The sequence below is a fragment of the Esox lucius genome, chromosome 1 (assembly GCF_011004845.1).
Source record: "Esox lucius isolate fEsoLuc1 chromosome 1, fEsoLuc1.pri, whole genome shotgun sequence".
NCBI lineage: Eukaryota > Metazoa > Chordata > Actinopteri > Esociformes > Esocidae > Esox > Esox lucius.
Genome location: NC_047569.1, coordinates 12,137,969 through 12,210,057, shown reverse-complemented (window position 1 = coordinate 12,210,057; position 72,089 = coordinate 12,137,969). Strand labels below are relative to the sequence as shown.

The window sequence follows — 72,089 nt, the reverse complement described above, 5'->3', positions numbered from 1 at the left end:
GCAAGTGTTCAAATCATGATATGAACATATACTTACGTACCAACAGCGGCGGTCATATTTTTCTAAAATAAACATATTTGCCCTAATTGCATGTTTAGACTTGCCATTTGTACTGCATTTCCCGTCCTAGTGTATACGTAGTACCAATTTTATAAGCTTCCACAGCAATCAAGCACAGTCACAAATGAAGTAGAAAAGATGGGACATTTTAGCAGAATCAGTGGCTCAGTAGATATTTTTTGCTGTCCTCCCTCTGGGTACGGGCACATTTCAGCCGGACATTCAGTCTGGCATTTCACCCAGGATGGGCCGGACAATGATATTGGCAAAATAAATAGTTTCAATACACTTTCACTATGCCATTGCTCAACATGTTGTTGTGAAGTGTTGTATTTCTTTGACACTTAATCAATAAAATAGACATGAGATTTGCATCTCAAGACAACCATCTCAACAGTTTTCAACTAATTTGATTTGCAAATGATACATGATGCATAAAACAATGTGGCATTTGAAGCAATGTGTACTTTGGTTACATCTGGTGAAGTAGGCCATGAGCCTGCCAGGTCTATTGGTGTATTCTTAAGATGCCCTAATTTTCCAAAATAGAGCCAAATTAATAATTTCAGTATTCACTCAACATGGCACCAATACTATTGTGTCAATCTCAGAAAAATAGTTATTTTAGTTTACTGGGTTGTGACATTGTATTTCATGCTATGGCATTGTAAATTTCCATCAGGCTTGAAAGGATGGTTTTGACCATAAAGTTAATAAGAGGTGTGTCAAATGTAAATAGCCATGGTCACTTATTTTAATATTTTTTACTTATTTTAATATTAATTTTCTTAAAAAGGTTGCTGGTGTATTATTTACGTACATATGAACATGAGGTGCACTATCATCAGTAAATGTAATTTACTTACTAAAAGACATCTACAACTGTCTGGCAGAATAACAAATTGGCAATTCTCAAATAATATGTTTGTTAAATAAATGCTTTTTTGTTTGAGAGCAGACCATGAGAAGTAAACCTAACTTTTGTAATCTTTAAGTCTTTTTTCAACCGGATATTTCTTTCGCTTCAATATATTGGCTTCATTAACCTTACTCTTACCCCATATTTAACTGCAATCTTATAAACCTAAACCCAACTCCAAACCCCAACTTTTATTGTAATCTTAATTGTGGGGATTGGCATATCTCCTCACTGAACAGACATGTCCATAGTTTACTGTTCTTTTTCTGGACGCACATATATACAGACACACAAAAAGTCCATGCATGTATTTATTCTCATTTGCCTGAAGATACCTTTCGTTTGTAGAATTGCAGAACATTTTGGCGAATTTCCTTTGTTTTTAGACCATATAAAAGAGGATTCAAAATTGGAGGGAATACCATAATTGATAGTCCAAAAGCATTCCTTAAAGAAGGGTATTTATCCTCAAATCGAAGAGCTAACACGCTGAAGCAGGAATTGAACTCTAAGAATAGGAACACTACAAGATGTGTACCACATGTTTGAATAGCCTTGCTCTTAGCATCAGATGACTTATTCATGACACAGGCAAACAGAATCTGGATATATGTGAATATAACCACAATCAATGACATTCCTTGAACAAATGCAGTTACAAACAACCCGTAGTAGTTGTTTATCCGGGTGTCATCACAAATAAGCTTCACCAATGATGGATTGTTACAAATCGGTGCCACTATTGTTGTTCTACAGATTTTAAAGCGAGTGACCAGTGATAGCAAAACCACAACCAGAGAAATTATCAAAAGCCACATTACAATGATTATTTTAATCAAGTAATTATGACTCATGATGCAATTATACCTCAGTGGACAGCAGATAGCGATATATCTGTCATAAGCCATGACAGTCAGTATAGTTAAGGAACCCACTCCGTACAGGTGGATCAGCAGAGCTTGGATGAAACATGCAGGGTAAGAGATGGAGCTGTTCTGAGTCAGGATGCTCATAACCAGCTGAGGGAACAAGGCTGTAGCACCTATTAGGTCATTGATAGGCAAGTTGAAGAGAAGGATAAACATTGGTTTATGCAACTTCCTGTCCAGGGCTATGGTAGCTAAAACTGTCATGTTGCAAAATACAATGAAGCAGTATGTAAGAGTTCCAAAAATAAATGCTGGATAAACACATGATGGAGCTATGGCCAGTGATTCCAAGGTCAACATGTATGTAGAATTTGTATCCATAACTAAAATGTGTCTTCAACAAGCAGCCCACCTGAAACGAGAAAGGGAAAATATGATCTGTAAATGTTTGACCATTGTCTAAAACACATTTAATTAAAAGAATAATGTTTTTATATCAAAGCAGTGAATCTCTAATTTCCAAAAACAAGTAATGCACTACATTTTATTGCAATTGTTGCATTAATGTGTTTTCTATTTTGTTACACATTAATTCAACAGCCTATTACAAATTAGGTAAATCTAAACTAATTGGATATTTCATACTTCTCTCTTATGTCAGTCCACCACCAGAGCTATTATCTTTAACTCTCGTGTGACAACCCCTCACCAACTTCTGACTGGGATATTACCAGTAAAGACTGGCCCTATATTGTATCTGCAAACAGGAGACCATGTCGGAACCTCCTGACTTTCTTGGGATGACCTATTTCCTTTTCTTTGTTTGCAGAGCAAGTGTCCCTGAGACAGCTATTACTCAGCTGATGTAACCTAGAAACCCAAAGGAGAGATTGTTGTTAGGGAGTTTTTCCAAGACACGTTGCATCATCTCAGTTGTTGCTTGCTTTTTGGGGATTCAGTCAGGGCATCTGTAAAAGCACATTGTAAGTAAAAATAATGTCCATTACAGAGTATCCCCTTTTTCAGGGAACAAGTAATGGGTTAGCAACTTAAAGCTGTTCTGCAAAAATGTAGGTAAATGGCCTTGAAAGGGGATTCTTATAGTACATGTGCCCCAACTTCTTTTGATAATAAAAATTATCAATGTTGGAATAGACTGTTACTGCAGCCTCTTAAATATTATTTGGACAGTACAGGTGCTGGTCATAAAATTAGAATATCATCAAAAAGTTGTAATTCCATTCAAAAAGTGAAACTTGTATATTTTATTCATTCATTGCACACAGACTATATTTCAAATGTTTATTTATTGTAATTGTGATGATTATAACTGACAGCTAATGAAAATCCCAAATTCAGTATCTCAGAAAATTCAAATATTACTTAAGACCAATAAAAAAAAAAAAGTATCAACATGAAAAGTTTAAGCATTTACAGCACTCAATACTTAGTTGGGGCTCCTTTTGCCTGAATTACTGCAGCAATGCGGCGTGGCATGGAGTCGATCAGTCTGTGGCACTGCTCAGGTGTTATGAGAGCCCAGGTTGCTCTGATAGTGGCCTTCAGCTTTTCTGCATTGTTGGGTCTGGCGTATCGCATCTTCCTCTTCACAATACCGCATAGATTTTCTATAGGGTTAAAGTCAGGCAAGTTTGCTGGCCAATTAAGATCAGGGATACCATGGTCCTTAAACCAGGTACTAGTAGCTTTGGCACTGTGTGCAGGTGCCAAGTCCTGTTGGAAAATGAAATCTGCATCTCCATAAAGTTGGTCAGCAGCAGGAAGCATGAAGTGCTCTAAAACTTCCTGGTAGACGGCTGCGTTGACCTTGGAGCTCAGAAACACAGTGGACCAACACCAGCAGATGACATGGCACCCCAAACCATCACTGACTGTGGAAACTTTACACTGGACTTCAAGCAATGTGGATTCTGTGCCTCTCCTTTCATCCTCCAGACTCTGGGAGCTTGATTTCCAAAGGAAATGCTAAATTTACTTTCATCAGAGAACATAACTTTGGACCACTCAGCTGCAGTCCAGTCCTTTTTGTCTTTAGCCCAGACCAGACACTTCTGACGCTGTGTCTTGTTCAATAGTGGCTTGACACAAGGAATGCGACAGCTGAAACCCATATCTTGCATACGTCTGTGCGTGGTGGTTCTTGAAGCACTGACTCCAGCTGCAGTCCACTCTTTGTGAATCTCCCCCAAATTTTTGAATGGGTTTTGTTTCACAATCCTCTCCAGGGTGCAGTTATCCCTATTGCATGTACACTTTTTTCTACCACATAGTTTCCTTCCCTTCGCATCTCTATTTATGTGCTTTTAGCCAAAACTGCCAGAAGATCTGTTTGGGATACAAAGAAAAACCCACAGATGACCTCAGGGGAAATACAGGCTGCTCTGGAAAAAGACGGTTTGGAGCACTATACGACAATACTTGAACAAAAATAAGCTGCATGGTCAAATTGCCAGAAAGAAGCCTTTACTGCGCCAATGCCACAAGAAAATCCCACAACACCTTGACACGCGTCACAGCATCCCGCACACTGTAATTTGGAGTGACGAGACCTAAATGGTTGCAACCATAAAGCTTTATGTCGCAATTTCGATGTCTTAAAGCTTCCACATGTTGTCTCGACACATTGCCATCTGACTTTTTTCAAACAATTTGAACGCTATAATGTATCTACAGCAAATAGTTAATGGGTCTATGCAATCAGACGTTTTCCCAACATCTCTAAAAACAGCTGCCATTTAGCCTCAATTTAAAAAAGAGAACACTGGATGTATCTATTCTGACCAACTCTGGACCTGTATCAAATCTCCCTTTTATTACAAAGATCACTGAGAAGGTTGTCTTAAATCAACTCAAGCGGTCTCTTAGACAAATTTCAGTCAGGCTTTTGACCTCACCAGAGTACTGAAATCTCATCTCATCTTCATCCGCTTATCCGTATTGGGTCGCGGGGGCAGCAGCTCCAGCAGGGGACCCCAAACTTCCCTTTCCCGAGCCACATTTGCCAGCTCTGACTGGGGGATCCTGAGGCGTTCCCAGGCCAGTGTCGAAATATAATCTCTCCACCTAGTCCTGGGCCTACCCCGAGGTCTCCTCCCAGCTGGACGTGCCTGGAACACCTCCCTAGGGAGACGTCCTGGGGGCATCCTTACCAGATGCCCGAACCACCTAAACTGGCTCCTTTAGGAGCAGCGGCTCTACTCAGAGTTCCTCACGGATGGCTGAGCTTCTCACCCTATCCCTAAGGGAGATGCCAGCCACCCTTCTGAGAAAACCCATTTAAGCTGCTTGTACTCGCGATCTTGTTCTTTCGGTCATGTCCCTGCCTTCATGACCATAGGTGAGGGTAGGGAGGAAAATTGACCGGTATATCGAGAGCTTTGCCTTCCGGCTCAGCTCTCTGTTCGTCACAACGGCGCGGTAAAGCCAATGCAATACCGCCCCCGCTGCTCTGATTCTCCGGCCATCTCCAGAGTACTGAAATTATTCTGATAAAAGTTTTAAATGATATACGGCTGAATACTGATTCGGATAAAATAACAGTTCTGGTTCTATTAGATCTGTGCTTCATTTGACACTGTAGATCATAGAACACTTCTAGATAGGCTGGGAAATTGGGTAGAACTCTCCTTAGTTGGTTCAGGTCTTAGTTAGATGGCCGGAGTTACTTTGTCACCATTGGCAATCATGAATCTGATAGGGTGGCTATGACATGCAGAGTTCCTTAAGGATCAGTTCTCAGACCGCTTCTGTTCAATCTCTATATTCTACCTCAGGGCCAAATTCTACCGAACAACAACATTAACTACCATAACTACCATCAACTACATATGTCGATGATACTCAAATATATATGGCTCTCGAAATGTATGACAACACCTCAATTGACTCAATATGTCACTGTGTTGAGCACATAAATACCTGGATGAATCAAAATTGGCTACAATTAAACCAAGATAAAACAGAGATTATTGTATTTGGCAACAAAAATAAGAGAAATAAAATTAGTAAAGAGTCGGATTCACAGGCCCTAAGAACCAGGGACCAAGTGCGTAATCTTGGTCTTCTCAGACCCCATGTTTAACAGTCACATCAAAGTGGTCACCAAACACCATTCTATCATCTTAAAAATATAGCCAGAATCAAAGGCTTGGTGTCCCAGAAAGACCAAGAGAAGCTCATCCATGCTTTTACCTCTAGAAGTGTTGACTACGGTAATGGCCTCTTAACTGGACTCCCCAAAAAGACTGTAAAACAGCTGCAGTTCATTCAGAATGCTGCTGTTAGAATGTTAACCAGGACCAAGAGAAGAATGCACATCACTCCAGTTCTTAAATCTTTGCACTGGCTTCAGTTACAGAATAGATTTTAAATTGGAAAGTGGTACTTTTAGCCTATAAATCACTGAATGGTTTAGGCCCTGAATACATTTCTGATATATTTGAAAAGTATTTACCGAGCAGGGCTCTTAGATCCAAGAACTCAGGTCAGCTAGTATAACCCAGAGTCCCAACTAAACATGGTGTTGCTGCGTTTACCAGTTATGCTGTACACAACTGGAATAAACTATCAGAAGATCTTACACTTGCCCCAAACATCAGTTTTTAAATCCAGTTAAAAACACTTATTTTCACGCGCCTATGACTGAGCACTTGAATTTAACCACAAATTTGTTTTATTATTATGATGTTTTATGGTACTATTATATTTCTCTTTTTCTTTGTAAAGCACATTGAATTGTTTCTATGTTTTTCCAATATTTTTTTCTGGTGCTGAATAACCTCTGTAAATGTTACAATCTGCTTATGGTGGATAATGCAAGTTCTTGTGCTGCTGTTTATACATCGATGCAGGGTATTATCTCACAAAAGGACTGTCAAGTTTATCCAAGCACTGTAGCGCGAGGATTGAGATACCGGGGTAGTGCAGTTAACAGTTCTGGGAACTGTAATTCATCAAGGATTAATGTAAAATGCATGTACAGACATGACATGAATGTCCCCCTGGAGACAGCCAGGTAAAACATCGCTGCAGAGATTCTCATGAAAGGACTGACGGGTTCATCCTAGCACTGTAGTGCAAAAATTGAGATAGCAGGGTGGAGAGTGCCCCTGGAGAGTGGTTAGAAAATTGTAACAATCTGACTTTTTGTATTCTATTGCATTTTTTCTTTTCACTATAAAGCACATCGAATTGCTTCTATGTATGAATAATAATTTGCTTGCTTACTGCTTTTAATTCAAACTTGTTTCTGTTATAGATGGCCAGAATAAACCATTTAAATCATCAGAATATTGTCTACTATAATCCTGTTTCCTATGGTACATTGTACATTTTCTGCCTTCTATTTGCACTTCTGGTTAGCTGCTATATGCATTTTGTTGTACTTCGTTATTCACACCTTTACACAAACAGCTGTTAACCATTGACATTCTAAAGATTGCGTACTTGGACCAGAATTAGTAACATAGGCAGGGCCAGCCCTCCCATTTGGCAAGTTTAGGCAGCCGCCTAGGGCACTTGATTTTGAGGCGTCATTTTGACAAGTGGCTGCCTCCTAGCATGACACTTGACTGATGTCTTCCAGTGCACCTGAGCCGCGGCTGTTGGCAAACCCTAACCTTAACTCCAGTACTGTGATACCTTAACTAAACCTTTTTTTTTGTCTTGCTTAGGGCGGCAGAACATCCTGGGCCCAATACATAGGTATAAATGTCTAAACTAAATCATTTTATATGTAAATATACATAGAATTGAAATTTTTCGGTTCCTTCAAAAGAAATAGCCATATCTCAGACTGGTCAATAAAAATAATCTATCCGCAAGCAGAAATGACGGGGTCCTTTCCTTCCAGGACCACCATGGCAACCATTTATTCTTAATTCATTGTTTATTCATTCACCACTGACTCCCATTCATTTAACGGTTTACGGTCAATGATCTGGCAACTTTTCATACAGCACCTTACCGGTTCTGAAGTCGCAGAGATGAGTAACATCGGAAAATCAAGTGGAAACTTGTTTTCTTTTACACCCAAGCATGTCAAAATATTTAAATAGAACTTAATAACACCTAAACTACATCCAATCTGCATAACATTTGTTAACATTTCAGATTGCATCAAGTAGAATCACAGATTTCAATAGATTTAGGTATCGTCTTGATCTGCAACTTTGAAAAGGGACAGCAATGGGCCCCCCAAACCAGGTACTCCGCAGGTGTGGACCAGAACCTCATGTCCTCCTAAACTTTAAAACGGGAGGAGACTGGGAAAATTCAGAAAATGCATTCCTCATATCAACAACGATTTATAGTGGTGAAGGAGAACTGACCCAACTCCCCCATCACAATAATATAGCAGCGTAAGATCTTGGGACTGAGACAGGGCCCAACAGGCAGGAAATCAATCCACCCACATTGCCAAGCATCAACCAAAGGGACACCCACCAACCGCAACCTCCCTGAATGAGGCCTGAGTATTGCCAGGAGAGTACAGCCCAATTGCACAAGTACGCAACAGAGAGAAAACAACAAGCCAGTGATTCTTCCCCCGAAAGGCATTGGAGGGAGGGCATCCCAGTGGCGATGAGAGCCCACCTGGCAAGACAGCAAGGGTGGACAGTATCAAGCCTTCTGGTCACCTTCACGCCCCCGGGCCAGGATACACCTAATCATAAACCGTGCTGTAGAGATGAGTTTTTAGTAGACACTTGAAAGTTTGCACTGAGTTTGCATTTCTAACCTTAATTGGCAGATCATTCCACAATAGTGGATCTCTATGAGAAAAGGCTCTGCCTCCGGCTGTTCGTTTAGAAATTCTAGGTACAATTAAAAGGCATGCATCTTAGGTTACGTGTAGGTATGTACGGCTGGATCATTTCAGCGAGGAAAGTAGGAGGAAGTCCATGTATTGATTTATAGGTTAACAATACCATCTTCCAGTCCCACCTCAAGACGCATCTCTTCACCTCTGCCTACCCGTAGCCCCCCTCCCTTCTCACCTGTGCCTAATCTTGTTCTGTTTTGTTTTGTTTTTATCTATCTGCATTGTAAAGTGACTTTGAGTCCAAGAAAAGCGCTATAAAAATAAAATGTATTATTATTATTAATAAAACCTTAAAATCAGCCCTAACCCTAACAGGCAGCCAGTGTAAAGACGCTAGTACAACCGTAACCTGTTTAAAAAAAATGTTTCTAGTTAGCGTTATAGCAGCCGTGTGCAGCACTAATTTAAGTTTATATATTGATTTGTCAGGGTAACTGGGAAGAAGAACATTGTCTTCTTCCCAGTTACCCTGCATGGATTAGTTTTACTGCATCAGTTTTTGACAGAAAGTTTCAGATTTCTGCAATGTTTCAAAGATGAAAATAAGCAACTCTTGAGACATTTTATATGTCCATCAAGGGTAATGCCATGGTTTTCACAGTTTTTTGGGATATGACCATGCAGCCGTCGAGGTTCACAGTGAGATCTGCTAACGCTCAGTTTCTTGGGTCCTTAAATGAGCATTTCTGTTTTTCTTGAGTTTAATAGCAAGAAGTTCTCTGTCATCCACTTCCTAATATCTGAAACGCATGCTTCCAAAGCAGTTAATTTAGGGGCTTCTCCATGCTTCATTGAAATATAGAACTGCGTGTCCATAACAGTGAAAATTTACATTGTGATTTCGGATTACATTGCCCAGAGGCAGCATATATAGTGAGAACAATAATGGGCCCAGAACCGAGCCTTGAGGAACACCAAAACATACCTTTGACTTGTCAGAGGATATGCCATCCACACTAACAAACTGATATCTTTCAGATAAATAAATATTTAAACCAGGCTAGAACATGTCCACGTAGCCCAATATGGGTTTCCAGTCTCTCTCAGAGAAGCGAGTGATCAATAGTGTCAAAAGCAGCACTAAGATCAAGAAGCAACAGGACGGATGTGAAACCTTTGTCTGAGGCCATTAGAAGGTAATTTGTTACCTTCACGAGTGCAGTCTCAGTACTATGATGGGGTCTGAAAACAGACTGGAGCATTTCATAAATGTTATTTGTCTTCAAGAAGTCATTCAGTTGTTGGGAATACGGTTTCAAAAAATTCAAGTGTCCCCATTGACACCTGGTCAGGGAGGTTCAGGACATTCTCTGGACAACTGAGATTTTGAGGACCATAACTATTTAAGGAGGAGTCAGTTATTTGTTTTCTAATGGTGATGATCTTTTCATCAAAGTAGTTAATGTATTCATTATAACTAAAGTGAAGACCCACTTGTAGTGCTTTGCTTTTTTATTAACTTTGCAACTGTATCGAAGAGACATTTTGGATTGTTCTTGTTCACTTCAATCAGGTTGGAGAAATAAGCTGATCGAGCAGACGTGAGTGATTTCCGGCATTGTAGAGTACTGTCTATCCAGGCTATTCTGAATACTTCCAACTTGGTGGAGGGCCAATTTTGCTCAAATTTTCTGGAGGCTTGCTTAAGTGCTCTAGCCCCTAGAAAGTAAATGAAGAAATTGAGAATTCCGCCTATACTGCCCTTGCCCATTATAACTGCAATTTATGTGCACATATGTTGTCAAGACATGCACAGTGAAGGTATACTGTATAAAATACACATGGTAGATTGAGGAATTCAGCAGAATGTAGATTGGAAGAAAGACGGTTTTCAGCCACAAGCTAGAACACACAACTAAAAAAACTGTTTTTACTCTTTCTATTCTTTCATGGACAGGCTAAAACTCAAATATTGATATTCTCAGCTATACATACATCCTATGGTTACCTAAACATGTCAACATTATCATAAAAAAAAGTATAATAAGTGGGGTCAAGAGCAGTTTCCAAGTGTCCCTTTACTTCAAATCTGTATATTACATAATTCCACTGTTTGATGTACATCTGTAATGTTTTTAATGCTATTTGTTTAGTATAGTAACCCATCTTTACAATAAAAACAACATTCTCATCCCAGTAACTTTCCATGCGACCTTTGACCTGTTGCGCAACGAGGATCCATTGAGAAGCTTTCCCCAGCCTGGGAAATAAGCCTACCACTGAAGGGACAATCTAATTGGCTACTAGACTTGTCAATCCAACCTAAAGCTATGCTAAGCTACGCTAACGTAGCATTAGCTAAAAGGAAAACTGAACGTTCCATGAAACTAAGGCGTCCACGCCCAACAGCGCATACTGACCACCCAGACAATCGATATGTTTTATCAGTCATACATGATCGGATAACATTGCCAATAGGCTGGTTAAGGTTCTAAGAACCTAACAATTAATTTGGTACCAAACTGGAAGCTTTATGACAAGACACAGACCAAACAAGAGCTTACCTTGTGATGAGAAAAGTGTTCAACTTTCAAATAAAGATGGCGCTTCAGATGGCTGGATCGATAAAGGTAAGTCCCAGTCATCCAAAAAAAATTCCTTATGATAGATTGAGTGTCTAGCTTCATTGCAAACTCAACTTTAGCCTCTGTTTGTCGGATCAATGCCGTTTACTTACTACTTGGTAGCTGTGCCAGCAGGAGGCCTGACGCACCCTGGGAAGGGGAAGGGAGGGGAGGGGTCATAAAAGGCTCTATGCCCATATAAGGTAGTGAGACCAAGAGCTGAGATGCTTTAGAGGGAACTTCTGGGGAAAAAAAAGGTTCTAAAGGGTTCTAGGTTCTAGTACCCCAGATCTGGGGTACTTACCTTTAAGAGGCTCTAGCATTGGAACAGTGAGGAACAGAAGCGTTCAATTTGCAGTGGTCTCTTAATTTTTTCCAGAGCTGTAAATATATGAACCTGAAGACGCTGGATGAGCGCAAGCAGCATAGCCAAGTAGCCTAAAGCTGAAGGAAATCGAGAGAGGGGGATGGAGGAAGAAACAACGCAACCAGTGGTTAATTTGACCCAGATCCTGCCGGAACAAGATCCAGCACCTCTCAGATTTTCCTCAGTTTGTTCCGGCACCTACTTTTCACAGATCGGGTCTGCGGCACATGACTTGTCTTTTTCCATCACTGTGTTCACATGCACAGTAAACATTCTAATATAACCAATCAGATTTCAAAAAGTTGACTATTCTTGCAGCTTCCTGTAGCTTCAGCACTGCCTGACAAGATTGTGAAAGTTTTAGCTTTTTGTTTTCCTATATTTGGACTACCGATGTGCTGTAGCCTATTCGTGTCGATTTGCCTATCCATGTCTCTCGCACACCCCAATGTGTTTTGGTTTTCGGATGGCTCAGACATAATATGCTAGAAGCAGAGGAGAACAAAAAAAACTCATAGGTAAAATCCTACATAATGTAAAAAAAAAGATAAAATATATAACATGTTAAAACTTAAAGAATAGGTTAGTGTGCATTAGCTGCTCAAGTGGGCATGGCCAACAGGGCAGATTTCACACGCGGAGTAGCGGGGGTTGGGGTACCACCTTTGACTAACGTTCAGCCAGGAAAACATCTCAAGCTGTCAGTTGAGGTGTTTCTCACAGTAGACACTAATGTATCTGTCCTCTTGCTCGGTTGTGCACCGCGGCCACACACTCCTTTTTCTGTTCTGGTTAGAGCCTGTTTGCGCTGTTTTGTGAATGGAGTATTACATATCGTTGTACAAGATCTTCAATTTCTTGGCAATTTCTCGCATGGAATACCCTTTATTTCTCAGAACAAGTATAGTTTCTTCTGAAACTATATGATGAGTTTCAGAAGAAAGTTCTTTGTTTCTATACATTTTCAGTCTGTAACCGAAAACCCCCATTGCTGATGCTCCAGATACTCAACAAGTCTAAAGAAGGCCTGTTTTATTACTACTTTGATCATCACAACAGTTTTCAGATGTGCTAATATAATAACAAAATTATAAACTTGGATTTGGTTGTTTATAATTGGCCTCTGTTTTGGCTATGTAGAAGTAGTATAAATCAGCTGTTTTCAGGAACAATAGTTATTTAAAACATTAGCAATATCTACGCTGTATTCCCAAATTTCTATGCTGCAAAAACAAAAACATAAAATAAAAAATAAGAATGGCCTCCAGAAGGTATCGGTGAGAACGTCGACACCCACCTGAAACTGCAGTTATTCAAGCCTGCTTCTATATTTATATGGTCAGAATAAAACATGAAAAATCTGAGGAATATTGTCAGCTATATTCCTTTCGGGAAAATTTTTTAGTGACCCCAAACTTTTGAAAGGTATTGTATTTTCACAAATGAATAAGTAAGGTACTGCGGGTATAACTCAGGCTTTTGAAGCCACTACAGGCATGTGGAAACAAAGAAAGAAGGTGCATTCCAATAAGGACACGGAGCAAGAGAGAGAGATAAAATTACCAGAGAAGGGAACTCATACAAAAGGATAACAAACCGTACATGTAACACGTATGCATGTAAGACAGAGACAAGTTGAATAACTGACAAGAGAAGACATACAAAGTGGTTGCAACCGACCTCCTCAGGAATGAATCAGGGACTGTAACACATTCACAACATTATCTTTCATTAATTAGACAAACATTTACTGGGACCTATATTAAGCATTCTCAGTTCAGGTTTAATACTTTCTGGAGGAAATAATAATAAGGCAGAATTAATAATAGCCAGTCATAATATTGCAATGGGTAAATATTGTCAAACTCTTCCTTAGGTTTTTAGGTTAGTTGAGTAAATGTCTTGTAGACCAGAGGCGTCGTTAGAATCACAATACATGTGTGGCTTAGCCCACCCTCCCGCTCAGCCCAGGACAGAAAGTACAGCGTTTTGAATGTACATGCGGAAAATTTTGATGTACACGCTAACGGCCTAGACATCTACATTGTCATAACGTGCGATCGGATTATAGGTGAATAGATCAGGGGCTATTTTTTTATTATTATTATTTTTGTTCCATTTTGCAATCCGGGGCTATTCATAAAAGATCCGGGGCTATAGCCCCGGACGCCCAGGGCTAACGACGCCACCGTTGTAGACACTTGCTCTCCAAACATAAGTCATTAGGACATCCCCAGAAAGTTGCGTCATGGTTCCATGTTTGCAGGTGACCATGACGACTTAAGATATCCCCTGTTTGCAGGGTGGATACAATAAAGGGCTGGTCTTGTCTGATATGCCCCAATGAAAAGTTGTTAGTCAGGAGATTGTCACATCAGAGTCTGTCACAACAAAAGGTAACTAACAGCTCTCGAGGTGGACTGAAATAAGGAGAAGTATGAAATATCCAATTAGTTTGATAGATTTACCCAAATTGCAATAGGCTATTGAATGAATGTGTTTCCACTTGACAAAAAAAAGAAAACCTGTTAATGCAATAGTTGCAATAATTTGTATTGTATTTTTATTTCTTTCCTCTTCAGCTGTAGAGGCACTATTTTTGTTGAATTCAAAACAGTATTCTCTTCTAATTAAATGTGTAAATTGGACAACATATTTACAGAATATCATATTTTCCTTTTTCTAATTTCAGGTTGGCTGCTTTTTGGAGAAAAATTTAAAACACATTTTTGCGATGGATACAAATTCTACATACATGTTGACCTTGGAATCACTGTCCATAGCTCCATCAGATGTTTATCCAGCATTCATTTTTGGAACTCTTACATACTGCTTCATTGTATTTTGTAACATGACTGTATTAGCTACCATAGCCCTGGACAGGAAGTTGCATAAACCAATGTTTATCCTGCTCTATGCCTATTAATGACTTAATTGGGGCTACAGCCTTATTCCCACAGCTAGTTGTGAGGATCCTGACTCAGAACAGGTCCATCTCTTACCCTACATGTTTCATCCAAGCTCTGCTGATTCACCTGTACGGAGTGGGTTCCTTTACTATACTGACTGCCATGGCTTATGACAGATATATCGCTATCTGCTGTCCGCTGAGGTATAACAACATCATGAGTCAGAATAACTTAAAGAAAATAATCATTGTAATGTGGCTTTTGATAATTTCTCTGGTTGTGGTTTTGCTATCACTGGTCACTCGCTTTAAAATCTGTAGAACAACAATAGTGGACCTGAATTGTAACAATCCATCACTGGTGAAGCTAATTTGTGATGACACACGTATAAATAACTACTACGGGTTGTTTGTAACTGCATTTGTTCAAGGAATGTCATTGATTGTGGTTATATTCACATATATCCAGATTCTGTTTGCCTGTGTCATGAACAAGTCATCTGACGCTAAGAGAAAGGCTATTCAGACATGTGGTACACATCTTGTCGTGTTCCTATTCTTAGAGTACAATTCCTGCTTTAGCCTGTTAGCTCATCGACTTGAGCAAGCATCCCCTTCCTTGAGGAGGGCTTTTGGATTATCAATTTTGGTATTCCCTCCTATTTTGAATCCTCTCTTATATGGTCTAAAAACCAAAGAAATCCGGCAAAATGTTCTACGATTCTACAAAAAAAGGTGTGTTCAAGTAAATGACAACTTCATGTGTAAATACAATACATGGATTTTAATGTGTGTGCATGTGCGTGATCAGACATTTTTAAATGAATCCTCACAAGAGCCAAGCACAAGTATATTCAATGTTCACCCATAGACTTTCCAGGCTTAAAACCTACTGTAGCTGATGTAACCGAGGTAAAAATGCCACATTATTTTACACCACCTATCGCCTAAAAATGAAGTGAGTTGGAAGCTGATCCGCTGACAGTTCTCTTGTCAGTTCATAATGTCTATTCCACCAATTGTTAAATGTCATTAATGTCAAACAAATAAACCACTATTGACTCCAACCTGTTGAGCAATGATGTATCGAGAGTGTATGAAATATTGCAGGGATTATTGGCTGGCTCATTCTGGGTGAGATGCCAGACTGATAATATCCTACTGAAATGTGCCGATGTGTAAACTGTTACCATGTAAAACCCTCTTTGAATCTTGTATATCAGTTGAATTTTCTAGTTTTCAATTTGAGAATTGTTTTTTTAGTGTTAGCCTTTTGGATCTTACAAATTAAGATTCAAAGACGTTACAATATAATTGTATTCCTCAAAATACCCTGTCTATTTTAAAAGGCCTTATTTTGAGGGCTTGTTTCTAAATATGGGGGCCTAAACTCAAACACATTCCTTTGAACCACACCCATTGTTTTCTTATCCCCTCCTATCAGTGTGCTCCTTTGTAAATTTTGTTTTAATAATTCTCTTTCATCTACAGGTGCATCTTTGATTCTTCTTTTTTTTTTTCAGTAACTCAAAAGAAAAAATTGTCACCTTCATATATTCTAGATTAATTACATAAAGTAAAAATTTCAAGCCTTTTGTTTTAATCTTGATGATTACGGCTTACAGCTCATGGAAATAAAAAATCCAGTATCTCAAAATATTATAAAAAAATATTTACAATAAAGAAATGTTGACCTGATGAGCTCTAATCAGCTAAATAACTCCCTGAGCCTTCAATCTCTCAGTCTGGTTCAGTACACACAATCACAATCATGGGGAAAACTGCTGACTTGGCAGTTGTCCAGAAGACACTCATTGACACCCTCCATTAGAAGGGTAAGCCACAGAAGGTCATTGCTGAAAGGGCTGACTGTTTGCAGTGCTGTATTTGTGACTCTTATTAAAAAGTGTACATTATCTGGACAATAAGTAGTTGCATGAAAACACTTTAGTACACCTTATTAACACTGACAGGAAGTAATCTATTTCACAATTATATCTTTAGGAAAGGGGTTTTCAAATCTTACCCTACGAGGGCTGGCGTCTGCTGGTTTTCTGTTCTACCTCATCATTAATTTGACTCACCTGGTGTCTTAAGCCTGAATAAGTTCCTAATTAGAGGGTTGCAGCGGTCATACAGTCCCTTTAAAAAAAAACAATAACTCTGCCAATATTAATATTGAATAGGTGAGGGGGACACTGCATTTTTTCTCACAGAAAGCTGGTCTAACCAATCGCTGTACCATTAAAGGGTTTTTAAGTTTTTTTGTATAGTTAAGGGAAGTATATGAAATAAATCTAGGCGATAGGTGGTGAAAAATAATGTGGCATTTTTACCTCGGTTACATCAGCTACAGTAGGTTTTGAGCCTGGAAAGTCTATGGGTGAACATTGAATATATTTGTGCTTGGCTCTTGTGAGGATTCATTTAAAAATGTCTGATCACGCACATGCACACACATGCACACACATTAAAAACACACCACTCCTGGTGGCCATTCATATTTTCTATTTAATGTTTTTGTCCATGTCTATTCTGTGTGAACATCGACACCTACCTGAAACTGCTGTTATTCAAGCCTGCTTCTGTATTTATATGGCCAGAATAAAACATGAAAAATCAGAAAAATCATCCATGAATAGGATTATAGTAGACAATATTATTCAAATCTGTCCCTCGAATTCAGTTGCACTCAATTTCTTTATTGCAACCCTCTAATAAGGGACTTATTCAGGCTTAAGACACCTGATTATGTTACTGTTTGATTCCATGTTGCTGTGTTGCTTTGCTTGATTAACTTATTTCTGAGAACTGAGAATGTATAGGTCTACACATATGAATCTCTTTCTTTTTGTTAACTGTAATAATTTTAACAGAAATACAAATATAGCAGTTGATTATAATGATTAAGTTAACATTTATGTAGGCTAATAGTAGACTTATGTAGACTTTTACCAGGGTAACATTACTTATTGCATCATTGATGCTACTTTCTGCACTAATATTTCCAGAAGACTGCATCTGTTTCTATCAAGAAAAACAAATTAAAATAAAAAAAGAAATTACTATTCCCACCAGATTTCTTTGATAAATTACAATATGCCACACTAGACCCAAACAAACATATAATTAAAGTGTTTAACATAGCGCATTTACATGAAGGACATTTAGTTTGTTTAATTGGCAAAAGGCTACACTTTCAACCCATCATGGTTTCATAAAGTTTTTCAGAGGTAAATAACAATAGATTTTTCAAAATTTTCTATTAAAATGGCGATTGATGAGACCTTGTAATTAGTTTATTTCTTGTACAACAAATTAATGTTAATTACACCACATTAACCCAAGGAGAAAGATGGGTGAGACAAAGTGCCTGTTAAAATACTTGTATTGTCCCATGCCCAATCAGTTACTAGGAATAGGGAGTAAAAAATGATAATTAGTCTCAAAATAAATTTCAGTTTGTGAGTTTTGAAATCAGATAATGGAAAAATTGTATATGCAACACCTATTTAGGAAAAGTCATGAAAGGAGGGTGTAGCTTTCAAAATGTTATTTTCCAAATGAATTACATTGACAAATAAATAGAAGTTAGACCACAACAGTCAGGTACAGTAGCCCTGACAATTATGTTTTGATTAAATAATTACAAAAACGCAACAAAAAAATCCCCATAATGTAGCCTAATTTTGCTATATTATTATTTACAAAACAAGCGTGTTTCAGTCGCTTATTTGTCTTATCAAGTCAGCCATTAAATTCCAGAGTTCCGGACATATGTTGGAATTAGCCATACTGTAAAATACCCTACACTTAAACAGCAATAAAACACAAACTCTATGAACCAACAAATATTTTTTATTTAAATTAGTCAGCAGAATTAATTCTTCACAATCTGTGAACTGATTGTGAAGATCAGTTTACAGATCCTTGCTGTCGCCAGAGGCGTTGCTAGGATAACAATACCTTCCGGGCTTAGAACCCCAACCCCCTATTTTGACTATTTCATGGAAGTCCCTATGGCGCTGGCTGAAGTATTGAAATAGGCCTAAGATTGTTGTGATGCTATACTGTAGGCTCAGATCATTTACGGAAACCTAATTTTCTGGCCTCAGTAGCGCCATCATCCTCTTTTATTTTTTTTACGTCTGGGTTTTGAACATTTCAGAGTGTATATGATATATTTACTTTTTCATTTGGCACTTTGGTGGGTAATATTTTTTAATCTGCGGGACTCACCTGATACCAGCGAAAAGACGCATTTGCCGGCTAACTTAACCCCTGACGCAGTTTTCCTTGGTCTTGTTCCGTGTGCACTTGCCGTTTTTCTTGATAGGCTAATTATTTAGCTACATTTGATGATTTTGGCTACATAAAAAGCTGAATCTTAAGTAAAATAATCAGAGAATATGAATGGTACCTAGGCTACGGTGTAGGCTACATTGCATATTTTTTTCTCTGCTAATATGAAACAGTAATTTTATGAATTACATTTAATTACTAAGGCTATAGAAACCTTTTTAGGAAGTCATGTAAGGAAGAGGGTGGATCTTTCAAAACTTTATTTTCCAAATCAATTGCATTGATAAATAAATAACTCACACTATAGCGGCCAGGTAGTTGTGTTTCCAATTGTACCCCTTTTAATCAAACCCCTTGATTATTTGTATTAACTTTATTTAAATATTGTTAAACTTTGTGTACAACTCTTGGTCAACATTGGTAGTTTATAAATAAAATAGACTTTTGTGTAGATATGTACAGTAAACACATAGAAACAGCTGTCTCTCACCATTGCTTACCATAATATTTTCCCGAAACTAGCTGAACGCAAGTTCTAAGTTATAGAAACTGAGCTTGAAAAAAAACTGCATGGGCCTGAGATGAAATACCTACAGTAACCCTTGTTTCTTCGTGTGTCCACAAGTTTGGTTGCTTACTATTTTTTGTTTCTTTGTTTATTCTCAAGTTCGGATGTTTGGTGCTTTTTCGCATATCAGCCGTTGAACAGGTATGGTAACATTGTTAAATAACTTGTCTAAATCGTGTTTCTTAGTGTATCAACAAGTAAGAATTTTATATGTGCTTATTCCTTGTAACTTTTATCAACTGATACGTAACATTTACTAAATCGTGTTTTATTTGTATAACGTAATCCACATCTTGTGGATAGCGTTACTCTTGGCAATACATTTAGTTAGACTAGCTAAACCTGCACTTGTTACAATTAAGTTACTGAGGTGTCTTTGTGTATCCACATTGTTCTTAACTAACCTGTGTGTGTCTTATACTGCAGTTTTTTTTAAAACATTGCTTTCAGGTGATGACGGTTTCTGTAGTTTTGTTCCCGGAGGACGATGACTGTGTGGCAGGAGTAGCAGTAGCTCAAAGGGGGACTTTACTACTGGCCACCACACAGCATCACCAGCAGGAAATCCTTCAGCCACGACAAGTTTGCCAGAACTTGTTCACCACCTGGGAGGCTGTCCCTTATAAGCTCATCAAGCATGCAGGTGAATTTGAAAATGTAATAATAATTTGAAACTTGGAATGAAAATATGTTTTGCAGGGTAAATGCTTACAAAACCTTAACCTTTCTAGACACGTGAGAGACCGGAAGTGTGTATCGCCAGAGGAGCGATTCACCAATTTTTATGTTTATTTTTAGGATGGAGCAAGCACAGTACTCCAAGGCACCCAGGTAGGTGCTTAACTTGCACTGGGACGGTTTGCAGTCGAGTGTGAAGCGGTGGGGATGAGAATCAGTACCTCCAAATCCAAGGCCATGGTCCTCAGTTGGAAAAGGGTGGCTTGCCCACTTCAGGTTGGTGGAGAGTGCCTGCCTCAAGTGGAGGAGTTTAAGTATCTAGGGGTCTTGTTCACGAGTGAGGGAAGGATGGAACGGGAGATTGACAGACGGATCGGTGTAGCATCTGCAGTAATGCGGTTGATGTATCGGTCTATCGTGGTGAAGAAAGAGCTGAGCCGCAAGGCGAAGCTCTCGATTTACCGGTCAATCTATGTTCCTACTCTCACCTATGGTCATGAGCTTTGGGTCATGACCGAAAGGACAAGATCCCGGATACAGGCGGCCAAAATGAGCTTTCTCCGCAGGGTGGCTGGGCGATCCCTTAGAGATAGGGTGAGAAGCTCGGTCACCTTCACATCGCGAGGGGTCAGCTGAGGTGGCTTGGGCATCTGTTTCGGATGCCTCCGGAACGCCTTCCTGGGAAGGTGTTCCGGTCCCGTCCCACCGGGAGGAGACCCCGGGGAAGACCTAGGACACGCTGGAGGGACTATGTCTCCCGGCTGGCCTGGGAACGCCTCGGTGTCCCCCCGGAAGCGCTGGAGGAAGTGTCTAGGGAGAGGAATGTCTGGGCATCTCTGCTTAGACTGCTGCCCCCACGACCCGGCCCCGGATAAGCGGAAGATGATGATGATGGAGCCTACGCTATGCACTTTGGTTGGCGACCATTTTGTCCCATAGGGATAAACGTTCTGTTTATTTATCCACAAACGGAAAGCTTCACAAATATGTCTAGATATAATCCCAAAAAAATACATCATACATCATAACAGCCTTCTGAGAAACTGAAATTATACTATAAATGTGCAAAAAAAACCATATTTTTCGGTGTGGCAGTAGCAGCAAGCAATGTCACCCCACACAACTCAGCTGCAAGCTGTTCAACAAAAACTGGTGGAGGATGTAACTGTTGGTAATAGCGATGTCCAAGAAATTGAGGAAGAGGGTCCTGTATCACCTCTTGTTTGTGTGGTGCACTGATTAGTACTGGATGACTTGGTCAGAGAAGTCAACACCTCCGATGTACTTATTGTATTCTATGATGGGGGTCGGGATTGGAATGTGACTTGTCTCCCAGTGTCATTCCCTGTTCTTCTGCCTTCTTTGTAATGTGTCACCTGAATGAATGGTGGAGCACATTGACACTTCCCTGTTGTCCATCCATTGTATGAAAAGGTCACCGTCTCTGATCCACCTCAGTGATCCTCTTGGGGACTTCCTGGTCAGGGCATTGACCTTGGATTTTGGAGCCTCCTTTCTTCTTTCACAGTGTAGACTGTGAAGGCACAAGTGTAACCATTGCTGGAATCTATGGAGTACTAAATGTGCTATAATATGAAATAAAAAAAAATATAAATATATGAATAAATAAATAATTAAATACACATTACATTTGCATTGTGTACACTTATGCGTCGTCCAAATGCAATGGGGCGGGACCTCAACCATTTGATAGAGCTGTCCACATTGAACTGTGTGTTTTATGCTTGGAACACTGTGATTGGACACATGAGAGGCAACCATCAGATGAGGCTGTCAATCATGTAGCACACGAACGAGTTTCAGTGCGCCCTTGTCGTTATAGATACAGCATTGGGTCGCTAAGAAAACTCTTTACCCAGGGAATTTATGTAGATAGAATGTGGCCTTTTTTCAGTAGGTGTATGCCTTTAGAAGGTATGAAAAATACTGATTTCACAGTAGCAATTGTGGCAAGCACGGGGGTGTGGGCTTCCATGTCACCAGCACAATAACACAAGCCGGCACCAGGAGTACAGTTGAACACAGTTGGAAAGTTTATTAAGGACAATTCACAGCGTAGGAGGGGATTTTGCCACTACTTCACCGTCCACTGCTTCACGGTCCACACTCCGTTCTCATCGTCAGCTATCCACGGGGAGTCCACACGTAATCCACCAACAGGTCCTCATCCAAATCAGTTCGGTACACAGGGGGTTAGTCAGCCAGTCCAGGTCACACCAAGTAGTCACACAGTTCTATATTTTCTCGTCACTTCTCTCTTCACACTGTCCCACCTTCTTCTATCCTCTCTCTCTCCCTAAAACCAGCTGCTTCCCTTTTACCCTCCAATACCTAATTACCCCATTAATCCCAGCCTGTCTGTGTCGGAAGAGGAAGTCCATATAAGGCTCGGGGGTGGAGCCAACGAGCCGCAAGATACCTTCCTTCAATCACCACTCCCCTCACCTCTCCTTGTAATCTGCCACACAATGTTATTTACTTGCTGATAGAATAAATTGACGCAAGGTGTTAAACATAGGGATGTTGTGTTTGTTTCACCATTTATGCAGGGAACACAAGCATGGAGGGGTTGCCAAAATCTTTCTCTAATTGTGTAGCCTCCTAGAAACTATACATTTGAATGGACTTATTACTGATTCAAATACCAAAACTAGGCCAATTTAGAACAATTTTGAAAAAGAGCATGATGTGCTTTGTGATTTTGGAAAACTGCTTTAAACTTTTTATTGAGAATTTAATATCATTCAAATGTACCATGGCATAATATCGAGTAGGATGTAATTGAATAGTATTTAATATATTTTCATACAAGTTTACAAGAAAATTCTGAAAGAGATGATAATTATTTGTGTGCTATTTAGTTTCTCTTTCCCTCCTAAAATAATGTAGATTTTCATTTTTGATTTACATTTGATGAATTAGCCTACACAGTAAGCTGAATCTCCTATTGAAAAACGGTAACCCATGTGATAAGTAGCCTATATCATTTTTATTATGTTTCAATAATAGCCTAATTAAGTTTCCATTTATCTGGGAGTATCGCACATTCATCCACTGACGTCATGCATTCAGCGAGGGGTGATTAGCGCCTTGGTACCATTTGGGTACGAACGCTGAGTGGCGTGGACTGGATTAAGTCAATTGTTTTCTGTTGGTCAGTTTAGACGGAACGGTACAATGTAATGGAAAAGCCTATTTAGGTAACTAACGTTATATGTCGTGGAGCTCCGCCCCCTAGAGGGGCTTTAGATCCTAGTGGTTCACGGCGGAGCGAGCGAGCCGACTTTCAACTCCCTCCAAAGATTTTCTATGGGGTTGAGATCTGGTGACTGGCTAGGCCACTCCAGGATCATGAAATGCTTCTTACGAAGCCACTCCTTTGTTGCCCGGGCGGTGTATTTGGGATTATTGTCATGTTGAAAGACCCAGCCACGTTTCATGTTCAATGCCCTTGCTGATGGAAGGAGGTTTTCACTCAAAATCTCACGATATATGGGCCTATTCATTTTTTCCTTTACATGGATCAGTCGTCCTGTTCCCTTTGCAGAAATACAGCCCCAAAGCATGATGTTGCACTGGCTTAAGCAGGGGGACACGTATGGCACAGCAGGATTTGAGTCCCTGGCGGTGTACTGTGTTACTGATGGTAGCCTTTGTTACTTTGGTCCCAGCTCTCTGTAGGTCATTCACTAGGTCCCCCCATGTGGTTCTGGGATTTTTGCTCACCGTTCTTGTGATAATTTTGACCCAACAGGGTGAGATCTTGCGTGGATCCCCGGATCGAGGGGGATTATCAGTGGTCTTGTATGTCTTCCATTTTCTTATCATTGCTCCCACAGTTGATTTCTTCACCCCAAGCTGCTTACCTATTGCAGATTCAGACTTCCCAGCCTGGTGCAGATCTACAATTTAGTTTCTGGTGTCCTTTGACAGCTCTTTGGTCTTGGCCATAGTGGAGTTTGGAGTGTGACTGTTTGAGGTTGTGGACAGGTGTCTTTTATACTGATAAGTTCAAACAGGTGCTATTAATACAGGTAACGAGTGGAGGACAGAGGAGCCTCTTAAAGTAGAAGTTACAGGTCTGTGAGAGCCAGAAATCTTGCTTGTTTGTAGGTGACCAAATACTTATTTGACAGAGGAATTTACCAATGAATTCATAAGAAATCCTACAATGTGATTTTCAGGATTTTTTTTTCTCATTTTGTCTCTCATAGTTGAAGTGTACCTATGATGAAAATTACAGGCCTCATCTTTTTAAGTGGGAGAACTTGCACGATTAGTGGCAGACTAAATACTTTTTTGGAAATTACTCCTTGGATTATTATGTTTGTAAGCATTTGACACATCTCTCTATATGCAAATAAACTGTTAATTGTGCAAGAGAATTTTGTCTCTGTACTTCCTCCTTTAAGAGTTCTGATCGATGGAATTGCCATCACATATTCTAGACAACATTTGCAGGGACAATAACCTTGGATGACAAGATTTGAAATACTGGTCAATTTCATCTTACTAGATATTATGCCACGAAGAATATGACTGATCGTTTTTCTCCGTAAACAATACAGGGGGGGTGAGGGGAGTCCACTTGTACTTTCTTCCGCTTTCAATGTTCCTCGCATCCAATTTATGTGTGTTTTCACACAAAGTGTTGACCACAGAGTCACTGAAGAAGAGCTTGAATAAGCTCAGTGGACTGTCCTGTGATGATGGACCAGGCTGAACCTCAGTGGTCCTGGCTGGGAAGAAATGGGGGACAATGGGTGGCACATCCTGCTCCTTCTCCGACTTCCCTGCTTGGGCAGGCGGGATGGCTGGTGTGGGACAGCTGCATTTTTCAGATGTGGTTTTGCTATTGAGAACCCACACTTCAAGAAAGGTATTGCCATATTAATTATTACAATTTGTACTCTTAATATGTTCACCCGGCACAGCCAGAAGAGGACTGGTCCTCTCTAGGTTTCTTCCTAAATTTTGGTCTTCTTAGGGAGTTTTTCCTAGCAGCTGAAATTCAACACTACTGTTGTTTGCTTCTTGGGGTTTAAGGCTGGGTGTTTTGTAAAGGCACTTTGTGACAACTGCTGATGTAAAAAGGGCTTTATAAATAAATGTGATTGATTGAATGATCTAGAAAAGCCCTCGGAAAAGGCCCCCTAGACCAGCCCCATACATTGCAGCGCTACCATGATACCCTGGTAAACTGTTACCGGCCTGTGTTGTGTAGTATTCAACATACCTTTAAGGATCATTGTAGAGTTTCTGAGGATGCATCTTATAGTCTAAAAGATTGTTTGACGGGTCTGAAGTGTAATTTTGCAATCACCTTCTCCATTACGAATGAAACCAGCTGATTCTGATCAGATTTTACTTCAATACAGATCTCATCAAACTGACTCTTACTAAGAGGTACATAGTGTCAATGTCAACTTTATTTCAAAAGCACAATTAAAACAACTTTAGTTGACCAAAGTGCTGTACAGGACAAAAAATGACATAATGCCAATCTTAGCTGAGTTTGGATAAAATAATTACATAGATACACATAAAACACAGACAAAATAGCAGCACAGACATTATTTTCAACTCAGCTAAGATTAAAAGCCAGAGTAAAAAGGTGTATAGTCTGGGCATTTCGAATATGGAGTGGTAGGCTATTCCAGAGGATGGGGCCATCCACTGCAAAAGCTTGATCCCCTCTAGTTTTTATCCTGGTTTTTGGGACAACTAGAAGTAACTGGTTGGCTGACCTCAGTGCTCAGGCTGGAGAATGACGATGTAAAAGTTCAGACAGATATAAAGGGGCCAATCCATTTAAAACCTTAAAGACAGGAACAGGAAGCCAATGGATGGAGGCCAAAATTAGGGTTATGCGCTCCCGTTTTCTTGTACCGGTTAAAAGTCGAGCGCTGGAGTCGATTTAGGGTTTTCTGATCTACCCCCAGGTACAAGAAATTACAGTAATTCTGCCGAGACATAATAAATGCATGGATTACTTTCTCAAAATCCCTCAGAGGAAGAGAGACCTTAAACTTTGCCAAAAGTCTTAGCTGAAAGAAGCTAGATTTCACTACTAGACTAATGTTGTTTAGTTTGAAGGAGCTATCAAAGATAAAACCAAGATTCTTAACAAATGGTCTACTATAAAAGGCTAGAGGACCTAGGGTACCAAGAGGATCACCCAGCAAGTTAGCTCGTCCACACATAAGAATCTCTTTCTTAATTTCATTTCAAGTAAGAAAGTTTAGCTCCAACCAGATGTTGATGTCCTTTAAGCAGTCTATGATAGGCTGTACAGAGTCTTTAGATGTTGTTTTTATCGGCAGGTAAATTTGTACATCGTCGGCAAAGCAATGAAAGGAGATAGTCCATCCATCCATCATCTTCCGCTTATCCGGGGCCGGGTCATGGGGGCAGCAGTCTAAGCAGGGATGCCCAGACTTCCCTCTCCCCAGACACTTCCTCTAGCTCTTCCGGGGGGACACCGAGGCGTTCCCAGACCAGCCGGGAGACATAGTCCCTCCAGCGTGTCCTAGGTCTTCCCCGGGGTCTCCTCCTGGTGGGACGGGACCGAAACACCTTCCCAGGAAGGCGTTCCGGAGGCATCTGAAACAGATGCCCAAGCCACCTCAGCTGACCCCTCGCGATGTGGAGGAGCAGCGGCTCTACTCTGAGCTCCTCCCGGGTGACCGAGCAGCTGACCCCTCTCGATGTGGAGGAGCAGCGGCTCTACTCTGAGCTCCTCCCGGGTGACCAAGCTTCTCACCCTATCTCTAAGGGATCGCCCGGCCACCCTGCGGAGAAAGCTAATTTCGGCCGCCTTTATCCGGGATCTTGTCCTTTCGGTCATGACCCAAAGCTCATGACCATAGGTGAGAGTAGGAACGTAGATTGACTGGTAAATCGAGAGCTTCGCCTTGCGGCTCAGCTCTTTCTTCACCACGACAGACCGATACATCGACTGCATTACTGCAGAAGCTGCACCGATCCGTCTGTCAATCTCCCGTTCCATCCTTCCATCACTCGTGAACACTCGTGAAGACCCCTAGATACTTAAACTCCTCCACTTGAGGCAGGCACTCTCCACCAACCTGAAGTGGGCAAGCCACCCTTTTCTGACTGAGGACCATGACCATGAAAGGAGATGGTGTTTCTTAAAAATGGACCCCAAAGGCAACATATATAGTGAAAAAGGATGGGGCATAAAATGGAGCCTTGGGGGACCCCACAAGTAAGAGGTGCCGTGGTTGATGAATATTCGGCTAGGTGGACCGAAAAACTCCTATCAGTCAGGTATGACTCAAACCATTTCAAGACAGTGCCTTTGATGCCAATGGATTGTTCAATGCGTTTCAAGAGAATCCTATGATCCACTGTGTTAAAGGCTGCAGACAGGTCCAGAAGCACCAGAATAGCGGGGCTCCCTAAGTCAACAGTTTCAAGGAGATCATTAAAAACTCTTAAGAGTGCCATTTCTGTACTATGACGTGGCTTGAAGCCAGAATGAAACTTTTCCTGGATATCATGATTTTCTAAAAACATTGTCAATTGGTTAAGAACTACCCTCTCTAGTATTTTAGAGAGAAAAGGTAGCTTAGAGATGGGCCTAAAATTTTAAAGAACATTAGGATCCAGGTAAAAAAAATATAAGAGGTTGTACTACAGCATGTTTAAAAGCAGTTGGAACAGACCCAGAAATAAGGCAAGTATTAATCAGTATAAGAATACTGGACCCAACTCTATCAAAAATATATTTTAAAAGACGAGAGGGAATGGAATCCAGGGGACAGTTTGTAGGGCGCATGGTACGAATTACCTATGTTAATAATGAAAGTGATACAGGCTCGAACTGATCAAAGACAGCTGAAAAAGTAGAGGGAACACTTATTCTCACACAGTTTGGTTGATGGAACTATACATGCTGTGCTACTTGGGTTTATCAGAGTGTTAAGAGAGTTAAAAGAGAACCTGAGGCCAATGATTATTGTTGGAAACAAGGTTTGATATAAATTGCAGCTTTAAGAGCTCTCTGATAGTTAGTACAGCAGTCACGTAGCATTCTTAGGGAAACCTGGAGTTTATCCTTCTTCCATTTTCTTTCAGCTCGTCTAAGTGAAAGTCTGAGAGTGCGGGTACTGTCGTTTAGCCAAGGCTCTAAAGATGGCTTTGCACGTTTAGATTTGAAAGGCGCAACAGAGTCTAAGATATCAGTACAAGTGGAATGCATGAGTTAAGGGGTTAATCACACGCAATTTACGTGCAGGAACACAATTTTGTGCCTTAGAACAAGGAACTATGACAGTGAACAAAACAGGCAGGTGATCTTATATAGAAATATACACATTTCAGTGACGTGGGCACATAAACCGTAAGACAACACAAGGTCCAGTGTGTGCCCTTTGTCATATGTTGGACGAGTCACTGACTGAACGAGATTGAAGGAGTCTATCAGACTCGCAATATCCTTTACCAAAGAACTATGTTCAAAGCAAACATGTATATTAAAATCACCAACAATTAAAAAACGATCATTATCCAAAATAATTGCCGCCAGAAAGTCATGGAAGTCCTTATTGACTTTAGGTGGATGATACACCACCGCACACAATATGGGAAAAGGATGGTTGAGCTCAAACAATTGCAGTTCAAAACTAATGAAACTGTCAGAAGGAGTCTGCCGGCATTTGAAAGTGGAATTGAACACAGATGCTAGCCCTCCACCCCTGCCAGTAGTCCTAGGGGAGCTGAAGAAATTACACTCGGGAGTAAGAAGTTCTGAGAGAGGAATAAACTCACCAGCATGGAGCCAGGACTCAGTTAAAAACAAGCAGTCAAACTCACGAGTAGTACAAAAAGTCTTTGAGCAGGAACGTATTTTTTGCTAGAGATCTAGCGTTAATCAGTGCCATGTGCAGCACACACTTCCCACTGATCAGTGAAGGGGCACAGTTCAGAGGACGAAGGTTCCCGTGATCCATGCTGCCACTGCTGGCCCCTGTTCGCCGGATTGGGGGAGCCTCAGCCAGTAGACACGGAATGACAGGTTGGATCCAGCGACGTCTGGAATCCAGTAGACACCTGAGTGCAGGAATACGGTACCATCCACCGCCAGGATCAGTCGCATATGAGGACATCGGGGAAGCTTTTAGTCTCGCCAGCACCCCTCCCTGTTTTCCCCGTCTCTTCAAGCTTTTCTTCAAATGATTTTTACGAGAGTAGGCACAGGGTAGGCGATGCAGGTCTACAGGTAAATTAGATGAGAATGTAAGGATATCTGTAATCTACTCTCCCAAATCATGCTTTAGCAGCAGCAATTCAACTGTCTCAGATTCTAAAAATAGCTTGGCGATCATAAGCGAGACAGATAACGCAGAGACAGTACAACGACAAATACATAAAAACAAAGCAACTGCAAACCCAATACTGCGCAGACGATTCGCCACAAACATTGGCGCCATTTTGAAACGAAAAGAAAAAAATTGTTACTTGTCGTACTTCACTGTGAAAATTTCATTATTTTTCCCTACAATATGTACAGTTCTCAACAGCGGGACATGGCTGTCACCAACTAGTTGATAATCAATTATATCTGTGTGGATGTATAGGGTGTCAGACCTTGCCAGAATATCTGTGGGGAATGACCCGTATCATGGGGCGTACCACCAATTGCTTGGTTTAATATCTGTTCCAGTTTTGCACAAAATTTCCAACTATAATAGGGCTCGCCTTTTACCTGTCAAATCAATCTTGAAGCCCCGCCCAATGGGGCCAGGACTGGCTTGTACCCTAAAATACACTGAAAGGGTGTAAGATTACTGGTGGAGTTGCACAATGAGACCTGGGTGTATTCAGCCCATGGTAGGATTTTGGACCACTCCCCCTGCCTGTCCTGACAATAGCGGCGAAAGAACCTCCCTATCTTTTGGTTGACTCATTCCACCTGCCTTTCGGACTGATAATGTTATCCCAAGCTAAGGCTAACCATGATCTCCAGGTTTTCCATAAAAGCCTTCCACACCCACGAGGTGAACTGAGAGCCACAGTCGGAAACAATATTCTCTGGGATACCGTAGTGCCTGAAAATGTGGGTGAAGATGGATTACAAAGTTTGTTGGGTGGAGGGCATTGTAGGATGAACATGCAGGATTTTGAGAATTAATTCGCAATGAACAAGATGGTGGGGTTTCCATGAGACAGAGAGGTGGTCAGTGATGAAGTCAGAGAGATGTGACCATGGCCGTTGTGGGACTGACCATGGGACAAGCTTACCAAAAGCTTCACAATGTCATACACTCTCTGCCATCTGCCATGTACAGTTGAAAATGGTACGCATCCATGACGATCCTACTCCAGCAGGAATACCCCACATCTGAAGCAGCTTTTGGGTCAATTGCCAATTACTTTTGGTAATTTGAAAAGGAGGGGGCACCATATTAAAGAGCTGTATTTCCTAAACCCTTACTCCAAATTGATATGAATACCCTCCATAAGCTGAGAGACTGCAATTTAAGCCCATATTAATTATTTGACGTCCCAGTGCATGCTGAAGGTCCTGGCTTGAAGGGGCCAACACAACAACATCATCCACAAAGAGCAGAGACGAAATCGTGTGGTCCCCAAACCTGACACCCTCCGGCCCCTGGCTGCGCCTAGAAATTCTGTCCAAAAAAATTACGAACAGAACCGGTGACAAAGGGCAGCCCTGCCGGAGTCCAACATGCACAGGGAACAAGTCTGACTTACTGCCGGCAATGCGGACCAAGCTCCTGCTTCGGTCGTACAGGGACCTGACAGCCCTTAGCAAGGGACCCAGGACCCCATATTCCCGAAGCACCCTCCACAGGATGCCGCGAGGGACACAGTCGAATGCCTTCTCCAAATCCACAAAACGCATGTGGATTGGTTGGGCAAACTCCCATGAACCCTCCATCACCCTGTAGAGATTATAGAGCTGGTCCAGTGTTCCACGGCCTGGACGAAAACCACACTGTTCCTCCTGAATCCGAGGTTCTACTATCGGCCGTATTCTCCTCTCCAGAACCCTGGCATAGACTTCCCCGGGGAGGCTGAGAAGTGTGATCCCCCTATAGTTGGAACACACCCTCCGGTCCCCCTTCTTAAAAAGAGGGACCACCACCCCGGTCTGCCATCCCAGAGGCACTGTCCCCGACTGCAGCCAAGACAGCCCCACAACATCCAGAGACTTGAGGTACTCAGGGCGGATCTCATCCACCCCCGGTGCCTTGCCACCGAGGGGTTTCTTAACCACCTCGGTGACTTCAGCCCGGGTGATGGACGAGTCCACCTCTGAGCCCTCATCCTCTGCTTCCTCAATGGAAGACGTGACAGCGGGATTGAGGAGATCCTCGAAGTACTCCTTCCACCGCCCGACGACATCCTCAGTTGAGGTCAACAGCTGCCCACCTCTACTGTAAACAGCGTTGGTAGGGCACTGTTTCCCTCTCCTGAGGCGCCAGATGGTTTGCCAGAATCTCTTCGAGTCCATGCCGATAGTCCTTCTCCATGGCCTCACCGAACTCCTCCCAGGCCCGAGTTTTTGCCTCCACAACCACCCGGGCTGCAGTCTGCTTGGCCTGTCGGTACCCGTCAGCTGCCTCAGGAGTCCCACAAGCCAACCAGGCCTGATAGGACTCCTTCTTCAGCTTGACGGCATCCCTTACTTCCGGTGTCCACCACCGGGTTCGGGGATTGCCGCCTCGACAGGCACCGGAGACCTTATGGCCACAGCTCCGAGCGGCCGCTTCGACAATGGCGGTGGAGAACATGGTCCACTCGGACTCAATATCTCCAGCCTCCCTCGGGATCCAGTCGAAGCTCTGCTGGAGGTGGGAGTTAAAGATCTCTCTGACAGGAGACTCGGCCAGACGTTCCCAGCAGACCCTTACAGTACGCTTGGGCCTGACGAGTCTGTCCAGCTTCCTCCCCCGCCATCGGATCCAACTCACAACCAGGTGGTGATCAGTTGACAGCTCCGCCCCTCTCTTCACCCGAGTGTCCAAGACATACGGCCGCAGGTCAGATGAAACGACAACAAAGTCGATCATCGACCTGCGGCCTAGGGTGTCCTGGTGCCACGTGTACTGATGGACACCCTTATGCTTGAACATGGTGTTCGTTATGGACAAACTATGACTAGCACAGAAGTCCAAGAACTGAACACCGCTCGGGTTCAGATCAGGGGGGCCGTTCCTCCCAATCACGCCCCTCCAGGTGTCACTGTCGTTGCCCATGTGGGCGTTGACGTCCCCCAGTAGAACGATAGAGTCCCCAGTCGGAGCACTTTCCAGCACCCCCCCCAGAGACTCCAAGAAGGTTGGGTACTCTGCACTGCCGTTCGGCCCGTAGGCACAAACAACAGTGAGAGACCTATCCCCAACCCGTAGGCGCAGGGAAACGACCCTCTCGTTCACCGGGTTAAACTCCAACACATGGCGGCAAAGCTGGGGAGCTATAAGCAAACCCACACCAGCCCGCCGCCTCTCACCATGGGCAACTCCAGAGTGGTGAAGAGTCCATCCTCTCTCAAGGAGTGTGGTTCCGGAGCCCAAGCCGTGCATAGAGGTGATCCCGACTACCTCTAGTCGGGATCACCGACAGAAACCTTTTTTTGCAATTACAGAGATCATACGTATCCTGTAGTTCTTGACCAGATTTTGGCCCACTCCTCCATACAGACCTTCTCCAGATCCTTCAGGTTTCGGGGCTGTCAATGGGCAATACGGACTTTCGGCTCCCTCCAAAGATTTTCTATTGGGTTCAGGTCTGGAGACTGGCTAGGCCACTCCAGGACCTTGAAATGCTCCTTAAGGAGCCACTCCTTATTGCCCTGGCTGTGTGTTTCGGGTTGTTTTCATGCTGGAAGACCCAGCCACGACCCATCTTCAATGCTCTTACTGAGGGAAGGAGGTTGTTGGCCAAGATCTCGCGATACATGGCCCCATCCATCCTCCCCTCAATACAGTGCAGTCATCGTGTCCCTTTTGCAGAAAAGCATCCCCAAAGAATGATGTTTCCGCCTCCATGCTTCACGTTTGGGATGGTGTTCTTTGGGTTGTACTCATCCTTCTTCTTCCTCCAAACACTGCAAGTGGAGTTTAGACCAAAAAGCTCTATTTTTGTCTCATCAGACCACATGACCTTCTCCCATTCCTCCTCTGAATCATCCAGATGGGCACTGGCAAACTTCAGACGGGCCTGGACATGCGCTGGCTTGAGCAGGGGGACCTTGCGTGAGCTGGTACACAGCCAAAATAACAAAACTTGTGTCAGTGTCCAATTATTTCTGGACCTAAGTGCATGTTGCCTATTTCCTTTTATGATGCTCACAAGCAAATGAAAGCAATGCATGTCCATTGAACTGAATCTGTCAGATTTCCGGTTTGTTTACCAATTAAAAAAGAGTGTAGGTTTAGGTGTGTTTAATATGAACCCTTTGGATGAATCTTTACTTACTAAGGAGTTTTTCCCAGATACTGTGCATCAAAATATTCTTGATGCTTGCTTTGTAAAATGCTTTTGATTAATTATTTGAATAGCCAAATACACCGCAATGTGTCCCATAACAGATAATTGGATGTCTTGATTGACCATGTTATGACAATCTTATTGACAATGTTATTAATAACATATACCTCATGCAAACTGTCTCCAGAGGAATAAGGCCATCCTTTGCCGGTCCTTGGCACAAAAGTGTTTCAGAAACTCTGATCCAAGTATGCAATCCTGTTGACTCCACATTTTATTCCACTGTATATTTTTGTTGCAAGAAAAGTTATTTTAGCTTAAAGCTCTTTTTTAATAGTTAAAAAAACAGCTGTAACCTGCAGATTACATGTAGGGCACAAATCTTCATTGCAATCCCCATAGCGAGTCTGAAAATGTTTTTCAAAACATGTCCCCTCATGAGAGATAAACCCATCATTTGAAGATGAACTATTTGATATCTCAGAGGATGGGCGAATTTTCCACACAGTCTCTCTCTATATATATTTTCAAATCATATGATAATAGTATACCTCAGCTATTCAGGTAACGATATTTCTCTCAACTGCTTCATAGCATTTATTTTAATGAACTTTCTTCTAAGTTGAGTCATGCCTCACTACTCACAACGTTATAAAGGAGGAGAGCCTGGTCAACCTTTTTCTTATGCTGTGGAAATAATGGAAGGTAAAGATTGATATTCTTTCCCCTTAAAATTAACAATATAATCATGAACAAAGGAAATAATCGGGACGATATTCTGTTAAAATCAATATCACAATTGATGTGTACAGTTACAGTGCTAACTACTAACATTGTTTTATAAACTTGATACATCACTTTTTATAATATCATTTTAATTACGTTTCCATTGTTATTATCTATTGTAAACATGACTGCTGTTGGTGTATTTACAGCTATGAAGAGGGGTATCCTGAAACTTTAAAAATGGATGACTTCTCAAACGTATCCTCTATTTTGACATTGCAAAGCCTCAATCTACCTCCTGAAAATGCATTGGCTGCACTTCTTTTTGCCACACTCAATTATATGATCATTGTCTTCTGTAACCTGGTCCTGATTCTAACCATCGTCCTCAATAAGAGTCTCCACCAGCCTATGTACCTTCTGCTGCTAAACTTACCCATCAATGACCTTATTGGTTCTACAGCACTTTTTCCACAGGTCATCAAAGAGCTTTTACTTGACACAAGGATAATTCAATACCCTGCTTGTGTCACACAAGCTTTCTTCATCCATATCTATGGGGTGGGATCTGGGATCATTCTAACTGCTATGGCATATGACAGATATATTGCCATATGTTTTCCATTGAGGTACAACACAATTATGAGCTATTCCCATATCATGAAAATCATCACACTGAAATGGCTGTTTAACTTGATTATGATAGGGGTATTATTTTACCTGCTGCTTCGGTTACCCCGCTGTAGATCTCTGATGACGCACTCCTACTGTGATAACCCCTCACTGTTGAAACTGGTCTGTGCTGACACAACCATCAATAACATCTATGGACTGTTTACAGTTGCCCTCCTTCAAGTCGTATCTGTTTGGACTGTTCTGTACAGTTATCTGCAGATCCTTCTCATGTGTTTCAGAAACAAAGGATCGTCTGACACTAAAAACAAAGCTCTTCAGACTTGCGCTACCCATTTAATTCTTTATCTTCTCCTGGAGAGTTTAGGGCTTCTCACCATTATTTCATACAGACTGAGTGAATTTCCCCCACAATTACGGAGACTCATAGGGGTTTCAACTTTAATTTTTCCACCTACATTAAATCCAATCATATATGGTCTTAAAACAACTGAGATAAGAGTAAAAATAATGCATTTCTTCCAGAGAAAGATCCGTCCATTGTAGGCTTTGTTTTTTATTTTACATATGGATTTGAACAGAACCCATACTTTATTTATCCAATACTATATGAATTTTTGAGATTTGGCATAATCTATTCTGAGCAGTTATGTATGGCTATTTTGGTATTTTACAGCCTGGTAGTATTATGTAGTAATTGTTGTTATCTGTATTTTAAAATTGATAAAGTATATATTATGTAGATACCAAAACCAATAACACCCAAGCTTATCCAAAATCTATTCACTTGATGTGTAACTGGTGTAGATATATTTTCATGTTTGTTCATAAAATGCAAAAGGTAATCAGAAACTGATTTAATTAATGAGTATCACAACATATTTCTATTGGTAAAAATAAAAACTGTGGATGTACGATGAAATAATTTAAATTAGTGAATAAGAACAACCAGAAGGTGATGAATACATGTATTAATACTACGTGTACACTGATGAGCCAAAACATTATGATCACTTAGAGATGAAGTGAATAATCATCTCATAACAAGGGCACATGTCAAGGTCTGGGTAGATTAAGTGGTAAGTGAACAATCAGTTCTCGTAGTTAATAGGTTGGATGCAGGAGAAATGCATAGGGGTAATGACCTGAGCAACGTTGATAAGGGTCAAATTGTTATGGTGAGACAACTGGGTCAGAGAATCTCTGAATTGGCAAGATTTGTGGGGTGCTCCCAGCCAGCAGTGGTGAAAACCTACTGACAATGGTCTGAGGAGGGACAAACTGCAAACCGGCGACAGGGTGTTGGATACCCAACGCTTATTGATTCAAGTGGCCAGCGAAAGCTGTCCCGTCTGCTCCAAACTGTCAGAAGGTCTACGTCGATGCATCGATGTAACAAGAGGAATGTGTCACAAAACACTGTGCATCTCACTCTGCTGTGTACGGGGCTGCGTAGCCGCAGACCAGTCGGAGTGCCCATGATGACTCATGTTCACCGTCAAAAGCACCTACAATAGCACATAAGCAGAACTGGACCTTGGAGCAGTGGAAGGAGTACGTCTGGTCCCATTTTCTTTTACATCACATGGAGGGCCTTGTGCATGTGCGTCTTTTTCCTGGGGAAGAGATGGCACCAGGATGCACTGTGGGAAGACGACAAACTGGTGGGAACGAGTGTGATGCTCTGAGCAATGTTCTGCTGGGAAACCCTGGGTCTGGGCATTCATGTCAATTTGACATGTGCCATTTACTTAAACATTGTTGCTGACCAGGTATACCACTTCATGGCAATGGTATTTCCTGATGGCAGTGATCTCTTTCAGCAGGATAATGCACCTTGCCACACTGCACACACTGTTCGGGAATGGTTTGAGGAACATGATGAGGAATTCATTGTGTTGCCCTGGCCTCACAACTTACACGACTTTAAGGATCTGCTGCTAATACCTTGGTGTCAGATACCACAGGACACCTTCAGGGGTAAAGTCCTTGGCGGACTGGTGCAGTTTTGACAGCAAGCGGAGGGCCAACAGCATATTAGGCAGGTGGTCACAATGTCTTCATCTGTGTATAGATATTGAAGACTACATTGGGAAAAGACACTTTTGAGTGTTGTCCAACTAATATTTCCAACACTAATGGGATGAGACTTTTTTCCAATTACTGACACAATGACTGATGTATTTAAAACATATTATTTCACCACTTTCCAACAATGTATGCCAGGGCAATTTAATTCTGGTCCTGGAAGGACACATTTCATTTAATACTTTTTGCTAGTGTAGTCTAATGTTCTGGCTAAAGTTAAGTGTAATTCCTCTTTGAATCCAGCATAAGGATTTCCAACTATTGAATGTTCAAAAACCTGCAATCTGCACTGAGAATTCCATCGAAGTAGTGAATATTATGTATGACTACTTACATCCTCCAAACTAGATTTACCATTTCAGTGAACTATCTTATCGTCTATATTATTATCTTTGTGTAGCAGAATGTCCAGTGTGTATAGAAAAGCACCACCCCCTTTCAAAAAAAAATGTCCCTTTTTTTGCCTTACAGTCTGAAATGTTAACACATCAAATCAGACTTTATCTGGCTTATTTTGCAAACAGTAAACCACAATATACAATATAAGTGCAAATTAAAGTCTGAAAAAGTTTTAATTAAATGTAACTTATAAAAGCCTTATCTAAAAATCCAATTTGTAATGAAGACATTCTCTAAATATTGATCATAAAAATTGTTTTTTTAACGAATTTCATACAGTGAGGGAAAAGATTATTTGATCCCCTACTGAATTTGTACCTTTGCCCACTGACAAAGAAATGATCAGTCTTTAATTTTAAACAGTGAGAGACAGAATAACAACAAAAATCCAGAAAACTGTATACATTTATTTGCATTTTAATGAGTGAAATAAGTATTCAAGTATTCCTTTTATGGAGTGAAAATGCCATCAGAAATCCGTAATTGGTTTTATCATTTCTTTTTTTTATGTACAACCCGTTTTCAAAAAAGTTGGGACGCTGTGTAAAATGTTAAGAAAAACAATGTAATGACGTGCAAATCATAGATGATCCACTGCATTACATAATCACTTATAAGATTTGTGGGGTGCTCCCAGCCAGCAGTGGTGAAAACCTACTGACAATGGTCTGAGGAGGGACAAACTGCAAACCGGCGACAGGGTGTTGGATACCCAACGCTTATTGATTCAAGTGGCCAGGGAAAGCTGTCCCGTCTGCTCCAAACTGTCAGAAGGTCTACGTCGATGCATCGATGTAACAAGAGGAATGATCCACTGCATTACATAATCACTGCATTACATAACCACAGATTTCTGTATGCTAGCTATGCTATCAGTGTAAATGATATGTAACTTCTTCACAATCTGAAAACTCCAATTCCTGAATATTGTGCAGTGAAAACAAACAAATATATCCAAATTGGTCTTAATTAACTGCAAGCCTGTTGCCAAAAGTTGGGACGCTGTGTAAAATGCAAACAAAAATAGAATGCAATGATGTGCAAATCATTTAAACCTATATTCCATAGTAAATAGTACAAAGACAACATATCAAATGTTGAAATGAGAAAGGTTATTGTTTCTTGAACATTTTTTAATTTGATGTCAGCAACACCTTTCCAAAAAAATGGGACAAGGGCAACAAAAAAATTGTTTAAAAAAAAAATGGTGGGACATCTCACAACTAATTAAGTTAGTTGGTAACAGGTCAGTAAAATGATTGGGTATAAAAAGAACATCCCAGAAAGGATGAGTCTTTCTGAAGTAAAGATCAGAAGGGGGGTTCACCACTCAGTGAAAGACTGCAAAGGCAAATAGTGCAACAATTTAAGAATAACGTTTCTAACATTTCATCATTTACATTACATGATATCATTAAAAGAAAAATATGAAAACCACTGTCTATAATGTCTAGTTTTTAGCTACATCCACAAATACAACTTAAAACTCTACCATGCAAAGGGGAAACCATATACAAACAAGATCCACAAACGCCAGCTGGGCCCGAGCTCATTTAAGATGGACTGAGGCAAAGTGGAAAACTTTCCTATGGTCTGACGAATCAACATTTGAAATTCGTTTTGGGAATCATGGACGCTGCGTCCTCCAGGCTAAAGAGGAGAGGGACCATTCGGCTTGTTATCAGCACACAGTTCAAAAGTCAGCATTTGTGATGGTATGGGGTTGCATTACTGCACTTGCCATGGGTGACTTGCACTTCTCTGAAGCCCCCATTAATGCTGAACAATATATACAGGTTATGCAGCAACATATGCTGCCATCCAGATAACATCTTTTTCGGCGAAGGCCTTGCTTATTTCAGCAAGACAATGCCAAAACACATTCTGCATATATTACAACACCATGGCGGCTCCCTTATAAAATAGCTCAGGTGCTAAACTAGCCTGCCTGCTGTCCAGACCTGTCACCCTTTGAAAACATTTGGCGCATTATGAAATGAAAAATAGGACAAAGGAGACCCTGAACTGTTGAGCAGCTGATATCCTACATTAACCAAGAATGGGAAAACATTTCACTTTCAAAATTACAGCAGTTGGTCTCCTCAGTTCCCAAACGCTTACAGAGTTTTGTAAAAATGAAGTGGTGATACAACACAGTTGTGAACATGCATCCTTCACAACTTTTTTTCTGTTGCATCAAATTCAAAATGTATTTTTCCAAAAACATTTACATTTCTCAGTTTCAACATTTGGTATGTTGTCTTTGTACTATTTACAATTAATTATGGGGATACATTCTTTGCACATCATTGCATTCAGTTATTTTTTTGCATCAGTGTTAATAGTACTGGAAACGTTGATGCATGCATATTTATACGCTAGGTAATCCCTTCCTGACCCTTGTCTGGTCTGTCATTCATGTATTTTGGAGGCAGTGATTGGACAAGATAGATTATTAGATCATCTTGCTCAGAGGACAATGTCGTGTCAACAATAACGTAAATAGGAGTTGTCTTTAATCACAACAGAGAAAACAAAGCAGAATTTATTTACCATTTGAACTTGGCATGGGAGATATAATATATTGTATCAATGTACTAAAGCAATAACTATTCTTACTATGAACTTTTTTTTGTAGTAATCTTGCTACAATCTGAAACAGACAAATGCTGTAAGCAGAGCCAATATCTGACATGGCTGTTCAGGTCTTCATCAAAGTAATGTCATGTGACTGATGAACAAAATTATCTGCAGATTATTATAGAAGAGATTTACAGTGACAGTGAAGTGTAATATAGTAATTGCTCAGCTGTCTATAACTATATTTTGGAATATTGCAAACAAATTGTAGGTCATATTCAAAGGCCACAAGATGGCAGCAAAGGAACTTGAAAGTACTTATGTTTTCTTGACAGGTAGAGCCTATCCATCCAGTTTCATCAGCTCATTTGTGTTTATTGACCTGCCCTTTGGAATATAGGTGTCTCATACATGCCTCCCTAGATTGATTTTGAATCAATCAAATTGAGATATTGTGCAAGATGGCAGAGAAAATGGCTGATTACTGTACAATACATGTATGCAAAATATTTATGTCTGCATTGCTTTATGGAACCATAACCTATGCAATTCATATTCATTGTGCATTCTGATACCACCCCCATATCACACAGTGTGCATTTGTTGGTTGATATCTCAAAGCATATATGAAAAATAGGACAAAGGAGACCCTGAACTGTTGAGCAGCTGATATCCTACATTAACCAAGAATGGGAAAACATTTCACTTTCAAAATTACAGCAGTTGGTCTCCTCAGTTCCCAAACGCTTACAGAGTTTTGTAAAAACGAAGAGGTGATACAACACAGTTGTGAACATGCATCCTTCACAACTTTTTTTCTGTTGCATCAATTTCAAAATGTATTTTTCCAAAAACAATACAATTTCTCAGTTTCAACATTTGGTATGTTGTCTTTGTACTATTTACAATTTATTATAGGGATACATTATTTGCACATCATTGCATTCAGTTATTTTCTTGCATGTTACACAGTGTCCCAACTTTTTTGGAAACAGGGTTGTACAATATAGGTAAAGATCTAAGCAACGTTCAAATTCAGCATTTTTTAACAACATTGTTAACATGCAAAGAACAAAATTGGGTTACTTTTACTAAACCTTTGAACAGATCAGCCTTTGTAATGAATGCAAGCAATTGGACTGTAATCACAATGACAAATGAAATCGGTGCACAATGGGCTTTAATCTTTTTCTTTTCTTTGTAATTACTGCTTATCAGATTTGTTGTGTTATGAATAAACAGTGTCAATTCCCATACTTTCACACATTTTGTTAGTGGTGTGTCCAATTCTTATTAGTAATTTAGTGAATGTAAAGCAAATGTGTTGTTGATGTAAGCTATATACTGTCTGTTGTGTTTGCTTGAAATTCAAGAGAAATGTATGTTTGAGCAAATTCATTTCTATTGTTACGTTCCTTTGTATTTATTATGTGGATGGTGTAAAATATTTAGAATGAATGTATGGCAGCAAGATTTAGAAAAATGTTTGCATGTAAAAGAAATGGCATATAATGCAGTGCTATGATTTTAAAGTAGCCAACTGCTTTACAATGTCCCATAACTTATCTATTAATCAATTTTGACTGTTGCTAGACTGTGCTTAGGAGTTTCAAAAAGTTACATTACACAAAACAAATCAGATCAAAACAAATAATCATTCGTAATGGCCTTTTGAAAGACTATGATTACCTGTACGTTTCAGTGGTTACATTTCATTATTCATTTACAGTGTTTACCTTTGCTCTAACTGTACCTTTTGCCAAACAAAACATTGGAAGTAATTTTGCTTTAATCTCTTTACTTTTCATACCATATATTACTGGGTTTAGACTTGGGGGAACGATTATATATATCATTCCTGCAAAAGACTGAAGTAGTAGTGGACTGCTTGGTATTCGATACACAAGAACAACAATAAATCCTGAAAACTCATTGATCAGAAAGACAAGAAGGTGTGTGCAACAGGTTTGCAAGGCCTTTAGTTTGGCATCAGATTTACTACTTTTAAAACATGTGAATAGAATAAGTGAGTAGGAGAACACCACAGAAGTTAACCCTACACCATGGAGTAAACCAGTGATAAATAAGCCATAGATGTTGTTCACCGTGGTGTCTGTTGCACAGGTCAGTTTTAACAGGGACTGGTTGTCACAGTATATGTTCACAATAGCTGTTTTACAAAGAGGGAAACGCAACGTGAGAACGAACAAGGGTCCCACGAGTAAAAAGTCAATCAGCCAAGCCGAGGCAATCAGACTTAAAACAGTGCTCTTAGTCATGATGCAGTGGTACCTCAGTGGATGACAGATAGCTAGGTAGCGATCAAATGCCATGATGGACAAGATGAGAAGTGTTGCGCCGCCATACATGTGAATACAGAAAGCCTGAATCAAGCATGCTGGGTAAGTAATATGCCTGTTATCAGACAATACATCTGACATGACCCTTGGCATTGTGGCAGTGATGCCAATCAAGTCGTTAATGGATAGAGTAATAAGAAAAAAATACATAGGGCAGTGTAGATTTCTGTTTGTAGCTATGACCACAAGCAAGGACAGATGACAAAAAAGTGTGAAGGAGTAGATGAGACTCCCTATGAGGACAGTCATATATTTCCCTTCAGAGGACAAGTCCAAACTTCTCATTACAAAAACTGAAAATAAATCTACGGATCCATTCCCCAGCATTGTGTGATTAATTCACAGCAATGTCACACCAGCTTTGAAGAGGTAAAAAATTGCCCAATAAACATTGATTTAAATGTACAGATATAATTATTCAAACTAGTGCAATGCAGTACATCAGTGTTAATAGTACTGAAAACGTTGATGCATGCATATTTATACGCTAGGTAATCCCTTCCTGACCCTTGTCTGGTCTGTCATTCATGTATTTTGGAGGCAGTGATTGGACAAGATAGATTATTAGATCATCTTGCTCAGAGGACAATATCGTGTCAACAATAACGTAAATAGGAGTTGTCTTTAATCACAACAGAGAAAACAAAGCAGAATTTATTTACCATTTGAACTTGGCATGGGAGATATCATATATTGTATCAATGTACTAAAGCAATAACTATTCTTACTATGAACTTTTTTTTGTAGTAATCTTGCTACAATCTGAAACAGACAAATGCTGTAAACAGAACCAATATCTGACATGGCTGTTCAGGTCTTCATCAAAGTAATGTCATGTGACTGATGAACAAAATTATCTGCAGATTATTATAGAAGAGATTTACAGTGACAGTGAAGTGTAATATAGTAATTGCTCAGCTGTCTATAACTATATTTTGGAATATTGCAAACAAATTGTAGGTCATATTCAAAGGCCACAAGATGGCAGCAAAGGAACTTGAAAGTACTTATGTTTTCTTGACAGGTAGAGCCTATCCATCCAGTTTCATCAGCTCATTTGTGTTTATTGACCTGCCCTTTGGAATATAGGTGTCTCATACATGCCTCCCTAGATCAAATTGAGATATTGTGCAAGATGGCAGAGAAAAAGGCTGATTACTGTACAATACATGTATGCAAAATATTTATGTCTGCATTGCTTTATGGAACCATAACCTATGCAATTCATATTCATTGTGCATTCTGAAACCACCCCCATATCACACAGTGTGCGTTTGTTGGTTGATATCTAGAGGCACGGCAAAACGGCAGCCAGCTAAATTGTGAACATTTTCTACTGCTTATAAATGCCTTTAAAACTCTTCTCCTGAACCGTACATCGGATTTACTCGCCAGTAAATGTACAGACTCTAGGCCATACTTCTGAACATGGCTGATAATGAAACTTGTTGCTATGTCAAAAATCGACTGAAATATGACTTCACAAAGTTAGCCCTTTATGCCAACTCTAATGACCACTATTAAAATTACCTTAAAATCTAACGTCAGTCCGATTGACCTGACTGTTGGTACAGAGGTGTCTCATAAATGTATTTTATGGGTGATATATAATATCTATTATAGGGTGATAAGAGATATGTGGCAAGATGTTTTTCATTAAAAAGGTGGTAAATGTAAGCAGATTGGACAATAGAAGGTAGATGATGCAATGAAGTAATCTACTTCTACGCTGTCTGTATCTCTTTGTCACAACACACACTCTCTTAGTAAAACATATTAAGAAACCATATACTTGCAGTGTCCTACCACTGTGTTTTCCATTGCCAGTGTTTTTTGTCTATGGCCTTATAGAGTTACTGTTGAGTCAGAAGTCTGTATGACCATACATATACAGGTGCTGGTCATAAAATTAGAATATCATCAAAAAGTTGATTTATTACAGTAATTCCACTCAAAAAGTGAAACTTTTAATTACTGGGATGATGTTCCCTAATTACTGGGATGATGATATCATATAAGATAATGTTGTTCAAGAGCATTGTTAGTAGTAGTCTGAAGATTAAGGAGTTGATATTACAAGATCCGAGATAGAACAAAGGGAATGTGTTGTATTGACATAAGACAGATGGTCAGCATCTTACCACACCCCTTTTTCCCCTTTAAGTACTGATGATTTTCCTCTATTAATTAAGAGATTATTCACTGTTACTTTGTAACCTGTGTATTCTTTCCTTGCAAGAATAAAACTGTTTATTGTGCAACTGAGTTTTCCTCTGTCTTACCTACCATTTACGTAAATCGTTTTGACTTTAGAAATTGCCGTCACAGTCCACTCAGAACAAGCCTTGCCATGGTTAACCAAAGAAGTTGAGTGCATGTGCTCAGCATCATATCCAGAGTTTGTCTTTGGGAAATACACTCACCTAAAGGATTATTAGGAACACCATACTAATACTGTGTTTGACCCCCTTTCACCTTCAGAACTACCTTAATTCTACGTGGCATTGATTCAACAAGGTGCTGAAAGCATTCTTTAGAAATGTTGGCCCATATTGATAGGATAGCATCTTGCAGTTGATGGAGATTGGTGGGATGCACATCCAGGGCACGAAGCTCCCGTTCCACCACATCCCAAAGATGCTCTATTGGGTTGAGATCTGTTGACTGTGGGGGCCATTTCAGTACAGTGAACTCATTGTCATGTTCAAGAAACCAATTTGAAATTATTCGAGCTTTGTGACATGGTGCATTATCCTGCTGGAAGTAGCCATCAGAGGATGGGTACATGGATGGACATGGTTAGAAACTATGCTCAGGTAGGCTGTGGCATTTAAACCATGCCCAATTGGCACAAAATGTGCCAAGAAAACATCCCCCACACCATTACACCACCACCACCAGCCTGCACAGTGGTAACAAGGCATGATGGATCCATGTTCTCATTCTGTTTATGCCAAATTCTGACTCTACCATCTGAATGTCTCAACAGAAATCGAGACTCATCAGACCAGGCAACATTATTCCAGTCTTCAACTGTCCAATTTTGGTGAGCTCTTCTATTTGTAGTGTAGATGAGTGGTACCCGGTGGGGTCTTCTGCTGTTGTAGCCCATCCGCCTCAAGGTTGTGCGTGTTGTGGCTTCACAAATGCTTTGCTGCATACCTCGGTTGTAACGAGTGGTTATTTCAGTCAAAGTTGCTCTTCTATCAGCTTGAATCAGTCGGCCCATTCTCCTCTGACCTCTAGCATCAACAAGGCATTTTTGCCCACAGGACTGCCGCATACTGGATGTTTTTCCCTTTTCACACCATTCTTTGTAAATCCCAGTAACTGAGCAGATTGTGAAATACTCAGACCGGCCCGTCTGGCACCAACAACCATGCCATGCTCAAAATTGCTTAAATCAGCTTTCTTTCCCATTCTGACATTCAGTTTGGAGTTCAGGTGATTGTCTTGACCAGGACCACGCCCCTGAATGCATTGAAGCAACTGCCATGTGATTGGTTTATTGGATAATTGCATTAATGAGAAATTGAACAGGTGTTCCTAATAATCCTTTAGGTGAGTGTAGACGTATGTGTGCTGCCAGCACACTGCATCAAATTGGTCTGCATGGCTATCGTCCCAGAAAGAAGCCCCTTCTAAAGATGATGCACAAGAAAGCCCGCAAACAGTTTACTGAAGATAAGCAGACTAAGGACATGGAATCATGTCTTGTTGTCTGATGAGACCAAAATAAACGTATTTGGTTCAGATGGTGTCAAACGTGTGTGGTGGCAACCAGGTGAGGAGTACAAAGACAAGTGTGTCTTGCCTACAGTCAAGCATAGTGGTGGGAGTGTCATGGTCTGGGGCTGCATGAGTGCTGCCAGCACTGGGGAGCTACAGTTCATTGAGGGAACCATGAATGTACTGTGACATACTGAAGCAGAGTATGTTCCTTTCCCTTCGGAGACTGGACCGCAGGTTACCTCCAAGACGACCACTGCCTTGCTAAAGAAGCTGAGGGTAAAGGTGATGGAGTGGCCAAGTATGTCTCCAGACCTAAACCCTATTGAGCATCTGTGGGGCATCCTCAAATGGAAGGTGGAGGAGCGCAAGGTCTCTAACATCCACCAGCTCTGTGATGTTGGGATGGAGGAGTGGAAGAGGACTCCAGTGGCAGACTGTGAAGCTCTGGTGAACTCCATGCCCAAGAGGGTTAAGGCAGTGCTGGAAAATAACGGTGGCCACTCAAAATATAGACTCTTTGGGCCCAATTTGGACATTTTCACTTAGGGGTGTACTCACTTTTGTTGCCAGCGGTTTAGACATTAGTGGCTGTGTGTTGTGTTATTTTAAGGGGACAGCAAATTTACACTGTTATACAAGCTGTACACTCACTACTTTACATTGCAGCAAAGTGTCATTTCTTCAGTGTTGTCACATGAAAAGATATAATCAAATATTTGCAAAAATGTGAGGGGTGTACTCACTTTTGTGAGATACTGTACATATAAAGAAGCAAGGATTATATTAAAAAAGAACACAAATTACACTACTGTTCAAATGTTTCGGGTCAAATAAACTCATCTTAGGCCCTTTAATGTTGTTTTTAATTCATTTTATATAAAGTTGTTTTTAATGTAAAAAAAAAAATGCCGCTATTGGGATGGCAAAAACTAAATTCAAATGTAGTAAAAGTTTATATTTAACTAAGTAACTGGATTTTATGTTTTTGCTGTGATGTTTCCAAACCATTAGGCATATAACATATGGTAATTAGCCCCGGTCTAACTTCAGTCACTTGAACATGTTAAACTTTCATCATTATCTGTGTCTGTGACCATGGCAACATGGACGTCGATGCAATCTGGGAATAACAGTTTATTATTCTGTTTAATTTACACATTTAGCCTAGTTTATACAATTCTTAAAATTCTCTCCACAGATTGCATTGGGAAAGCAGTGCATGGAAAGGCTATTTGATTTTTACCTTATAATGGTGGGAATCATGGCTTATTGGGTGAGAGAATTTAATGCATAAAGCCCCGCCTCCACGCCAATAGAGGCTCAAAACTTGGTTCTGAGAAAACATGACTCGAACGAGGGTGGGAAGAAATTTTAATCTTATGAAGAAGCAAACATGGAAAAAACGTGTTTGAATGAAGACATTATATGATTGGACGCGAAAATCCATTTAATGATTTTAGCATACACTTTTTCCACGCTTGAATCTATTTTTTTTCATATGATTGAATTAAATTTTTTCATACTATGACATATTTAAGTTATGTTTTACTTGTCTTACAGTCAATACATTTGAGCTCAATTTAGCTCCATATTACTGCTTCAATGCCACAAAAAAGTTTGGTTACAATATGCCCAATAACACCTTGACAGGCCTCACAGCTTCTGGTACAATGGAGTGATGACCAAAATAGAGCTTAATGGTTACAACCATAAGCGCTAAGTTTGGAGAGGGGTCAACAAGGCCTATAGCGAACAGAATACCATCCCCACTGTGAAGCATAGTGGTGGCTCACTGATGTTTTACGGGTGTGTGAGCTCTAAAGGCACAGGGAATCTTTTGAAAATTGATGGCAAGATGAATGCAGCATGTTATCAGAAAATACTGGGAGACAATTTGCATTCCTCTGCAAGAAAGCTGGGACACTCTTGGACTTTCCAGCATAACAATGACCCTAAGCACATGGCCAAGTTGACCCTCCAGTGGTTACAGCAGAAAAAGCTGAAGGTTCTGGAGTGGCCATCACAGTCTCTTGACCTTAATATCATCGAGCCACTCTGGGGAGATCTCAAATGTGCGGTTCATGCAAGACGACCCAAGACTTTGCATGACCTGGATGCATTTTGCTGAGACAAATGGGCAGCTATACCACCTGCAAGAATTCGGGGCCTCATAGACAACTATTATAAAAGACTGCACACTGTTATTGATGCTAAAGGGGGCAATACACAGTGTTAAGATCTAAGGGTATACAGACCTTTGAACAGGGGTCAGTTAATTTTTTTCTTTGTTGCCATGTTTTGTTTCATGATTGTGCCATTCTGTTATGACTTACAGTCGAATGTGAATCCCATAAGAAATAAAAGACACGTTTTGCCTGCTCACTCATGTTTTCTTTACAAATGGTACATATATTACCAATTCTTCAAGGGTATGCAAGCTTTTGAGCACAACTGTATATTGCAGTAAAAAAAATAGCATATTACAGTGTTTTGTTTTACAGCTGGCTTCTGATAGAAATTAGACTAAATTCCTGTTCATGAGACCCATGTAAGGATTCATCAAGTGTGCTTTGTATACAAAGAAATGTGTAGTATTATCATCTGTACATCGTCTGTAATGCCTTTATAGAAAATAAAACACTCATGTGCATTTAACATTGAATTCATTTCAGTAGGTGCTGATGTGATAGCACCTCTCTGTCTGGTTCCTCTTACACAAATGAAATTGAGCTTAGAGATGTTACTCAGAGAAAGCACCCAAAGGAATTAGACGACGCAGTGGTGTCATCATAACCTACACTTCATTGGCCATCCAAAAGAACACAGAGGGTTGGGTGTTATTGGAGGGTCTCTCTTCCCCTCAGGGCTTGTTATTGAAGAGTACACTTACCAACCATGTGTGTACTGTAGCAACCACCATGTTTTTTCTTACTTTTAAACTCTTCTCATTAGGTTAATGACTGCTTTGTTTCAGTGTTGACGAGCGGTGCTACGTATTATAACCCTCTCCTGGGTCCTTCTACATGACACTGGTAATGAACCTCTAGCATCAGGGAAATGGCTGACAGAAACCACCTTAGACTGTGTCAGCAATCTGTTGATGTGCTGTTAGTTACAACACTTACAGCTACAGCTTGGTCATTTAGTTTAATTTAAATAAGCCACCAAATATCGACTAGGAATTTGGAGGAAAAACATATTTATAAAGAAGCAAGGATTATATTAAAAAAGAACACAAATGACACTACGGTTCAAATGTTTGGGGTGAATTACACTCATCTTAGGCCCCTTAATGTTGCTTATAATTCTCTATGCAGATTTGTTTAGAAGTGTCCATATAAAAATGTATGAGTCACTTAATTGGCTACCTCCTACAGTGGGGAGAACAAGTATTTAATACACTGCCAATTTTGCAGGTTTTCCTACTTACAAAGCATGTAGATCTATGGACTTTATTGATATTTGTGTTTTATGTTCTGCCCACAGTATGTGAAGAAATAGATTTTGTTTTGCATTGTTACAATATATCCTTTATTTAACCAGGAAAGCCCATTGAGATTAAAAATCTCTTTTGCAAGGGAGACCTGGCCAAGATAGGCAGCTGAACCACATCACATCATTACATACATACAAAGACACAACAAAACACATAAAGACAAACAAACCAATAAAAACAATTCGAAAGCCAATTCTGCACTTACAAGGAAATCACAATTAAAAACATTGACATGTGAGGGAGTTCAACTCAAAACACCTCATTCTTATCTTAAAAACACTCAAAGGAATCAATGTTGAGCTTTGTCCAGCAGGGGGCAGGCAGCATGGTGATGGGCTCGCTCAATGTTCTTCAGTTGCTTGTGGTATTTCTATACAGCGAGTGGCGAACATTCGACAGCAGCTCATTTTGATTTGTTTTATCAGCAGGCCTTGCAATATTCTAGGCCTTGTTTAAGAGGCTAGAAGTTTACATACACTGAGTTACCTGTGCCATTAAACAGCTTCAGAAAATTATGTCATGGATTTAGAAGCTTTTGATAGGCTAATTGTCATAATTTGAGTCAACTGGAGGTGTACTTGTGGATGTATTGGCCTACATTCAAGTTCAGTGCCTCTTTGCTTGACATAATGGGAAAATCTAAAGAAATCAACCCAGGCCTCAGAAATGTCTGGTTCATCCTTGGGAGCAATTCCCAAACACCTGATGGTACAAACAATAGTATGCAAGTATAAACACCATGAGACCATGACGCTGTCATACCACTTAGGAAGGAGACACACTCTGTCTCCTAGAGATGTATGTACTTTTGTGCAAAAGTGTGAATAAATCCCAGAACAACAGCAAAAGACCTTCTGAAGATGCTGGAGGAAACAGGTACAAAAGTATCTATAATCACAATAAAACAAGTCTTATATCGAAATTTTTGGAGAAATGTCCTCTGGTCCAAAATGTATCTGTTTAGCCAATGACCACCGTTATGTTTGGAGGAAAAAGGAACGAGGCTGGCAAGCTGAAGAACATCATGTTGTGGAGGTGTTTTGCTGCAGTAGGGAATTACTTTCTTCTTCCTGTTTCAGTTAAATGACTCCACAACCACACTGGTGGTTCAGTAAATACATGCTGTCACTAAAAGGGCACCAGCATCCTTCCACAACTTCTGAATGAAATTAGCTGTGCTACAAGATGTGCTCAATTATCAGGAAAAGCAAATACAGCGATAAATTCCGTAGTGAGTGTAGGCACTCACTAGTGTGAGTCGCTCTGGATATTATGTGTTGAATAAATCACGTGTGTACTTGACAGAAAAACCAGTGAAGTGTATCCTTAATAGATAAAATGTGATTTCAGGCTCAGGGGTTAAGTTTGGGGAAAATACATACAATCTGGCATAGTGTGATAATTTGAGTTACTTTTAGGTTTTGGCATTACCACTTATGCCTAGGTTTAGTTTAGGCAGGGCAGGATTATGGACCGGGCAAATAAGGCCTGGACAGAGGGGCATCTGACCATTAGGGGCCTTGGGCTAAAAAGCACCCTAAGGCCTCTAATGGTCCGAGACCCCTGGGACAATCTAATGTGAATGTAAAATGTACAGTTAGGTCCGGAAATAATTGGACACTGACACCAATTTTGTTATTTTGGCTCTTTACCTAAATATATTCAAGTTACACTTAAATAATGAATATGGACTTAAAGGGCAGTCTCTCAGCTTTAATTTGAGGGTATTCACTTCCAATTGGATGAATAGTTTAGGACTAACAGCTCTTTATTATTTAGCCCCCTATTTTTTAACTGACTCAAAAGCTGTTTCATGGGCTACTCCTTTATTATTCCTTAATCATCAATTAAGCAGGAAAAAGGTCTGGAGTTGATTCCAGGGGTGGCATACCATTTGGAAGCTGTCGCTGTGAACCCACAACATGCGGTCAAAGGACAAGTAAAACAGGCCATCCTTAGGCTGAAAAAAAATAAACAATCATCAGAGGATTAGGATCAGCAGGAACATTAGGTGTGGCCAAATCAACAATTTGGTACATTCTGGGACTAACACACTGGTGAGCTCTGCAACACAAAAAGGCCTGGATGGCCATGGAAGACAACAGTGGTGGATGATCGTAGGATCCTTTCCATGGTAAAGAGAAACTTCACAACATCCAGCCAAGTGAAGAACACTCTCGAAAAGGTAGGCATACCATTATCCAATTCTACTATAGAGAGAAGACTTTACGATAGCAAATACAGAGGTTTCACCACAAGTTGCAAACCAAATCATAAGCCTCAAGAATAATAAGATTATGCTTTCCCAAAAAACATCTAAAAGAGCCAGCCCACTTCTGGAACAGTATTCTGTGGACAGATGTACCTAAGATCAACCTGTAACAGAATGATGTGAGGAATAATTGATGAAGGCTTTTGTATCGCTCACGATCCATCTGTAAAACATGTTGGAGGCAGTGTGATGACATGGGCATGCATAGCTGGCACTGGGTCGCTAGCAGGCTTGGAATTTCATACATTTAGGGGCCGTTTGGCTTGTACCTTAGCCAAAGGTTAAGGTACAAAGGCCACATGCAAGGGCACAAAGGCCATTGAGTGAAATAAGAGCATTTGGAGCTTACAAATAAACAACTCGAATTACTGATTAAAAAAACATGAATGACATAAAAACCTTCATTATTCAGTATTTTAATATCATATTTTGAATTATAACTTATAACTGATATGTTTTCTCCACATAAAAAAAGTAATTATCATGTTATAATCCTTGAAATTACATCTACTCCTCCCTCCAGCAATGACCAATGACAGACTGTTTTGTGTCAATTTCTTGTGAGTGACATTGCCAAGATTGTACACATTGTCAACATTTTTAATGTGTTTATTAATGATATGACAGAAGACATAAGCAGCCGGATGAATTCTGAAGTGTATACTGATATACACCGATCAGCCATAACATTATGACCAGTGACAGGTGAAGTGAATAACACTGATAATATCGTTATCATGGCACCTGTCAGTGGGTGTGATATATTAGGCAGAAACTGAACATTCTGTCCTCAAAGTTGATGTGTTCGAAGTAGGAAAAATTGGCAAGCGTAAAGGATCTGAATGACTTTGACAAGGGCCAAATTGTGATGGCTAGAAGACTGGGTCAAAGCATCTCCAAAACTGCAGCCCTTGTGTTTGGTGTTCCCGGTCTGCAGTGGTCAGTACCTATCAAAAGTGGTCCAAGGAAGGAAAAGCAGTGAACCAGCGACAGGGTCGTGGGTGACAAAGGCTCACTGATCCAGCGTCCCAACAGCATCCCAACTTTTTGTGCCTTTTTGTGGCTTTGGCGCAGTAAAGGCTGCTTTCTGGCAACTTGAACATAAGTATTGTCGTATTGTGCTCCTTGAAACAACCACACTGTCTTTTTCCAGAGTAGCCTGTATTTCTCCTGAGATTGGGTTTTTCTTTGTTTCCCGAACAATTCTTCTGGCAGTTTTGGCTAAAATCTTTCATGGTCTACCTGACCTTGGCTTGGTATCAAGAGATTCCAGAATTTTCCACTTCTTAATAAGTGAATGAACAGTGCTGACTGGCATTTGCAAGGCTTTGGATATTTTTTATATCCTTTCCATCTTTATAAAGTTCCATTACCTTGTTATGCAGGTCTTTTGACAGTCCCTTTCTGCTCCTCATGGCTCAGTATCTTGCCTGCTTACTGCATCCACGTGAGGGCTAAGAAACTCATCGACTATTTATACAGAGGCACAAACTGTAATTTAAAATGCCACAGGTGTGGGTAATTGACCTAAAACTGCCATTTTCACCTGTGTGTGTCACCTTGTGTGTCTTTAACAAGGCCAAACATTCAAGGGTATGTCCATTTTTTATCAGTGCCATACTGTATGATCACAATTCTTTAAATAAAACAATAGTATGCAAGTATAAAAAAAAATCAATCATATTTTCAAAATCAATGTCAAAATATCACAATATCTGCCAGAGTATGTAAACATATGAGCTCATCTGTACAGGGATGATGATATTGATGATTTGCACATCATAGCATTTCTGTTTTGTTTGCATTTTACACAGCTTCCCAAATTTTGGCAACTTGTTAATTAAGCAGTTAATTAAGTCCAATTTGGATATATTGTCACTGCACAATATTCTGAAATTTTTATTTTCTGATTGTGAATAAGTTACATACCATTTACACTGCTAGCATAGCTAGCATACAGAAATCTGTGGTTATAGAATAAGTGATTATGTAATGCAGTGGACCATCTCTTATGCAGTGGATAGGTGACGATGTTAGAACATATATTGGTGTTGACTTAAATACAAACATCATAGTTCCACTTTTACCTGAAGTAAATATAATAGACTAAATGTAGGACAATTCTCAATCTTTCCCACTCGGCACCTTTTCCCCACATTTCCATGATATGTCTATTGTTTGGCTGGAGTTCCATTAAGCTCTTCACCACAAATGACAACAAAAATGTATTAAAGAATGCTGTGTGCGTAATATTTTTATGTGAAAACAACGACCAGAAACTGGAATGATTTGTAATATTCTCAGGATTGAAAATTAGAAAATGAATAAAACAAGCATGCCAGCAGACTATCCGCTTTTTGCTAAGATTTCTTTTTTACGATATATTATTTTTGGAAATGTATAGAAAAATGTATTTACACATTGTGATGTTACACTGAACAAAATTATGAATGCAACACTTTTGTTTTTGCCCCCATTTATCATGAGCTGAACTCAAAGATCTAAGACTTTCTCTATATACACAAAAGGCCTATTTGAGTAATTTTGTTCTTCTTTCATGGGCTCTGTATACTCGAAGTTTAATTAACAAAGTCGGTAACTTTGCTTGTCACATAGGTGATGTCATTTGTCTAACTAAGTATGAAAGTAGCTATGAGCAGCATGGAGTCGAAGGAGGATCAGTGTAATGCTGTTGGTTTTCATTGGGTCTTGTCCACTTTTTGTTAATAATAAATGTCCTTATGGGCCCAACACTCATTCCATTCCCTGTGTCTCTACCCATTACAGTATCTATAAAGGTTTTCCCCAATTGTGTTTCCATCAAAACATATTCTTATGAATGAATGAACAAACAACTTCTATGCTGGGCATAAATCTCCCGTTTGGTGTTTGTAAATAAACATTTCTAGCTACCATACTCCCCTTGTGCCTTTCCCTGTTTGATCCCCTGTTAATAATTTTTAGCTACTGTGTACAGGCCCCCACACAAGCTCCACTCCATTGAAGCCTAAACATTAGATGAAGGTCCATACGCAGATGTGATGGTGCTACTATAACATGTCCATAAAAGAGAAACATAGAGACCTTCAGTCTAGTCGTGGTAAATTGTATGATGAAACAGCAATTAAAAACAAACTCACATATATACAGCATATATCTTTATTTAGCTTTAAACCAAACCTTAGTCCTGTCCCTCCTTATTGAATGCACACTTGTGTTTGTTTAAATCGTTCAGTCAAGATCTGTTTTATTTCCTCATTTCTAAGACAATATATTAGAGGATTTATCATTGGAGGAAATAGGCTATATAACATAATAATAACAATACGTACATCAGTGTTGAATGTAATGCCTATATTACTGAACAGATAAAAAAGACATCTTGGTATATAATAGAGGGCAATGATGATCAGCTGCCCACTGCAGGTAGAAAGGGTTTTGATTCGGCCTTGGGTGCTCGCAATCTTAAGCACTGCAATGATAATTGAACAGTAAGAGAATATTATGAAGGCAAGAGGTCCAAGTAAAAGCACCATTGCAGCAACAAATGTAGGAAGAAAATAAAGGCCCCAGTTAGTGCATGCAAGTGTTGTCACAGCAATATGATCACAGTAACAATGACTAATTGTGTTTGAGGCACAGTAAGGAAGACGATAGGCTCTAATAACCATATAAAGACAAGAAGGCTGTGCAAGCACCCATGCAGTGACATTTAGTATGTTAACTGTAGAGTTCTTCATAATCATTGGATATTTGAGTGGGTAACAGATTGCCACATATCTGTCTAAAGCCATTATTAAGAGGATAAAACTAGTTACAGTTCCACAATAGTGCACTAGGTACATTTGCAAAAAACAACTAAAGAATGAAATTACACCTGCCTGAAACCAGTACTTGGCAATAATCTTAGGTAAAGTGGTGTTGCTAAAGATTAGGTCGCACACAACCAGATTCAAATATATGAAATACATAGGTTTATGGAGAACATTTTGAGTTGCAAACAAGATAAGAACAACAGCATTTCCTATCAAAGTGACAAAATAAACTAGGAATAATACAGTGGCGACAAAGCCATAGACCTCTGGCTGAAGTCCAGGAAAACCAACGATGACAAACTCTTTCACAAAGCTCAGATTCCCTTCTGACATGTTGATGCTGACTTCTTTTGATACCAACAATCTGGAAAATTATGAATATTTGTGTTACAGAATATGATCCACTATAATATATATATATATATATATATATATATATATATATATATAATTTCTTTTTTTTTTTTTTTTGGTGTTCATCATATCATCATTGATGATAGACTTTCGTGTGGGCCATATGCATTTGTATATTAGATTAAGTTAACTAACAAAGAAATTGTGTCAGAACAGTTTAAAAGCAGATATTCAAATATGGTGTTTTACAGTCAGATAAACTAAGTGATAAGATGAGTGTTATTATCACAGATTATCCATGTTGTTACACTTTGATATAACAAACATAATAAAAATAAAATGAATGTATCTAAATATAATATTTTTTACAAATATAAGAAAATGTGCTTACCTTGGTTACAAGAAACTAAACTATGAGAGGCAAAATACTTTTTGAAAAGCTTTTCACTAATGGTCCCGATGATATACTGTGCTTTATATTTGTATGCTCATATTTTATGCATTAAGTAACTAAGTCATTTACATTGACGTTGATAAGTCCTGTGGAGGGTCAAGCCACAAGGGAAAATAATGACAAGTAAGTTACTATTTGCACATGGTCTGTAGTGGCTATCAGCATTGCTAACCCAGTTCATTATGATCAAGTTTGACTGCCTGGCTCGATTGCAAATAATGGTAACACTTTATTTTGAGAGACCCAAGTGTGCCTGTAGATGCTCAAAAGATTACCTACTGACTGTCTATCACATTTTAACTAATAATCTACTAACCCTAACAATTATCTATATCCTAACCCAAACCTTTATTCAATCTCTAACCTTCTCCCTTACCCTAAACCTAATTCTAAACCTAACCTTAACCATAGCAAGCAGTTGTTTGTCAACCAATATGTTTTTTAAGTTTGTTGATTGTATTACTATCCATTAACCTCTTTAACTGAATCTATAAGAAAATTGTATTAAAGTATTCTGTGTGTATTTAATTTGAATCTGAAAATAATGATCAGAAACTGGAATTATTGTTGATATCCTTAAGAATTTATTCATTAGTCCATGTGACATGAAAATAAGTCAAATAAAAAAGCCATGTTAGCAAACTGTCCACCTATTGCCAAGCTTTGTTTTTTTGTGATATAAACTACAGTTAAAAAAAGTTTGGGGTCACTTAGAAATGTCCTTGTTTTTGAAAGAAAAACATATTTGTGGTGCATTAAAATAACATCAAATCTACAGTGTAGACACTGTTAATGTTGTGAATGACTATTGTCGCTGGAAATGGATGATTTTCAATGGAAAATCTACATACACATAATAAGGCCCATTATTGGGAACCGTCACTCCTGTGTTCCAATGGCCTGTTGTGTTTGCTATTCCAAGTTTATCATTTCAAAAGGCTAACTGATCATTAGAAAACCCTTTTGGGATAATGTTAGCAATGCTGAAAGCTGTTGTGCTTATTGAAGAAGCAATACAACTGGCCTTCTTTAGACTAGGTCAACATCTTTAGGATCAGTGATTGTGGGTTTGATTACAGTTTCAAAATAGCCAGAAACAAATAACTTTCTTTCTGAAACATGTCAGTCTATTCTCAGTCTATTCAAGTTAGTCTATACTTTGCAATTTCTAGCATGGGATAGCCTTCACTAAAAAATGAAGGCAATCCCATTCTAGAAATAGCAAAGAAACCGTATATGTTACACAACCACATTCCCAAAAAGTTGGGACCCTGCATTAAATGCAAATACAAACCTTGTGCAATGATGTGCAAATCATTTAATACCTATATTTAATAGGAAATAGTACAAAGACAACATATCAAATGTTGAAACTGAGAAATTGTATTGGTTTTGGAAAAATTCATGCCAATTTTGAATTTGATGCCAGCAACAGGTTTCAGAAAAGTTGGGAAGGGGGCATGTTTACCAATGTTTTACATCACCTCTTCTTTTAACAATACCCTCTACGTGTTAGGGAACTGAGGAGACCAATTGCAGTAGTTTTCAAAATGCAGTACATTTTGAAATGTATTCTTATTCTTGGTTGATATAGGATTTCAGCTGCTCAACATTTATATTTTTCATTTCATAATGCGCCAAATGTTTTCAATGTTTTCAATGAGTTGAGCCCCCGGACTCTTTTACTACTCAGCCATGCTGTTGTATTACATGCTGAATGTGGTTTGGCATCGTCTTCCTGAAATAAGCAAGGCACTCTCTAAAAAAGACGACAGCATATGTTGCTCTAAAACTTTTATTATTCAGCATTAATGGTGCCTTCAAAGAAGTGCAAGTCACCAATGGCATGTGCTCTAATGCACCCCCATACCATCATAGATGCTGGCTTTTGCACTGTTTGCTGATAACAAGCTGGAAGGGTCCTCTCCTCTTTAGCCCAGAGGACGCAGCATCCATGATTCCCAAAAGTAATAAAGAAAAATTGATTAAAATATATTCAAATTATTGACATTTGCAAGTACGCGTTTGCCTGTGCTGTTTTATGTAGCGGTAGAGTTTGTAATATAGTGTCTCGATATTTGAAGAGTTCTATTATGTTTCGAGATCATTCGTTTGTCCATAAGCCTTAAAAAAGTAAGCACCATACTAATTTCTTTTAACACACACAAGTGATATTATATTTGGTCCTGTTCTTATTGAACAGATGCATCAGACAGTTTTAGTAGCAGATGACCTGCTACAGTTATCAAGATGATCATTGTGTTGGCAGCTGTATCACTGCCCACTTTGTCAAACCCACCACAATATGACCAACACAGAAGCACATAGAAGTCCATAGGAAATATGTGGTGTACAAAGACATGTATACTGAACAAAACGCAACACTTTTGTTTTGGCCCCCATTCATCATGAGCTGAACTCAACGATCTCAGACTTTCTCTATGTACACAAAAGGCCTATTTCTCTCAAATATTCACAAATCTGTCTAAATCTGTGTTAGTGGGCACTTCTCCTTTGCCGAGAAAATACATCCACCTCAATTGTGTGGCATATCAAGATGCTGATTAGACAGCATGATTTTTTGTTTGGGGGGGGGGTCTGGTAGGGGTAGGAGGCTAATAGACATGAGATATTAGAGAAAAAGTGCTTGGGTAGGAATATATGATTTCATCATTGTCTAAAGGTAAGAATGGGTCCCTAATGTTTGTCAGAGAATGGCAATGTCCATTGACTAAGGACCGTCCATTTGCTTACATTCCTTCACGAGCTCAACAAATATTTTAAAAGAACTGACAGCAGCTCAGCATCTGTTGCCAATCTGCCAATGAGGTAAATGCGATGGAGACTGACTTCCCTTAGCGTCCATGAATATACACTCCTGACACACCTTCAAAGTTCACGGCATGCATGTTGTCATGTTTTTGCAAGACTTCAAAGTTTGTAGTGAATTTGATTCTCATAGGCAATATGTTTCAACAACATAGAACAAATTGAGTGTCAAGGGATTGCTGGCTAATTGCAGGTTCTGTCTTTCATCACATTCCCTTCTGTGTCATTAGTGATGTGTGTATGTGTCTGGGTTCCTGTCTTGTTCCTGTCTCCACCACGCATGCACAAACAATGGTTTTGGGACTTGCTTTTTTGTTTAGTTATACATTTTATCTTGTTCATATGATGCCATCGTAGTTACTTTTCACTGACTTTTTTAGGCATCAGAATTCTTTAATAGTGTTATGAATATGTTTAGATTAGTACAGACCACAAAATATTCTAACTGAAAACTCAACTGGAATTTTTTTAATTATTATTATTTCATGTCTTTTTTATTTTACCATCATGCAACTTTCCATGTTGAGAGAAATGTTGAGAAAATAATGTTATTTTTGTTGTTGCTATTTTTCTACATTAGCTCACTGTTTGCCGCTAATCTGGTTATAAATGAGCTATGAATATTCAATGTGAAAACTCATGCACATACACACACAGTCACTAGGGATTTTACCTCATTTATCAAATTATTAATGACGGATTCATTTAACAGACTGCCTGTTTTTCCTACGGGATTTATAAACTGTTCATCAACTTTAACTTTGTTGTTTTGGGATTACAAAAATATCCTATGTCAGCAGATGACATCTTGGTACATTAAATAAATAGTAATAATTACCTAAGTAATAATCTTGAAGCAAGAAGTATAAAAATGTGGGAAAATGTGTTATGGTCTGATGAAACCAAGGTTGAACTTTCTGGCGATAATTCCAAAAGGTATGTTTGGCGCAATAACAACACTGCACATGACCCAAAGAACACCAAACCCACAGTGAAGCATTGTGGTGGCATCATCATGCTTTGGGGTTGTTTTCCTTCAGCTGGAACCGGGTCCTTAGTCAGGGTGGAGGGAATTATGAACAGTTCCAAATACCAGGCAATTTTGGCACAAGACCTTCAGGCGAACGTTAGAAAGCTGAAGATGAAGAGGAAGTTCACCTTTCAGCACGACAATGACCCAAAGCATACAACCAAATCCACAAAAACATGCCTTCAGAAGAAGATTAACGTTTTGGAATGGCCCAGCCATAGTCCAGACTTGAATCCAATTGAACATCTGTGGGGTGATCTGACAGATTTGGAGTGCTTTTGCAAAGAAGAGTAGGCAAATATTGCCATGTCAAGATGTGCCATGCTTATAGACTCCTACCCAAAAAGACTGAGTGCTGTAATGAAATCAAAAGGTGCTTCAACAAAATATTAGTTTAAAGGTGTGCACACTTATGCAACCAGGTTATTGTGAGGTTCCCCCACCCCCATAGATTTCAGTTTGTTTTTAAATGTAATTGTTCACATTATAGGTCACATTAAAAGTGGAAAAGGTTCTTCCATGGCATTTTAGGGGTGTGTAGGCTTTTTATATCCACTGTAGTTCAATGATGGCTTTTATTTTGTAAAGGAAAATCTGAGTTAGCATTGCTAGCATAATATCCTGCTGCTAGAAGAACGCTAAGTGTGCAATAGTCTTATTGGGCCACAAAGATTCAAACCACATTCTATAGCTACAGTGCCTATAGATAGTAATAAAAAGTACTGTACCATGATAACTAATGATGTAGTTGAGCAAGCCAGTCAAACTTGATTGTAAGGAATTGGCTCCCTAATCACTGCAGATCACATGCCAATGTAAACCTGCTGGATATTTCTTTCCTTTGTGGCTTGACACTCCACAGAACTGGTCAATGTCACTGGCAATGTGTGGCAACATGTCCATAAAAGAGAAACATAGAGACCTTCAGTCTAGTCGTGGTAAATTTTATGATGAAACAGCAATTAAAAACAAACTCACATATATACAGCATATATCTTTATTTAGCTTTAAACCAAACCTTAGTCCTGTCCCTCCTTATTGAATGCACACTTGTGTTTGTTTAAATCGTTCAGTCAAGATCTGTTTTATTTCCTCATTTCTTAGACAGTATATTAGAGGATTGATCATAGGAGGAAATAGGCTATATAACATAATAATAACAATACGTAAATCAGTGTTGAATGTAATGCCTATATTACTGAACAGATAAAAAAGACATCTTGGTATATAATAGAGGGCAATGATGATCAGCTGCCCACTGCAGGTAGAAAGGGTTTTGATGCGGCCTTGGGTGCTTGCAATCTTGAGCACTGCAATGATAATTGAACAGTAAGAGAATATTATGAAGGCAAGAGGTCCAAGTAAAAGCACCATTGCAGCAACAAATGTAGGAAGAATATAAAGGCCCCAGTTAGTGCATGCAAGTGTTGTCACAGCAATATGATCACAGTAACAATGACTAATTGTGTTTGAGGCACAGTAAGGAAGACGATAGGCTCTAATAACCATATAAAGACAAGAAGGCTGTGCAAGCACCCATGCAGTGACATTTAGTATGTTAACTGTAGAGTTCTTCATAATCATTGGATATTTGAGTGGGTAACAGATTGCCACATATCTGTCTAAAGCCATTATTAAGAGGATAAAACTAGTTACAGTTCCACAAAAATGTACTAGGTACAGTTGCAAGAAACAACTAAAGAATGAAATCACACCTGCCTGAAACCAGTACTTGGCAATAATCTTAGGTAAAGTGGTGGTACTAAAGATTAGGTCACACACAACCAGATTCATATATATAAAATACATAGGTTTATGGAGAACATTGTGAGTAGAAAACAAGACAAGAACAACTAAATTGACAATCAAAATGTAAAAATAAACTAGGAATAATACAGTGGCGACAAAGCCATAGACCTCAGGCTGAAGTCCAGGAAAACCAACGATGACAAACTCTTTCACAAAGCTCAGATTCCCTTCTGACATGTTGATGCTGACTTCTTTTGATACCAACAATCTGGAAAATTATGAATATTTGTGTTACAGAATATGATCCACTATAATATATATATATATATTTTGGTGTTCATCATATCATCATTGATGATAGACTTTTGTGTGGGCCATATGCATTTGTATATTATATTAAGTTAACTAACAAAGAAATTGTGTCAGAACAGTTTAAAAGCAGATATTCAAATATGGTGTTCTACAGTCAGATAAACTGAGTGATAAGATGAGTGTTATTATCAGAGATTATCCATGTTGTTACACTTTGATACAACAAACATAATAAAAATAAAATGAATTTATCTAAATATAATATTTTTTACAAATACAAGAAAATGTGCTTACCTTGGTTACAAGAAACTAAACTATGAGAGGCAAAATACTTTTTGAAAAGCTTTTCACTAATGGTCCCGATGATATACTGTGCTGTATATTTGTATGCTCATATTTTATGCATTAAGTAACTAAGTCATTTACATTGACGTTGATAAGTCCTGTGGAGGGTCAAGCCACAAGGGAAAATAATGACAAGCAAGTTACTATTTGCATGTGGTCTGTAGTGGTTATCAGCATTGCTAACCCAATTCATTATGAACAAGTTTGACTGGCTGGCTCAATTGCAAATAATGTTAACACTTTATTTTGAGAGATCCAAGTGTGCCTGTAGATGCTCGAAAGATTATCTATTGACTGTCTATCACATTTTAACTAATTATCTACCAACCCTAACAATTATCTATATCCTAACCCAAACCTTTATTCAATCTCTAACCTTCTCCCTTACCCTAAACCTAATTCTAAACCTAACCTTAACCATAGCAAGCAGTTTTTTATCAACCAATATTTTTTTTTTAAGTTTGTTGATTGTATTACTATCCATAACCTCTTTAACTGAATCTATAAGAAAAATGTATTAAAGTATTCTGTGTGTGTTTAATTTGAATCTGAAAATAATGGTCAGAAACTGGAATTATTGTTGATATCCTTAAGAATTTATTTATTAGTCCATGTGACATGAAAATAAGTCAAATAAAAAAGCCATGTTAGCAAACTGTCCACCTATTGCCAAGCTTTGTTTTTTTGTGATATAAACTACAGTTAAAAAAAGTTTGGGGTCACTTAGAAATGTCCTTGTTTTTGAAAGAAAAACATATTTGTGGTGCATTAAAATAACATCAAATCTACAGTGTAGACACTGTTAATGTTGTGAATGACTATTGTCGCTGGAAATGGATGATTTTCAATGGAAAATCTACATACACATAATAAGGCCCATTATTGGGAACCGTCACTCCTGTGTTCCAATGGCCTGTTGTGTTTGCTATTCCAAGTTTATCATTTCAAAAGGCTAACTGATCATTAGAAAACCCTTTTGGGATAATGTTAGCAATGCTGAAAGCTGTTGTGCTTATTGAAGAAGCAATACAACTGGCCTTCTTTAGACTAGGTCAACATCTTCAGGATCAGTGATTGTGGGTTGGATTACAGTTTCAAAATAGCCAGAAACAAATAACTTTCTTTCTGAAACATGTCAGTCTATTCTCAGTCTATTCAAGTTAGTCTATACTTTGCAATTTCTAGCATGGGATAGCCTTCACTGAGAAATGAAGGCAATCCCATTCTAGAAATTGCAAAGAAACCGTATATGTTATACAACCACATTCCCAAAAAGTTGGGACCCTGCATTAAATGCAAATAAAAACATTGTGCAATGATGTGCAAATCATTTAATACCTATATTTAATAGGAAATAGTACAAAGACAACATATCAAATGTTGAAACTGAGAAATTGTATTGGTTTTGGAAAAATTCATGCCAATTTTGAATTTGATGCCAGCAACAGGTTTCAGAAAAGTTGGGACGGAGGCATGTTTACCAATGTTTTACATCACCTCTTCTTTTAACAATACCCTCTAAGTGTTAGGGAACTGAGGAGACCAATTGCAGTAGTTTTCAAAATGCAGTACATTTTGAAATGTATTCTTAATCTTGGTTGATATAGGATTTCAGCTGCTCAACATTTATATTTTTCATTTCATAATGCGCCAAATGTTTTCAATGTTTTCAATGAGTTGAGCCCCCGGACTCTTTTACTACTCAGCCATGCTGTTGTATTACATGCTGAATGTGGTTTGGCATCGTCTTCCTGAAATAAGCAAGGCACTCCCTGAAAAAGACGACAGCATATGTTGCTCTAAAACCTGTATTATTCAGCATTAATGGTGCCTTCAAAGAAGTGCAAGTCACCAATGGCATGTGCTCTAATGCACCCCCATACCATCATGGATGCTGGCTTTTGCACTGTTTGCTGATAACAAGCTGGAAGGGTCCTCTCCTCTTTAGCCCAGAGGACGCAGCATCCATGATTCCCAAAAGTAATAAAGAAAAATTGATTCGTCAAACCACAGTTTTCGTCAGACTACAATTTTGCACCCAGTTCATCGTAAAATGGGCTTGGGCCCAGGGAAGGCGGTGGCATATCTGGATCTTATTTATATGTTTTTTTCTTTGCATGGTAGAGTTTTAACTTGCATGTGTGCAAGCAGCAATGTATTTTATTCACAGACAATGATTTTCAGAAATGTTCCTGAGCCCATGCAGTGCTTTCCACTAGAGTATTGTGTCTGTTTTTAATGCAGTGACGCCCAAGGGCGTGAAGATCACGGCCATCCAAAATTGGTTTTCAGCCTTGTCTCTTGCATACAGACGTTTCTCCAGATTCTTTGAATCTTTTAATTCTATTATGTACCGTTGATGTAACATTATTCTTAAATTGTTGCACTATTTGCCCATGCAGTCTTTCACAGTGTGGTGAACCCCTCCCCATCCTCACTTCTGACAGACCCATCCCTTCTGAAATGATCTTTTAATACCCAATCATGTTGCTGACCTGTTGCCAATTGACCTAATTAGTTGTGTGATATACCACAGGGTTTAGTATTTTAGCATTACACTACTTTTCCAGTTTTTTGTTGTCTCTCCCAACTTTTTTGAAATGTGTTGCTGGCATCAAATTCAAAGTGGGCATATATTTTTCAAGGAACAATAAAATGCCTCAATCTCCAACATTTGATTTGTTGTCTTTCTATTAATTTATATTGATTATAGGGTTTAAAGATTTGCATATCATTGCATTCTGTTATTTGTTTTTATATTTTACACAGCGTCCCAACTTTGTTTGAAATTGGGTTGTAATTCATGCTTGATTAAGTATATATTTATTAGGTATAAATGCAATGAAATGTACCAATAGTTACACATTTTTCAATGTTTGTATAAGCTTGGGTCCACAGAATCTTTACTTAATAATATTGGTTCTGGCCTGAAAATGTTTTTGAATCCCTGGTTTAAAGGAAATTATTACTTTTTTAAGTGCAATTTGTTGATCCCATTTCTATTAAATGGGAACAAAATAAAATATGCTGGTTTATCTACAAAAGATTTTGTATGTACTCTGAATGGAAATACAGTATAAATGTAAAATGTGTGCACACCATTTGAGAAGAACAATATGTTTATTGTTATATGTATTATTTCAACTCAAGAGACATGGCACAAACACTTCATCAGCCCTTACTCAGTTATTCGTGGCAGTTAAATGTTTTTTGTTTTGTATGCTGAAATTACTTTTCTGATTATACTGTTCCCAAAGAAAATGTAGTTAAACTCAATCTCTCATTCTCTTGAACGCTAAATAAATGCAGATAGTCAGCTGTTTACAGAAACTGGGACAGAGTATGCTTTGTTATTATATACTCTGGTCCCCACTTGAAATATTATGCATATATTAATTCCACTAGATGGCGATAAAACACTGACAGAGGCAAACTGTATGGAACTATTCTCAAACCTATCCTGGGGCCCCAAGACTTCTCACAATTTTGCTGTAGTGCTGAACTAGCGCAACTGAACACAGAAGTCAGGGGTTTGATGATTGGTGGATTAGTAGATTCAGGTGCTTCATGGCATACATCTAAAATATGGAATCTCTGTGAGTCCCCAGGACATGTTTGACAAGAACTGCTTAAGGCTCTTATCACAGGTACAATGGGTAATGCTTTAGAACAACTTCCATTATGGGTTAACCAACTATTGATGAAGAAGAAATACATTTGTATTTGTGAATGTGCATGCATGATAGTAAATACAAGTCATAAGCGTTTCTAAATTCTGCAATTGCTATTTCTTTAAATGTGTCATGTACAAGACAAGAGTCATAACTCAAATGTTAGTGAAGTATTAGTGTATGATCATACATTTATAACATACATCAGCAGCCTTTGACTCATTTATTAGTTGGAGTTACATAAAATTCCACTACCAATGAGTGATTGGCATCACAAAACATTCTACATAATGTTATAGAATATTAAGTAAAATAATGACTATATACAGTATCTCACAAAAGTGAGTACACCCCCTCAATTTTTTGTAAATATTTGATTATATATTTTCATGTGACAACACTGAAGAAATTACACTTTGCTACAATGTAGCTGTCTTTCACCTTCTGTTTCATTAGTGAGATGTGTGTGTATGTGTGTAGCTGGGTTCCTGTTTTGTTGTTATCACTCTACTGTGCATGCTAAAGCAATGGTTCAACAAATATTTCTAAATATTTCTAAATTCAGATATACATTTTATTTTGTTCATAAAATGCCATAACAATTAACTTTTTTAGAATCACTAACTAGGCATCAGGATTCTTTACTAATATTATGAATATGTTTACATTATAAAATAATTACTCGTAAAGATGATCACTATGTCAAAACTATTTTTGTTGTTGGCTTTTTTCTACATTAGCTCACTGTGGTTGCTACTATTCGGTTTATAAGTGAGCTATGAATATTGATTGTGGAAGCTCATACACATACTCACACAGCCACTAGGGATGTTATTTAATTTATCAATTATTAATGACGGATCCCTTTGGGGTCATTTAACAGACTGCCTGTTGTTCCTCAGGGGATTTATAAACTGTTCAACAAATTAATTAAACAAACTGGGACTTGCATCTTGTTGCTTTGGGATTGCAATATTTACTTGCTCCTTGACCCTCACCAATACCCTGGCTCTGTTTAAAAATGACACCCATGATCACCACCCCCTTCAAAAAGGTTTCCCTTTTCTTTACTTGAAATGCAAACTTTATTTACACACAGTAACTCACAATAACCAAATTCAAATAAAATGTAAAAAACAAAAAAAGTACTTATAACAGTAAATGCCCTATTTGGATATACTGACTGTATAGTGATAGGTTGAGATAGGACAGCCGAGTGAATGAAACACACTATTAAAAAGGAATCAGGCAGTGCCATAATTAAAAATAACCAACAGAATAAATTGGATAAAGGAATGTTTCCACTGTATGACAAACAATTTCCCTAAATATCAGTTGAAGACATCTTGGTATATTAAATAAATAGTAATAATTATGTGAATAATAGAAGCAAGGAGCATATCCATAGCCAATCAAAAAATAACTGGAAAAAGTTGAGTTGGCATTTTTAGTATTGTGTTATGAAACAGTTAACCATGGGTGTACTGTAAGTTGAAATAAAAAGTCGTGCCTTACAAAACCGGTGGATCTTTTAATACTTTTATTTGCCAAACCTTCAGATTCTTCATAACTGACCACCTGTCTCATGATATAATAGAGCAGAGGTGTCAAACCGGTTCCACGAAGTGCTGAATATCTGCAGGCTTTCGCTCTCACCTGGTGCTTGTTTGGTAAATTTGGTCACCAATCAGTTAAGATCTTCTACTTGGTCTCAGTTGGGAACCAATTGAAAGGAAAAACCGAAAACCAGTATAAATTCGGCACTCCGTGGAACCAGTTTGACACCTCTGTAATAGAGTAATGGTACTAATTTTGCAGACCACCAACACACTAGAACAGTGGTTCCCAACTCCGGTCCTCGTGTACCCCCAACAGCACACATTTTTGTTGTAGCCCTGGACAAGCACACCCAATTCAACTCAATGAGAGCCTGATAATTAGTTGACAAGTTGAATCAGCTGTGCTTGGCTGGGGCTACAATGAAAATGTGTACTGTTGGGGGTACTTGAAGACTGTAGTGGGGAATCCCTGCACTAGAACACATTAGCCATCAGGATATCTGTAAATTGATTTTAAACCAGGTCCCTGGTCTCCTGCTCACCAGAAAAGCACAGGACTGCTAAGCTGAAGACCTATTTAACCAATGCACCCTGGGGTTCACTTATTTTTACACCTGCATTCATTCCTTTTTTATTGTGTTTTTGCCAGACCGCATAAGCGGAGCTGGCCAAGAAGAGCGAATGTCTCTCACTGAATGAGTGAGTGAGTTCAAATCTCAAGAGGGCAACATTTTCTATTGCGGGCTAGCTGAACTAAGCTTGCCTGGTTTCTTGTTCTACTACACACATGATTTCCTCTAAACCAACATATGTAATTAGTAACAATAAACCTGTTATACCAGATAAAAAAGACACGTTTGACTAAAAAAAGATTTTATGGTAAACACAAAAAAATCTATGATTGCACTAGGGGTTTACAAACACCAGGACTCTATTGACTGAAATAGTATGACTCATAATCCCCATAAAACCTAGTGGTAAAATGCAAACTGACAAGTTCCAGTTCTTTTGGCATTTTCCTCATATATTTTTCCCATAGTGGATTTTATGATCCAGCACAAATAGGTTCTGTGTTTCGTGTAGGATTACACCACCTTGCAATGGTGATATTGTTATTTTGTTCATGTATTTTACCAGGCTATTACTACAATTTTCGTAAGCCATAGTAATTTTATCTTTCAGCCCTGACTGTACATATTCTTTCCAATAGCCATTTGTTTGTGGCCCAATTCACAGACTTACACCCCATCCAGGGGGTTTGGAGGGGACAATTACATAAAATTTTCTCAAGAGCAATTTTTGAGCGGGACACCAAAAGTAGTGCTGTAATATTGTTTTGTTTGCACCATCGGTTTGCTTGCTACTGTAGCTCTGCAAATGTAACTATTGTGTGTAAACCCTACCAGCAACATAAAACATAAAATGCACTGGATTAGCCTCACGTTAGCTACGTGGATTGAGTGCCTTTAAGTCGGTAGACACGAACACTGTCACCTTGCTAGCTAAGGAAAACTACATATATTGCATTGCAAGCTTCTCTCATTGACTCGAATTCAAGCAGCTGCAAAAGCTGGTTGATGTTACTGTAGCTTGCTAGCAAACATAACGAGTGACCAGTAATTCAATGCAGAGAAAATAAAGGCTGGTGACTGTTAGAATTTTTTTATTGTATTAAGTAGTAGAAGTAAAGAAATCTAACATATCCTTTGTTTGAACTATTTACTGAAACTCAACGACAAACTGACAGATTCCCACACATGAACCGTACCCGTGTGATGTGCCATGGCTGGGGGGCAGTGAATCACAGTGAGGCAAAGGGCAGGGGTGTCGCAATATTTTGAAACTTAAACCAGCTATTAAGTGTTTATATTCAGCACAGGTGCTTTCATTGTGTCTTATCACTAGTATTGAAATAACATAGTTATGTTTACAATTATATATTTGGGGGGACAAATCATAGTTTTGGGGGTTCCCATGTCCCCCCTGGGATTTCCGCCTATGACTCCATCTAGCACTTGAGAGCCAAGGACCCTTTTTAGCAGTCATTTGTTTCGCCCTAACAAAAATCCTAAATTGCTGGCCCTAAACCCCCCATCACATTATGTGCAATAAGGGGTTGCTGTCCCACTGTTGTAAGTGCGCTGTCCCACTGTTGCTAGCCATAGCCTCCTGCTGCTCTAAAGATATCACCATGCCAACCAGGATGCCTGCAGGTCCCAGGTTCCCTTGGTTTTTAACAATGTCCGGTACAGACAAGGAGGGTACCAGTTGTTCTGGCTCAGGTTCAAGGAATCCTGCCATTCCTGTAAACCTGCCTCAGAGACAGTTCATCAACCACAGAAGATCCTCCTCTGATGGTTCTCTGGACAAAGGGTAATAGTCATCAGCCATGTACATCTCCACAGACTGCACACTGTTAGAAGTTTATGGCCTTTTCCATTCACAGTTCATGTCGGTTTGTTTACTTCCTGCGTTATCCAAACAACTAAACCGTGACCCTTTCGAAGGGACGGCAGGACAGAGTAATGCAAGGGTTGGATCCCATACTATCTGTAAAACCTTTGATTCACCTTTATACTTGGTTGCAGTGTAGAATGCATAGTTTGTCATTTGCATGCCTTATTAGCACATGGGAGGGTAGACACATTTGGAAATCTCTGGTGTGCCCACATAGACCAGGGAATATAAAAGGAAGGCAGTTGTGGAAGGTGGAACATGGGCCTTATTAATTGTTGTACTGTTCTAGTCTAGGACCCTTTGGTAACACAATTTATTTTTCTATTACTTGTCATGGTATTGGAGTTTTGTGCCTGAAATAAAGTAATCTGTGTGAAGTCACAGTTAATCTAAGGCAGTTCTTTTGACACATGTACATCTGATGTTGTATGGTGAGATCAAGGTTCATCTAAGGGAATTATTTTGACACATGTAGATCTGATGTTGTGCACCTCATAAATAGCCAGTGCAGCTGCATGGCCAGATTTATGAGCTTGGTAATTTAACAAAATATCTCATAACTCTAATATGATCTGGTCATACAATATAACCCAGATGTGTAAACAGAAAATGATATTCAGAATGTAAATAATGACAGCATTCTAAATGATAATGGTGTCCAAGGTACTATCCTGGATAATATGTTTATTGTTAATATATTAAATCAGTTTTTCTTGTTACCAACACAGGACAACCGTCTAACCTACACTATTGCTGCACCTCTGCTAATGTCCACACTTTTAGTGGTCTTCTGCCCTTTTAATGCCTATCCATAAAACTTACATATGGTCTGAAATTGACAGTAACGTCGACAAACTAAGCTAACTATTAATAATATTTCTATAAGTAAAACAAAACAATGTATTTGTTACAGCACTGCTAGCTCGCTAATGGCAATGACTAGCATAGAAAGAGGACGGAAGATATGTAACACTTCATTTCAACAAAACAGCACAAGGATTTCAGAATGATCTCACTGGTCAACGTTAGCTAAGGTTAGAAATGATGTAGATAAGTTTACTTTAGGGAATTGTAGTCCTACATTAGGTTTGCTATGTTGATAATTGGCATGTACATGTTTGTAGAGGTAATTTAAGCAAATATGTTGACATTTGTCACCTTGTTCTGATTCTACATGAAACACAGACCTTATTTGATTAAAAAAAAAAATATATATGGGAAAAATGAATGGGGAAAATGCAAAACGAACCAGAAACTAGCCAGTATATCATTTTGCCACTAGGTTTTATGGGGATTATGACGCGTTAACTTCTTTGGTCTACTTGGACATATCAAATGGAGCCACTCGCCCCTGAACACCAGAAGCTGTACCATTATGCCTACTCATTTTAGTTGTCATTTCAACATGAAGGACAACAATCGTCTTCAGGTAAAGATTAATCTGGGTTGCTGCTATAGGCGACAGATATTTTCAACCGAATTCCCCAGTGGAGTCGGAATCAAGGCCCAAGCAGTCTTCGGAAAGGAATGATGGGCAGGCATTTTCTACCGGTGGCCCGGAAAAACTAAAAACTCTAGTCATCAGCGACTCGAATACCAGTATTAGTATTCGATTTAAGAATCAGCCGGACGATCATACGCTTTCG

At 39.3% G+C, this 72,089-nt stretch overlaps 5 protein-coding genes and 1 pseudogene across 5 annotated transcripts; 2 read left to right on the top strand and 4 right to left on the bottom strand.

Annotated features, from left to right (window-relative positions):
- Positions 1-1,296: 1,296 nt before the first annotated feature.
- Positions 1,297-2,566, bottom strand: LOC105031646 (putative gustatory receptor clone PTE03). The gene is made up of 2 exons (XM_010906201.2): positions 2,494-2,566; positions 1,297-2,260 (listed from the first exon to the last, which is right to left on the bottom strand). Exon 2 carries the CDS (start codon positions 2,227-2,229, stop codon positions 1,297-1,299), a length of 933 nt encoding a protein of 310 aa, XP_010904503.1. The 5' UTR covers positions 2,230-2,260; positions 2,494-2,566.
- An 11,812-nt stretch (positions 2,567-14,378) lies between these two features.
- LOC106024387 lies at positions 14,379-16,034 on the top strand (annotated as a pseudogene).
- An 18,514-nt stretch (positions 16,035-34,548) lies between these two features.
- On the top strand, positions 34,549-35,487 carry LOC105031648 (olfactory receptor 52B2-like). The gene has a single exon (XM_034293377.1). It carries the CDS (start codon positions 34,549-34,551, stop codon positions 35,485-35,487), a length of 939 nt encoding a protein of 312 aa, XP_034149268.1.
- Positions 35,488-36,369: 882 nt separating this feature from the next.
- Positions 36,370-42,617, bottom strand: LOC105031649 (olfactory receptor 51E2-like). Its single transcript, XM_034293374.1, has 3 exons — positions 42,064-42,617; positions 41,762-41,895; positions 36,370-36,449 (listed from the first exon to the last, which is right to left on the bottom strand). The coding sequence occupies exons 1-3, from the start codon at positions 42,615-42,617 to the stop codon at positions 36,370-36,372; spliced, it is 768 nt and encodes a 255-aa protein (XP_034149265.1).
- A 12,448-nt stretch (positions 42,618-55,065) lies between these two features.
- On the bottom strand, positions 55,066-56,016 carry LOC105031651 (olfactory receptor 2AT4-like). The gene has a single exon (XM_010906207.4). The coding sequence runs from the start codon at positions 56,014-56,016 to the stop codon at positions 55,066-55,068; it is 951 nt and encodes a 316-aa protein (XP_010904509.4).
- A 5,369-nt stretch (positions 56,017-61,385) lies between these two features.
- LOC114839516 (olfactory receptor 2AT4-like) lies at positions 61,386-62,336 on the bottom strand. The gene has a single exon (XM_029121099.2). The coding sequence runs from the start codon at positions 62,334-62,336 to the stop codon at positions 61,386-61,388; it is 951 nt and encodes a 316-aa protein (XP_028976932.2).
- Positions 62,337-72,089: the final 9,753 nt, after the last annotated feature.

Excerpts from the sequence above, each read along its gene's own strand:
- LOC105031649 (XM_034293374.1), bottom strand. The coding sequence starts at position 42,617 with ATGACTGTCCTCATAGGGAGTCTCATCTACTCCTTCACACTTTTTTGT. Across the intron at positions 41,896-42,063 it reads GGTTTACTCCATGGTGTAGG|CAGTCCACTACTACTTCAGT; the intron begins GTTAACTTCTGT and ends TCGAATACCAAG. Across the intron at positions 36,450-41,761 it reads AATGTTTTGTTTGGCAAAAG|GTGCTTTTGACGGTGAACAT; the intron begins GTACAGTTAGAG and ends GTGCTATTGTAG.
- LOC105031651 (XM_010906207.4), bottom strand. The coding sequence starts at position 56,016 with ATGTCAGAAGGGAATCTGAGCTTTGTGAAAGAGTTTGTCATCGTTGGT.
- LOC114839516 (XM_029121099.2), bottom strand. The coding sequence starts at position 62,336 with ATGTCAGAAGGGAATCTGAGCTTTGTGAAAGAGTTTGTCATCGTTGGT.
- LOC105031648 (XM_034293377.1), top strand. The coding sequence starts at position 34,549 with ATGGATGACTTCTCAAACGTATCCTCTATTTTGACATTGCAAAGCCTC.
- LOC105031646 (XM_010906201.2), bottom strand. The coding sequence starts at position 2,229 with ATGGATACAAATTCTACATACATGTTGACCTTGGAATCACTGGCCATA.